Genomic DNA, 72089 nt, shown 5'->3' with positions numbered 1-72089 from the left:
TTGCCCCCGGAATGGGTACTGTACTAGATTAACAGTGTCCCCAGATGTCCCTAGAAGTGTTTCTGGGTTAACGTTGCCCCCGGAACGGGTACAGTACTGGGTTAATAGAGGTTTCACTTGTGGGCTCAGCATAATTACATCGATAATATTATATTTTGATAATGATTTATCATGGTTTACCCGAATTGTGAAACTCACCAACTATTCGTAGTTGACCCGTTTTCTCACATGCTTTTCAGGTACAATTAAGATGAAGTGATTGCTTACGTGCTAAGTGCTTGATGTGTGTAAGATTTGCGTGCGGGATGTTAGGATACATTATAATAAATAGAATTATGTATCGTATTGTATGATGTGTGTATCACCTAGACGGTAATGAAATACGAGATAATGTAATTTGAAGTATATTAATGTATTCAGTTTTCTTTATAAACAATGTGGTTGATATCAGAGGTGTCTGTTGCATCCCGTTTACGTTTCCGCTGCGGTTACGGGGTGTTACAGAACTTGGTATCAGAGCCATTGGTTATAAAAAATTAGGATGTCTTTAAAAGATACCTAAAATATAACCAGTAGCTCAAGTATTATAGGATCTGAATATCAACTAATAATTTATAGTGACGAGATCTGGATGAACTTGGATGGACAAGTGAGTTATTATGGTCCGGAACATAATAACAGACTTGTCTGCACGAGGGAATTCAGGGGAAGTCACGGGGAACATTAATAGGTAAAAATGGCAACATATGTGTAAAGTATATAATATTATTTATGCGTGCTAATATGTGTGTGTGTGTGTATATATATATATATATGTACATATCTTGTGGGTACATGTATTGAGAAATAGGACCCGGATAAGGAACTGGGGGATGAAATAATAAAAGTACCGAGGATGCTGAGATTTCTAGAGCATCGGTTGATGATAAGTCTGACTTATCGGGCCATAGTTATGTTAGTACCAAGTTAGATCTCCCGTTTGACATTAACCAGAAATATTTAGTAACCGTCACTCCCAACCAAAATTGATAAATCCCTTACCCTACCAACACCGGTACTGTATATCCTAATAACCCCCTATGTTCACCCGAACCGCCGACCCTCACGTACGGACGGACCTGTACCTGAACCCATTCTTATTCCATTAAGGTAAAAAAAATAAATAAATAAATAAAATAAAATAAATAATAATAATAATAAATTTGATGATAAATGAGCAGATAAAAATAATATATAGAAATATACATGTGTATTTCTCACTCTCAAACATATGAGACATATCACCTCCAGATCGAGAATCACCGATTTTAGCGAACCTAGAACGCCTGAGGACATTGACTGAGCAAGTGATAGAGTTTCCCATAATAGTAATTGATAATATTTGAAGGCAACATGGGTTGCGCGATTACCTTGAACCTTGCAACTCCCTATGTTATCCTTACATCCGTTTGATGCCTATACCCATGTATACTCGAATAGAATGATTACCCATACACAAAGAGGTGTTGGAATCATTATAGCATAGTTGGTTGTTCGTTCGTAGGTGGTATACCGTGTATGCCGGATATACAAATAGACACGGATATTATAACTCCGTGGTACGTAATCGTTTGATGCTCACGGTGAGCATGTATCGGTTATGCTGACATGCAGAAGGATATTGAAATCAAGCATATTAAACATTAATCTTTGTTGAGAAAGATCTATATGTCAGTTGGTGACAAGGATTATGAAACATATTTAAACATTAACCGACGTCAGGTTAAGTCCATATGTTATTATATTTGTGGGACATATGTACTAGATACAGGTATGTGTAATATGTATGATAATATTTGGTGTGTATGTGTACCTGCTGTTATGATTGAGCTGGTAACGAGTTATACGGTGAGATTAGTATTGATTACTGCGTACGGGATGGGAACGGCAGAATGACATAAAAAGAGTAACTCCAATGATGGAGATTGATATGATTCAGTTGATTGCTCAAGGATAGCAGATGATGATACCGAATGTCGTATCACAGATCACTGCTAGTGTTGATGCAAATGTGATCGCAGAATTATAGATCGAGCAATCACATGATTATGAATATTTCAATTCTTAGTGTTATTACTAAGAGTGATAATGTCCCACCGAATACTATTATGACTACAAGTATTAGTTATAAACTAAACATGAATAGTAGTCGTAATGAATTAGATCCGGTATGAAGGATATGTTTGTTGGTTGTGTTAAGGAAATTATTAATAGTTTACTGATGGTAAAGGGAGGAATAGATTAGCGAGGGGATAGAAAAGATCGAAATGGTTAAGGATATTGGTAAGAGTCTAGAACATTGTGTAGTGAAATATGATACAGATATGTTGGTAGATTATGTTGTATCGTGATGGAACACGATGGTACAAAATTATAGTTAGAAAATTATTACTCAGATGATATGGTCAGAATTTAAAATTCTTGTGCTAGAGCACTTTTCTTCGAATAATTAAGTTCAGAGACTGGAAACTGAGCTATGGAAGATAGAAATGTTGTGTGCTGATCACTTAGAATGCGCTAATCGTTTAAAGGAATTGTCATGTCTGGTAACATGGCTAATTACTCCGTAAACTAAGCGAAGTGAGCGCTATATTGGGGACTAACTCCATCGATAAGGAGTATAGTCAATCCTGTAAAATATACAACCTTTGGAAGGGTTGTGTCACAAGCCAGCATTGATATATTTGACGCTATGGGAAGCGGACTGGAAGGACGTTAGGTGAGATGTCGAGTGTTAAAGAAGAGAAATGATAAAGGTATAGTGCAAGATAGGCTTTTGAATAAGTAGGTATGTCCTACAACCCAGAATTATACTAAGACTAGTTCTGGTATGAAAACATGAACCGCATGAAGGGTCCTTCCCTAAATGTGGAAAATATGGTTATCGGCAGGAAGAAGAATGTCGAGTGATAGTAGGCCACAGGTGTGGTAAAGATGGACGTAATGCCCCAATTGTAGAACCAATTGAAGCCATCTGAACCGGCAACCCCAACCCATTCGTGTACAACCACTCCGAACTCAACAGCTTCAATGACAATCCATCCAAAGAAATCAAATTATGCCAAACAGTTGTACTTGCTATGAATGTGGCAGTACAGAGCGTTTCAAGAGAAGTTGCCCAAAGTTGAACCAAGGTGTCGTTGGAAGACGAACCTCATGACAAGCATCAACCTCTGGTCAAGCAAGGAGCCGTGCTTTCGTGAGTAATTCGAATAAAGCACGTCATGATCCAAAGGTGGTATTGAGTATGTTGTAGTTTTAAATCAATAGGCTTCAGTGATATTTTTACGGTCGTCGATAGAAGTTAGTTCCTGTTAACCTCCTACCCTTTGGAAAGATACCGATTAGTGAAACTATAGAACCCTATACTGTAGAATCGCTAACAGTAAATCCCTAATGGTTAACTAAATTGTTCGGAATTGTCCTATTATTCTGAACGATTAACCTTTCCTTATTGACCTACGACCAGTAAAGTTAAGAAGTTTTGACGTAATAGTGGGAATAGATTGGTTAGCACGTAACAATGTGGAAATAAACTGTGAAAAGAAAATCGTCAAGATCCGGGTGTCGGATGACGAAGAGGTGTTAGTGCAAGGAGAGAAGTCGGGCACAATGATACCATTTATATCCCACCTCAAGGTGTTGAAATATTTACGCCAGGGATGCGTGGCGTATCTCGCGAGCTTGACGGCCACAGATTCTGAGGAGAAATGGGTGGATGATATCCCGGTGGTACGCAAATTTCCACAAGTTTTCCCAGAAGAACTTCCTGGATTACCGCCAACCCGACAGGTCGAATTCAGAATCGATTTAATACCTCAAGCTGGCCCTGTTGCTAAGGCACCCTACCGACTTGCACCGTCCGAGATGCAAGAATTATCCAATCAGTTGCAAGAATTATTGGATAAGGTTTTATACGACCTAGTTAGTCACCATGGGGTGCACCAGTGTTATTTGGGAAATGAAGGACGGAAGTGTTAGGATATGTATTGATTAGAGAGAATTGAATAAAGTGACGATCAAGAATAGGTATTCACTTCTTCGAAGTAAATGATCTATTTAACCAACTGCAAGGGGCGATTTATTTTTAGAAAATTGATCTTAGATATAGTTATCACCAAATGAAAAATCCAAGAGGAGGACGTTGCAACAACAGCGTTTCGGACTCGTTACGGCCATTATGAATTCTTATTTATGCCGTTCGGGCTAACAAATGCGCCGGCAGTGTTCATGGACCTCATGAATCGAGTCTGTAAACCCTACCTCGACAAATTCGTCATCGTGTTTATTGACGATATTTTGATCTACTCGAAAACTAAAGAAGAGCACGAGCGACATTTAAGAATAATTTTAGAGCTTCTGAATCAGGAGAAGTTGTATGCAAAATTCTCCAAGTGTAACTTCTGGTTACAAGAAGTGCAATTCTTCGGTTATGTTGTAAAGCAACAAGGATTTCACATAGATCCAAATAAGATAGAAACCATTAAAATTGGCAGTCACCCAAGACGCCAAAGGAAATGCGCCAATTTTTAGGACTAGCCGGAGACTATCAGTGGTTTATTGAAGAATTTTTAGCATTACCCAACTCATAATCCTTTGTACGACGCAAATGTACAAATTTTATAGATGATAAGAGACCGCAGTCTCATATTCAATGAAGATGGGTCGAGTTGTTAAGCGATTATGACTGTGACATCCGTTATCACCCCGGCAAGGCTAACGTCGTAGCCGATGCCTTGAGTAGGAAGATCGGGTTAAGCCATTGCGAGTGCGAGCGCTGGGGATGATAGTCCAGTCGAACCTTTCGGACCTGATTCGAGTCGCTCAACGTGAGGCGTTGAAAGAGGAACAATTGGAAAAGGAGGGACTTTACGGCAATGAGAAGAATTTCGAACAGCGCGTGGACGAAATTCTCTATTTCAAAAATCGGGTTTGGATCCCGACCCTCCATAACCTTCGTGATTTAATCATGGACGAAGCGCATAGATCGAAATAGTCATCCTACTTCCATTATTGGAAGGCGGTGAAAGAAGCATCGAGAGCTTGAAGCTTTCTATGGGTGAAGTAATTATCACCAATTTGTTAAATTGAAAATGGGCGTCAATCAAGCCATAAGATTTGAATTGATTCGAGAAACAACCAATCGGATTTATAATATTTAAGATAAGTTGAAAGCAGCGCGAGATTGGCAAAGGATTTATGCCAACATTCAAAGGAAACCATTGTCACTGGAAAGAGGTGACAAGGCATTTTTAAGGCATCACCTTCGAGAGGTGATATAAGGTTTGGCAAAACCGAAAATAGCTCCTTAATATATTGGACCTTATGAGACTATCTCCATGATTGGTCATTTAGTTTATCGATTAAAGTACACCAGGGGCTAAGTACTATACATGATGTTTTGCCATGTATACGGATTGAAAAGTACCTAAGCGATGAGGCAACGAGAGTACTAGTAATGGAGGTACTCATAGAAGACATGCTTGATATCATAAATAATTCCGTAGAGTTAGTAGACGGGAAAACTAAACAGTTTGGACACACCAAGCTTTATTGATTAAGATTAAGTGGAATTCACAGCGAGGACAAAATTATACCTGGTAACGCGAGGGTGAATTCTGAAGGAAAAACCCCACCACCTTTCTCCCGGAAGGGGATAATGGGCGTGTAAAATTTCGAGGACGAAATTTCTTAACGGGGGGAGAATGTAACGATTCCGACGAAACCAGACATACCATAACCGGTAGACAATAGTTACGTTATATTTAATGTCGGGTACATGAATTACCATAGTAATTATACGAGAATACATGGTTTACTGTATTGATTGTACGTGAATATATAATTCATCGTATTGAATATGCGATTAATCGATCGGTAGTTATTGAAACCCAAACGAATCGAGGGTTCAATTATAGACGAGATATATGATATTTAGTAATGTTACGAAGTATTAAAGCTTCGGGATAAGTGAATTAAAGCACAGAAAAAGAATTTTCGATTTAATGGTACGTCGTATCATTAAACGAAACCTTTAATACCAAACCGAGCAAGAGACGATCGATCAAGCCGAAAAAGATGCGCAATAATTAATAATATGATGTTTTAAGTTAATAAATGTCATGGTTTAAGTTTTTAAAGTTTTTAAATCGGTTTTATATAAATTTCATTTTTTAAGTCGAAAACGACCTTTTTAGCCTCGTTTTAAGCCGAATTAAACATTTAACCGAAAAACGAACTGAACCAGATTATCCAAAACATTATCCGGATTGCGAATATCCAAACATGTGGCTATAATTGGAGAAGTGGGTCCCACCCCACCTCACCTTAATGCCGATCGGACCCAAAGGGGTCTAACCCCATTCACTTGTTATTTTTTTTTTACAAAACATCCAAGTTCTTCATCTCCTCTCCATTTCATGATCCAAAAACCCGGAATTGTAGCAAGAAAACCGAGGTTCTGTATTTAGTGGTAGATAAGGCAGAAAGACGAGTTTGTAGCTTGTAGTGGCGGAAAACAAAAGATTGGACGTGTTAACTGATAATGACTGTTGTTACCTGCTTGCATGTGCAAAGGTGAGTTTCACGAGCCCCTTTTTCTGAATTGTTTTTAAATATTTTCCCGGGGCGGAAAGCATGTTACTATTGAAATGTTTAAGTACATACTGAACGCATGGATTTGCGTGTATTTATAAATATTTGATTGTACGGGAATCGTACGGAATGGGTACAGGACTGGGTTAACAGTGTCCCCAGATGTCCCTAGAAGTGTTTCTGGGTTAACATTGCCCCCGGAATGGGTACAGTATTGGGTTAACAGTGTCCCCAGATGTCCCTAGAAGTGTTTCTGGGTTAACATTGCCCCCGGAATGGGTACTGTACTGGGTTAACAGTGTCCCCAGATGTCCCTAGAAGTGTTTCTGTGTTAACATTGCCCCCGGAACGGGTACAGTACTGGGTTAACAGAGGTTTCACTTGTGGGCTCAGCATAATTACATCGATAATATTATATTTTGATAATGATTTATCATGGTTTACCCGAATTGTGAAACTCACCAACTATTCGTAGTTGACCCGTTTTCTCACATGCTTTTCAGGTACAATTAAGATGAAGTGATTGCTTACGTCCTAAGTGCTTGATGTGTGTAAGATTTGCGTGCGGGATGTTAGGATACATTATAATAAATAGAATTATGTATCGTATTGTATGATGTGTGTATCACCTAGACGGTAATGAAATACGAGATAATGTAATTTGAAGTATATTAATGTATTCAGTTTTCTTTATAAACAATGTGGTTGATATCAGAGGTGTCTGTTGCATCCCGTTTACGTTTCCGCTGCGGTTACGGGGTGTTACAATAGCCGATCAGAATAAAGTATAATATTTTAATAATAAAAGTTTAACTTTTATTTAATAAAATATTTATTACATGATCAGAGTTTTACACGTGCCACTGTACGGTTTATTAAAATCCCACTTTCGACATTATTCAAACACACATACAACGCTCTCTTTTTCTTGTCCCCTCGAAGCCATTACTTACCTAAAAAGCATATTAAAATAAACGTCAACACGAATGTTGGTAAGTTCTCTTTATTGAAAATAATATACATATACATATACATATACATATACATATACATATACATATACTTACATATATATATATAGGGTGAGGTTATTCTAAAAAAACCATAGTGTCTAAGAAGTGTAAGAAGGAATATGAACCCTTAGATCTATGAATTAAAGGTCAAGATTGAAAGTTATTTAAGAGTGGAGTGTGTCTTATTTTACGGCTTTTTTTTTAAGCCTTCAGGGGCAAAGTAGTCCAATGTGTTTTTTAACATACAACAAACGTATAATCAATTTCAAATTAGTAACCATCACCTCCTAAAGTGTAGCCTTGATTTAGGTTGAATCCAAAATACACCAAATCTTTTCTTCAATAATTAAATCGATAAAAATATTCAATCCCTCAAATTAAGGTTTCAAAGATATCCAAATCGTCGATGGGTTTATGTTTTGATTTTCGATTTTTGATTTCAGCGTCTATTATGGCAGTAGAAGTGTTATTTAATCCTTCAATTGTCTTACAAATTATTGTTTTTTAAGCGATGGAGGAAACACAGTCTGGGAAGGTTCCGAAGATAAATCTTAAGATGCAAGGTGTGTTTTTTTTAGTAATTATTATAGTTGATATATGACAACCCCCGAAACTAAACTCAACTGGGGTTAGTGATTAGATGCAGGAGTTTCTGTTATAAGGAGTTGATGTAAGTGTGTTTTATTGTTTTTACTCAAATGTATAAAACTACTTAATTTTTATGATTTATGTCTTATTAGTTTACGCAGTTGAGCAAAATGTCACTCACAAGGAGTATGTTTGGTAAAAAAAACAGCAAGAAATCTCCAGTCTTAGGAGGGAGTATTTGGCAATGAAATTGCTAAATGACGTGGACATGTTTTGCAACATATGAAGAAATATGATGAAATAGAGATAGATGGAAAGACAAGGTTACATTGGGATGCATTTGGAAGAATAATAGAGCGTTTGGGGCCAGAAGTTGAGTATGGAAATATGGTTTTACGAGTGTGTTTTGTGTTTTTGAAATTTAAAACTAGCTATTATTGGCGTGGATTGTTTTATTTTGGCATGCTTTACGGTTTGGCGTAGTTCTATATAACGCATTCACATGCTAGTAAGTAATAGTTTAAAATAATATGAATATGTTAGGTGGGTGGTTTGTAGAATATTAGTATGAATATGAGGTTGTATTTTCAATGACCACTGTTATAATTTATAGTAATCATGGAAAAAAAACTTTTGGATTTTAAAATAAAAAAAGAGCTAATATAAATTTGGAAATGGTAAAGCTTGAATGTGTTATATGATAAAACAAAATCACCTAAAATATAATTGAAAATGTTAGGTCATTGCATTGTATAGAACAAAAGATATAAAAGCTAGAACGCAAACATAGTAAAATGTAAAAGGAATACTAGTTTTTGGTTCACCCCAAATTATATTAACACACAGTGGCAGAGCCACATGTGTTTCATCGGGTTCGGTCGAACCCGGTCAATTTCTTCGGTTTCATGTATAAAATATAGGTACGATTTAACGAGCGAACCCATTCTGTTCTAGCGAGCGAACCCATTCTTTCCTAACAAGAGAACCCAACATCATTTTAAAAATATATTCAAACCCATTTATTATGAAAAATATAGTTAAAAAGTTTTTTAGTAATGAATAATTGTTTATAAAGTATAAAACTTTAAAAAAAACTAAAAAAATTAGTAACAAATGTCATTAATTGACTAATAATAACTCATATATGTTATATAGATTGGAAAAAAGCCCAAAATTATAAATAATATGAGTTAATAAGCCCTACCAAATTAACATTAAACATAATACTAAAATAAAAATTAAATAGAAATGACATGTCAATTTCTTTTCTATCAACCATATCCAGACTATAGCCTCTTTCACTAGTTCAAGCCGAAAACAACAATGATGTAAATTTGTTATGATAGAGATATTGAGTTTTATTTAGTTGGCCAAATGACCGACCCGACCCATCCGGGCCCGGAAACTTTGATGCCGGAAAAAGATCAAGCACCGAAAAACTCCGAACCCATAAAAGAAAATTCCTGGCTCCGCCAATGTGAACACAACCATTATCTTAAAAAATTAGTACACATGGAAGCATTTCGCAGATGCAGTTGAAGACAATTATGGATATGACAAAAACAATATTAAAAAGTTTTAAAAACATGTTAAATTTGAGGCTACTCTTCCATGTTTTTTCTCACGATGAACTCACCCCTAGCCTTTTTTAGGATGGAACTTGTGATGATTACGCCAGTCATAGCCAGGTTCTCCGTAAATTTAGCTTGTCAACTTGTTTATTGATTGCTCGCACAAATACCTAAATCGATTTGGAATGCACATCCTTTAGTCCTTATACTAGTCGAAGCATGAAGAACCTATCTCTCTGTATGGTGGCATCAAAGATACATGTTTGATTGAAAACAAAAACACTATACCATTAGTTACAAAAAAAATCTTAAAAAAACATGCAAATAATGAAAAACACATCATTTAAGCAGCTGAACCATAAGACACCAATAAGAAGCCAAACAAAGGAAAAAAACAAACAGATAAGCTTTAATATTAAATCTGAAAGCTAACACATGTTATAACACACTAGTTAACTAATACGAACTATAACACACCAGTTTAATATTATGGCTTACGACACATCAGTTAATTTGAAAAAAAGTATGATATTACTATAACACATCAATGTAGTCAGCACTAACCGTAATTATTATTTGCTACGTGGTTTGACATCATAAAATATTGAAGAATTATTGGCAAGGATAATGGATTCATAATTTTTGAAAATAATGGCATACATGGACCATAATTTTTGTTGGAGACTTGGAGATAATGGTGATGAATTGGAAACTCGTAATATGTCAGTTACAAATATTTTAAATGATAAAAATATAATAAATTGCATTAAAATAGGAATCAATAACTACCTAAATTAAGAAAAACTTGCTAGACAGATCTACCCTTGGTCAACATGGTGTGTTATTGCCACATGTCATCATCATGCTTCTTCCTACACTTTTTACAAAACTTTTTCTTTTTATTTTAACCTTCCTATATATATATATATATATATATATATATATATATATATATATATATATGTGGGGGGGGGGGGGGAAGTGAATACGGTGTTGTTAGACGTCTAAGTTTACACGAAAAACCCATCAAAACTACGTAGTTTTGATTAAAAATTTCCTAAACTTCATTCGTTAAAATTATAATTGTTTTTCCTAATGACTTATGATTCCTAGCTAGTCACACTCACTTGCAGAATTTTAGGCCAAATAAGAATAAAGAAGCTTAAAAAAAACAAAATCTTTGTGGAATAATGATTTCGATGATGAACCAGATTAAGTAAATATGAATTCAAAGGGTGATTCAAAATAATTTTTATTATGTGTTAATTTCATGTGTTTCCGTCCGGAGATGGGTGTTTTGATGTGCCATGCTCTTATTTTCATAATTTACTTAAAAGTTATCAAATTTATGAAAAGCTTTTTTTAGCATGTATGCACGATTCATGTGAATTATGAATTAGTGAACTTAAATGAAATCGGGCGTAAAAAGATAACAATCACCACCTCAAGATGTGTAAATTACATAAAAAAAGGATCTTCAATGCTTTGTTGGTATTACACCATTAGTCTTACATTTTTGGTTCACATAATACTAGTTATTTGTGAATGGAAGATGATAGTTTTGTTTTGGCAAGTAACTAACTGATAAAATCTTTCACTATTATATGGGATTCTAGATAAATTAGGAAACTTTTAATCAAAACTACGTAGTTTTGATGTGTTTTTCGTATAAGCTTGGACGCCTAACAGCACCGTATTCACTTTCCCCTTTATAAAATATGGCAAATCCTTATTATTATATGGGCATTAGTTAGCCTTAGGGACTGTTTGGTTGGGGTCTGAATGAGACCATTCAGATCTCATGTCTGATTCGGTCAGTGTTTGAAGTGTTTGGTTCATTAGTATGAAACATCTTAATGGCTAAATCAGGTCTAATTCGGTCATTTTGAAAACATCGTTGAATGGAAAACAAGACGATTTTTCCCATCTCTCCGATAAACTCCTTCCTTCATCACCATCGCTGATATTGAAGCTACAAAGTCTCCTTCGTCGATGTTACAAGATCTCCTCCATCGTAGAAAGGTTTGTCCTCTTCTACTTGTTCTCCTAACCGATTTTTAATAACCCTAGCCATCGATTTTCAATTTTTTTTCATACATATGTTAATACAATTGAGCCCACTGCTAATCGTAAACTCTGCCATCGATGGCAGTTTCAATAACCCAAATCAATTTCATATACATGTTACTCTTTTAGTTAACAAATATGATGGAAATTAGATTACTATGTTTTATGGATTGGAAACTTGATTCCTAATTCTTTGTGTTAACCTAATCATGTGTGATTATGTGTTGTGTGATCATGGTCCAATTGTGACGATTTTTAGGTAAAACCGTTAAACAAACCGCGAGTAACGGTTTTGATGACCGATAACAAAAAATGAACCGTTGAAAACAAAAACCGAACCATTACAGACGGTTTGGTTCCGATTTGGTTTCATAGTTTGGACTTTATTAGGCTCTTATATAAAACACATAAGCTTAAAATAAAAGAGACAGTCTGAAAATACATAATACATCTTTTAACATAACTTTTCATATGATTAATTAAGCACATCTTAGTTTTAAGCATCTCGAGTGGAGTTGTGGGCGATACGCTTCTGAGTTCTGACCAACAAATAGAAAAAACACAAATATAACTAATTTAGATTGAACTAATAGCTAAAATTAGTGTTCGGTTTTTCTAAATATGATATTAGATGTTACGGGTCGGTCCGGTTTTATACGGCCGGTTTCGGGCATAAACCGTTCATTACGAGTTGAAATATTTGAAACCGGTCGATCGAAAGTTTGGAGAAAAAAACCGTCTGCGAAACCAAACTGATGACCGTTCATTAAGTGATTTTAGCATAGTTAATCTATTATCGTGTAATGTCCATTCCTTATTTAAGAAAAGTTACAGACTTTTGTAGATTAGTAAAGCACCCATCTTTATTAATTGGCTTGTGAGTTTTGATGTTTTAGATATCCTTTAAGACATGATTTGTTTGAATACTCATCAAGCAACTTCAATTTGTTTTAAGATGTATTTTGGTATTGGTTATACTGAAAGTTGTAAATGTATTTTGATCGGTTATAATGAAAGTTTAGTCATTCAATATAGCTCTTGATTAAACATACATATTTCATTCAATACTAAATAGTTCAGAGGGGTAAAATAGTCATTCTGCACTGTCATTCAGACGTCCAACCAAACAACACTTATTAATTCAGCACTTATTGGGTCAGATCCTCTTAATCATTCAGATATATTACTGGTTCAGCACTTAATGGTTCACCACTTGCCAAACAGCCCCTTACTCTATAACACAAAACCATTGGGTACTTCTAAGTCGAGACTATTAATCGAGAAGTTATAATCTGATCCATTTTTGCTCCAACCGTAAGCATACTACTATTCTATTTAACCAAAAGATGCAACATACTAGCAACTAATTAAATTCTAAATTTCTTAGAAATATTTACATGAAAAACTTATGAATACTAAAAACTAACATACTAAAAATTTTACTACACGGGTTGAACAAACAAAACGATAAATTCAATGTAATTGTAAAAATTTATATTGATTCATATAATAATTTATGGAACAACCATCATATCAATGTAGCCTTACATGCTTAGGAAGAGGAAGGAAAAAATAGCCTTACATGCTTAGGAAGAGGAAGGAGAAAACCACTACAAGTATCCAAAAAGTAGCTGCAAACTTTGTTTTTAAAGACTGCATGTATGTCATAAACCAAAGAAGTACTCCCTCCGTCCCATTATAAGTGTCTAGGTTTGAAAAACACAACGTTTAAGGTGGATTGAATGATTACTTTTTTTTTTCTTACCAAATGACAATAATACCCTTGAAAAGTGGGTCCATCAATATTGTTTATTAATGTTAGTTGTGTGTGTTTAAAGGTAAACTTGAAAATCGGCTAATAAATGTTGAAAGGAATGAGACAAATAAAAAAGAAAATGCGGACACTTATAATGGGACGGAGGAAGTAATAAATATGTTTGCTTGGGGGCTCAGTTCACCTAATAATCAAAACCAAGTAAGCATTAAATCATTTAAAGTACCATTTTTTAAAACGGTTCACTTCTACTCATACATGTTTTACCAAAAAAATCACTTTTACCCAAATCAAGATGGCCATTTATAAAAACAACCAGTTTTAAGCAGAACTTGTCATGACCCGAACAGGGTTTGACCCAAACCATGACCAGCTCGCTGTGGCCCGTTAAATTGCTCGTTTTGCCATGTATAGGATAAGGCATAGCCCAAAAATAATATATAAACTCAATAAAATTTGCATAATTGAGTTGTAGTATGAACAACTTGGATCACAGTTATTTTGGTAGCATAATATGGTTATTAATTAGGTGACGCCAAGCATAACAGAAATAATAAGAGCACCAGTTTTATAAGTAGGTTAGAATGTCAACTTCAGTAACAAGTTTTCATTAAAAAGTTTCATACTATCATCGTGTGTTGCTTTCCCGATTTTTCCGTTAACAAAATAAAGCCTGCCAGCGTCAATTTCCACGAATTGGAACACACAAAAGCTATACTCTTCAGTTTTCACTGATATTGATCAATTGAAAATGTTAAAACAGAAGACGACAGTTATTATGGTGGTGGAGTTATCGTCTAATCGTGTTTGGGTAAAAACATGTCATTTTAGGTGCTAATTCTCTTCATTTCCAACTTTTGTATAATGTCACCTCTACAAAAAAAAATAGCATTGACTAAAGCTAATTAAACTCAACGGGTTACCTTTTTGTAATCACTTTGATATCAAGGATGACCTAGAATCGTTTGGATCAGTGGGACTATATTGCAAATTTCCAAATCCAAAAGAATTAAACAATTAAGAAAAAAGTATTATTTTAATGAAAGTCATAGGTAAGTAAAAAGCAGGAAACCACCCTTTGATGCTAAAACTGTTTTTACCTCAAAAATTTCATTAATGATCTTATAATATCTCCAATATCTCATGTTTGTTTACCTCAATAACGCTTCCTAACCTAGGGATGGCAATGGGTCGGGTTTGGGTCAGGTTTAGGTATTCCCAAACCCATACCCGGTTATGAAAGTCCGTCCCAAACCCGTCGGGTTTTAATCGGGTAATTATCCGCCGGGTTTCGGGTTTTCCCATCGGGTTTCGGGTTTCTTATCGGGTTTTAATAAAATACCCGTCGGAATGATACGACTGTCTCGTTGAGAATAAACAGTTAATTAAAAAGAATAAGTTTAATCGAATTTGAAGATTAGATATGTATAGTTGAACCGAATATTGCTAATACCTTTAAAGTTGAAGGCGATGAACGATTCTATGGATTAAAAACGTCTACAAATGAGTGCAATGAGACCTTTAACCTTGAAGACATTAGACGATTCTGTTGATTTGATTAATAAAGAAGCTGTCAATGAAAATTAGGTTTAGTTAAATGATTCAAATGGTGCGAGGGCGATTGCAATTTATGATGATTCATACCTGTAATGTCCAAGTAGATACACAATGGATGATCCGGTGAACACAAACTGGAGCGTTGAATAAGAATGCTAGTGATAAGAAAATTTTATCATTGATTTCATCATATGTTTGTATATTAAAGTATGAAAATTTTAACTTGAATCATTTGATTGCCATTCAAGAAATTTTAGCTTCGCTGAAACAAAAAGGAACTGTTTATATTATTGGATGATTATTAGGAGCGAATGAATCTTATGGTACTTTTCTTCAGTTACAATCTCTTACTTTCTCATTTAAGTTGTCATTTCACTTATTAATGTAGTAGTTTGCATTGTTTCCTTAGCTTTGACAATCCAAGGTACTTTGTATTAACTGGAAACTAGAAGGTGGGGATTATATCAAAAGTAATCGTGGTTAAAAATGTAATATGAATACGTTTTGTTATGTAGTTTTGTTATGTAGAAATCTAAATGAAGGGCTACCATTAACTTGATTCTTTAAGCATATCTAAGCAGGCTTCCTATGACCTTTACTTTGTGATTTTCTAAGTAACCTTGATCGTATATGTCTAAAGGTTCTTCTCTCTCTCTACGTGTTCATTACCGGATTCATACCCAGCGCACGGGTTATACATTTTTACGTCTATCTTTTTCCATTTATCGTTCCCGCCGTGGCGGTTCTAGAAACTAGTTGTGTAAAATATAAGTTTCTCATATTTCATAGAAATAGTTATATAAATGTTTTTTTATTAAAAATATTTAAGGTAGTGTGTAAATAAAAAAGTGAAAATTGTTTTTATTACAAAGGGTCAAGCAGGTTAAGTGATGTGACTATCACGGTAAGAAAATATATATGTATTGCACTCTTTTTCTTCGTTAACATTTTCTCTCATAGAATTTTAATAAAGGTATTTTTATTTGGCATCTCTACATATATTCAAAGAAGTATCCTAATTGTTTAAAAGTGTAAGCTATTAGTAACTACACTTGCTTGAGGTAAACAACATGGTTTTTTACACTTGAAGTTACTGTTTCCACCGCATATTAAAAACCTATAACCAACTGGATCAACATATACTACTTACAAACCACCCCTAAAATACGGCCCGCTAAGGAACGAGCTAGCAAAAGTTCCACCACCGTTAGGGAAAAGTGTAAGAAAGCATATTAGCCCGAGCACGAATCCCCAAGCATACCTATCATCGCCAAGAGGGGTAATTTCGTCCTTTGCGGGTATTTCTTCTCCACCCCTAAAGAAGTTTGCAAAGAGCCCCCAAGCCAAACACAAGACACTACCACTAAAGCCACCTATGACTAACAAGAGTGAAGTGGCAAATGATAGCAAAGCCGCAGTGCTCCTACCGAACATGGCTTGAGAGATGCGACCGCCTTCAAGCCTCCCACACGGTAACAAGTTTAACGAAGTCACCACCATTCCTATCCCAAACGGAAAAATTCCCGATTAGTTACAAAAGACCTAACCATTTATAAAAAACAAGTTCAAAGCTTATGCAAAAAGATTCACCTACAAGTGTACTTACAAAATGATGAAAATGCATTCTATCCAAAAAAAAAATCGTAACTTTTGGAAAACAACTAACCTAAAAGTCTACTTGTAAAATGGCCAAAGTGCCCTTTATAAAAGAATTATAAACTTTTGCAAAAAAGACTACTAAAATTATACTCGTACTTAAAAATAACGAAAAGACCCTCTATATAAAGAATTCAAAAACTTTTGCAAAAACAACTAACCTAAAAGTCTACTTGCAAAATGACCAAAATGCCCTTTATCAAACAACATCAAAACTTTTGCAAAACGACTCGACGAAAAGTAAACATAAAAAATGATGAAATATCCTTTATAAGAAAAATCAGAACTCTTGCAAAAAGGCTAACCTAAAATTATACTTGCAACGTGACCCAAATACCCTTCGAAACTTTTGCAAAAAGACTCGCCTACTAAAGTTTACTTAAAGAATACCATTTAACAAAAAGAAATTTCAAAACTTTTGGCGTAAGACTCGCCTAAAAGTCTACTTACAATAACACCAGAATACCATTTAACAAAAAGAAATTTCAAAACTTTTGGCGTAAGACTCACCTAAAAGTCTACTTACAATAACACCATAATACCATTTAACAAAAAGAAATTTCAAAACTTTGGGCATAAGACTCACCTAAAAGTCCTGCAAAGGCAAGAGGATCTACTGGAACCCCAACACCTTCCACGGCATAAGGCAACACGTTGCCTAGATCGTCCGTGTACGGGCCAATAACGAATTGGATGAAAGAAAGCAACGGGTTATTGTAAAAGAATTGCGGTCTTATAAACCTGCATATAACCAACCCAAAACCCATGATGAATAATGCTAAAACGTATCCAATTACGGTATACAATGGAAACATAAACTTACAAAGCATTATCGCCTCCGTTGAAGCTACCATCAGCTGCAAAAGCAGCGACTGCAAGCACCAATGAAGTCAGATACGCGCTAGCTGTTCTCGCCACCGCAATATCAAACAACGCCTTCTTGTTAGGGAGAAGAGACTCATAATTATTAATGACTCCCAAGCATCCGGTCCAATTATACGGGACCAGAAACGAAGGACTGAGCTTAACTCCATAACGAGCTGCGGTTACCCTAGTGGCAATCTGCACAATACAATAAGCTAACATTAGTTTGACCAGTAAAGTAAACTCCAGCACTTTTTAAAGTCAAAATCGATATCCGATTTATCTGAAACGATGTAGTTTGGTCAAAATTGGTTCGTTTTGGTTCGGCAATGTACCAACACTCGGAATAATCTAAGATACTAAAATATGTTTTATTTCAGATACAACTTCGTTAATTAATAAAGTTTATATCGGAACTTTGAGGGAAAAAAAACAATTACAACCACATATTTAGTTTCTTATTTAAGTTAACGAACGCAAGTTATTAGAGGAAATAAAGTTGTTAGATTTTAAAAAGATTAAAAGCATATATTAGTATAGGGGTGAGATTGGATAAATGAATGCCACATGACAAAATCTAACTGGCTAATATAATATTGTAACCGAAAGTTACTGTCTTTGACTTCAAAAGTCAAAACATTCCAAAATCTAGCAGAAAAGAGAAACTAAGGTTACCTCAGAAACACCTAAAATGGTTAGAAAGCCACCGAAGAGTGGGACAACGTCCGCTAGATAATCGTCAAACGTCGCGTCAGGCTTAAGAAAGAAGCCACTCATCAAAGCAATTGTCCCAAAAGTGGTCACGGCTAAAGCTGCTGCACTAACATAGCCCCATGGTGTGCTTAATTTGGTTAACTCGAATTGGAGATCAATCTCAGATTTCGGTTGCACCACACAAACCTTAATACAGATGAAAACAAGAGACAAAACAGGCTTACAAGTAGGATGAAACACCGGAACCGAATCAAACAAAATGAAGAACATGTGATTTACCTGTTTTGTAATATCATTAGTTTTTTCTTCCATAAACCATAAAACAACCTCTCGTCCTGCGGCTTCGGACAATTTCTTCTCCAATGTCGGAATGACTTCTTCAATGGGTCTTCTCAAATTTCCGATAAAGATCCCTCCATCACCAAATCTTCTAACGTCCGTTGCAAAGAATGTAGTAAACCCGAAACAACTTTTTAACTGCAAATTACATTTGACTTTTGATTTCAATAATTTTTATTCAATTTAGTAGAAATTGCTGCTTACTATAGTCTGTGGCAAGCAACTAATTAACTATGAGTTATTGAAAAAATGGGCTTGAGAACTTAAACGATCTCAAACCTAGACAAGCAGAATTTAAATGAGCTCAAAGCTAAAACTTGTTAACTGGCCTGGGCCAAGACAAACAGAACTTAAACGAGCTCAAACCTAAAACTCGTTCATAAAACCGGTCCGGGCCAGGACAAGCAGAACTTAAACTAAAACTCTTTGATTTGATTAATAATTTAGAATTAGATAGAATTAATTAGAAAAAAAGAACATACCGTGTTGAGATCAAGAGCCTTAAAACTCCGTTCTGCTAACTCCAACCTCTGTCTCTCTCTAAACAAATTATCCCGAAGCAGTCGATTAAACAACCTGACAACCGGATTATCACTGGTTCGTTCTCGATCAAGCTCTTTCAGCTTCCTATCGGTCCGTTTCTTTTCGAGCTTAATCGCAGCCTCAATAGAAGGATTGCCCATAAACCTTTTAAACTCCTCATCACTCTTCCAATCTTGTTCTTGCTGATCGTCATTATTCGATCCCAAATGGGTATCATCTGTTTCATGATCAACCAAGGGTGTATCGTGGGTTTCTTGATGGGATTTGAGTGAAATACTGAGTCTTACTCTTTTTGGGTTTGGGTTTGGGTTGGTGAGAGAGAATGAGAGATGGGTTGGTTGTTTGAAGAAACAATTGACGGGCAAGCAGCGGCGTGGGTTGTTGGGATAGGAGACTGTGAGAGTGGCAGCCATTGTTGGAAGATTTGATGAGATGGAACATGACGGGGTGGGTTGGTTTTCAAGTGATCGGAGATTGATCTAGAAAGTTATGGAATGGGTACAGATGGAAGATCGACAAACCCCACACCACAGCAATAATGACAATATTGTGGTGGATAATAACTAACTGGATAAATAGGAATATGAAAATCTTTCCCACCACTAGCTGACGACGAGTTTAAGTATTGTTGTATACGTAGTAACCAAATGGTTCAGGTCGGGTTTATTGGAAGGAAAATGCATTTTTCCTTTAATAACGCTTCAAGTTAAAGTTAGGGTTTTATGTTAACTACGCTTGTCTCAGATTAATGGTAAAGTACCGACATGTTTTGGAAAAATCAAGATCAAGAATTTTGGGATAGGGTGTTTACCGAATGATACCGGTACCAAACCATACAGCGAGCTTTTGTCATGACTGAAGACAAACCAATAACGACAAGGCTTAACCAAGCTCTACTGATCACCAATCACCATATTATCTATATTTATCTTATTAGTCCAAACAAACTTAAATGAACGAGCCTCTGACAGACAATGATCATGTATACCGGTGGCAGGTTTAAAAGAAAATTCCAAAGGTATCCCAAAGAATATGTTTTGGCCTACGGGTTTCCAATACAAAACGAGAAGGAAAAAATGCACTAATATCGCACTTCGCCAACAAAGTTGAACCGCAAATCGGCTACTCTTAATTCCTAAGTAGATCCACCATTGATGTAGCCTTGTCCCAAAAGACATATTGAAGTCCATATCGGGACTCATTGATGAGCAATGCAAACAAATTATTGAACTTGTGCACCAAAGAACAAAAGTCAAGCAATGGACTGAAGGTGAACATGGCACAAACTGTTAGAAAATATGGACCGGTCCGATTAATTAGCGTGGTCGGCCGGTCGAGTTATGACCCGTAAGAGTTACATCTTGGACAACGAACAATAAACCCGCTTAACCGGTAATTATGAACGACTAACGAAGAGAGCTACATTTATAATTATCTAGTATAATTATATAAATCAAATTATAAAATAATTATTATTTATAATAGTTATAAATAATATAGTTTATTTAGTAATTAAATAAACTGGCTCAGGTTTGTAATGCATGATAGATCAGTCGGGCTTGAGGCCCGGTTATCGTTTAGCAAGTATTATAATTATGATTTCATAATCATAATCATATAAACATTAAAAAACTAATTCTTGAATGGACTCGAAGAAGAATAGGAGCCGGGCACCACAAATGAATGTGTTTTATATAATAAGGCTATATGTAGTGGGCGTGAAGTTTGAGCGATTTTGGGCAAAGAGGGGCTACAACACCGCCCCACTGGGCGAAATGTGGGGCGAATTGTGGAGGGGGGCGAGAGGAATTTATCGGCTGGTGTTGTGTGTGTATATATTATTATTATTATTATATGTGTGTGTGTGTATGGAGCTACAACACCATTACACCCCCAAAAACAAAACCCACCCTTTGCTGATAATGTGAGGTCGAAGTCTCACTAAAAAATAAACCGATTATAACTAATTAAATAGCGATAAGCGGGTGTCGAACACAAGGAGTTTGTGAAAAATGTGTTACTATGTAGCTTTATAATTACTCTATATTAAACTAAATGCAAAAAGTAAATTCAATGATTTTGTTGGTTGATTGGATTAACAAAAATAACTTAAAGCAATTTAACGAGTTTTAAAACAATAAGAGAAAATATGTCTTCCCTCGGTTTCAGGTTTCTATGAATGTCAAAGTTTATGTTTAAACAGAGTTGAACAATAAATAAAGTTCGTGCTTATGTAAACGATTACGATAATTGAAGATCAAGTACTTGGATTATACAACGCAAGGTAGTCACTCAAAAACCATTAGTTTATCCAACCCTGGATCCCTCCCGATTAATCTCGATTACTTAAAGCACCAAGAACTGACGGTTTAGAACACAAATTCGATAAACAAACAATCTATCAATCAATACATAAACACCATAATAATGATATCAATAAGATCAACTATTATCTCAGAAAGTGCATAAACATTCAACCAAACATTCATAAATAAACCTTACAGTCTGAGGGAAAACACAAAGGGATTTAGCCGAGCATGATTCGGTTCATCATTCCTTCAATTAAAGTTTTCATATGAATCAAAATAGAGTTTCTAATGATTACCACACTCACAATTAAGCTATGGCACCTGGAAATCGCCCTTAGGTCGTCCACACTTCAAAGATAATGATAATAATCCCAAAAGCCGTCCAAAATACGAGTTGGAAACATGAAAAGTTGGATGAACATTGGAGAGCTCTTCGGGCAGCTCGAGACGATAAGCAACTCTACCAACCCTTTCAACGATCACATGTTCGCATTGACACTAACAGGGGCAACGAGGGAATGGTTTGAGAAGTTACCTGACGGTCAAATCGGCAGCTGGGATGATCTGGTGAAGAAGTTTTCACAACAGTTCAGTCTGCAGAAGAAGCACACGCGTGACCAGTCAGAAATTCTGGATGTTATCCGCCGTGATAACGAATCCATAGAAGATTTTATTACCAGGTTCAATGACGAAAGTCTGAACATTGGTGGGATCAGCAAAGACATGCTTCGCGGTGCCTTTCGCAAGAATGTCAAGTGTGACGAGTTGATCCGCACACTCACTGGTAGGGATGGAATGTCGAAAGAATGGGACGATATTATGACCGCGGCAAAGTTGTTTGCCAACACTGAAAAAATATTGGGAAATAATAATTCAAAGCAAAAAATTTAAAGTCGAATTTCAAACTCCGAGACCCAATAAACAGGCAAAGGGACCAATCTGGTCAAGACTTCAGCCAAACACGGAAACATCAAAGCCATTCGATGCAAGATCCCTCATCGGTAACAAGAACAAAGGAGGACCCTCGAATCGAGGTCCCAACAGGTAGACTCCTCTTTCAAAGACTCCCACAGAAATTCTCACTACTGAGAATGTGAATTTCCGGAAACCACAGCCACTCACGAGGAGATCATTCCTCGACACCAAAAAACATTGTTCGTTTCATAATGACATCGGTCATAACACGAACAAAGGTAATGCTTTGAAGAGCGAAATTGAAGCAGCTGTGAAATTCGGGAGACTTGGACACCTAGTGAAAGATGGAAAATCTAGGACTGGTAAAGCTCACGTGCGGGACAATTAGGGCCCGCCAAAAAAGCAAGTCAAGGACTTAAACGTTCACATGATCCAAGGCGGACGAAAGGTCGGAGGAAAGAGGCGGGAATATGACGAGGAAGAGTGGAAGAACGAGCCAGTGATCTTTCCACGAATCAAGGGAGGTCCCAGAAACAAAAACCCCTTGATCATCACTGCTCTTTTCGGTCACAACCGCTCACAATATGTTTTCTTTGATACTGGTAGTACATCGGACATCATGTACGAACAGTGCTTTGAACAGCTTGATGAAGAGGACAAGGAAAGACTGAAACCCATCCATGCTCCAGTGTCAGGATTTGGAGGGGAAATAATGCACCCGCGAGGGGTGATTTCTTTCCCAGTCACCTTAAGCGATGGAATTCATTCAAGAACCGAGGAGGTCGAATTTTTAGTTTTACCTGCAACGTCGAAATATGACATCATCTTGGGACGAGAAGCGATTGGAGATTTCAATGCTCACCCGTCCACGCCTCATGGTGAGGTAGGGGTTCCAACCCGCACCGGCGTAGCGATAATTCATGTCAATTGAAATTGCTTGGCTACAGAAAGCTCAAAACCCAATAAGATTCCAAAACAATCTCTGAGGACCGAACCGGAAAAATGGGGTTTGAACAAAAAGTTTCCTGATCAGACGATAACAATTGGATGTGCTATCTCTGAGATAGTAAGGACTTTTCTAAAACAACTATTAACGAAGAACGTTGATGTCTTCGCATGGCAACCCACGGACATGACCGGTGTTCCGTGGAGTATTGCGGAACACAAGTTAAGGGTAAACCCGATGTTTACACCAATTGTTCAAAAGCAACATAAGATGGGTCCGGAACAAACAAAAGCAATGCATGAGCAAGTTCAGGACCTCTTACAGGCTGGAATCATTCGTCCAATTCAATATCAGACCTGGGTTGCCAATCCGGTTATCGTTCCCAAAAGCAACGGGACGTGGATGATGTGTATAGATTTCAAGAATCTAAACAAGGCGTGTCCCAAGGACTGTTATCCGCTGCCTAAAATAGATCTCAAAGTTGATGTTGTGGAACCATTCAAATTTAAATGTTTCTTAGATGCTTACAAAGGCTATCATCAAATCCGCATGGCTGCGGGTGACGAGGATAAAACAGCCTTTCATACCGATCAAGGCACCTTTTGCTACAAAATGATGCCTTTTGGGCTAAAGAATGCGGGGGCCATATATCTGCGACTGATGGACATAGCGTTTAAAAGCTAAATTGGTCGAAATTCGGAAGTTTATATGGACGATCTTGTGATAAAGAGTGTTGAGGAAGACCAAACCTTGAGAAGTATCAACATGAAGCTGAATCCAGTTAAGTGTTCGTTTGGGATGGAAGAAGGAAAATTTCTTGGAGTAATTGTCACGGGTGCGGGCTTCAAAGCTAATACAGATAAAGTCCAAGCTGTAGCCCGCATTCCCTCTCCTTACTCCCTCAAGTAAGTTCAGACGCTCAATGGTCGACTGGTTGCTTTGAATCGTTTTCTGGGGAATCATGTAGCCAAATATTATCCTTTCGTCTCAACACTAAGAAACTACCTCACAATTTAAATGGACCCCGGAAGCGGAACAATCTTTCTTGGAGGTAAAAAATTGTATGATGGAATTGCCCACGTTGACAGCACCTTATGCGGGGGAACCCTTAACGTTATATTTGTCGGCGTCAGACATTGCTATCGGGGCGGTCCTCCTGACGAATCGGAAGAACGTTCAAACACCAATCTACTATGTCAGACCCAGAAACAAAATATTCAATGCTGGAAAAACTTGTCCTAGCATTGGTCTATGCAGCCCGATGCTTCCGCAGGTACTTTCAAGGACACCCCATCAACGTTTTAACCGGATATAAACTTAAGAACGTTCTCAATAAGCCGGAATTGTCTGGGCGATTGGCACAGTGGGCCATCGAACTAGGTGAACATGCGATAGTATATAAACCTAGACCAGCAATTAAGGGACAGGTGTTGGCGGACTACATCATGGAAGTTCCGCAACATAAAGAAAAAGAATGTTTGATTGAACAGCAACCTCAAGCACCTCTGGAGCAAGGACAAATTTGGTCATTGTTCACGGACGGGGCTTCAAGTAGCGAGGGATCTGGTGCAAGCCTCAGGCTAGTCAATCTCGAAGGCCATGAATTCACATATGCCATAAAGTTAGACTTTAAGAGTACTAACAACAAGGCAGAGTATGAAGCTTTCTTGGCAGGCTTACGGATAGCCAAAAAGCTTGGGGTAAAACACTTGGAAGCCCGCGTGGACTCCATGTTGATTGCGGGACAAATCAATGGCATTTACGAAGCAAAGAATGACGTAATGGCTTCATATGTGTCACAGGCGAAAGATTTGATGTTTCAGTTTTCTTCATGCAAAGTGATTCACATAAAACGAAGCGAGAACAAGTCGGCGGATGCTCTCAGCAAGCTGGCTTCAACGAATTTCGAGCACTTCGCTAAAGACATCCGCATTGAAATACTGGATCTCCAATCTGTCCCGCAACATCAAGTTTTGGTAATCCAAACCGGAGTGGAATCCTGTATGACACCCATTATAGCATACTTGTCATCAGGAGTCCTCCCGGAAAGAAAAGCAGCGGCCCGGAAGATAAAACACAAAGCCTTGAACTATCAAATGCATGACGGTGTTTCATACCGACGTTCCTTCCTCGATCCTCTACTTCGATGCGTGGACGCAGAGGATGCGAACTATTTAATCAGGGAAGTTCATGAAGGCATATGTGGTCTTCACGCTGGCCCGTGCATGGTCGTAGCAAAATTGATGAATGCCGGATATTACTGGCCGGGAATGCATCTGGACGCTGTGCATGAAATCAGAAAATGTGATTCATGCCAACGTCATGCACCTAACAATCTACGACCAAAGAACGAGCTCGTTCCAGTCACTTCAGCTTGGCCATTCTAGAAATGGGGTATCGACATAATGGGACCTTTCCCAGAAGCCCTGGGACGTGTCAAATTCTTAATAGTAGCCATTGACTACTACACGAAGTGGGTGGAAGACACACCGGTTGCTTCCATAACAACAGCAAGTGTTAAGAAATTTCTTTGGGAATTCATAATCTGCTGGTTTGGACTTCCGTTGGAACTCGTTAGTGATAACAGTACTCAGTTCGCGGATGGTGGGTTACAGGAATGGTTGAAAGAATTGCATATATCTCAAACTTTCACATCCGTAGCTCACCCGCAAGAAAACGGTAAGGTTGAGAGAACCAACCGGACAATCAAAGAAGGAATCAAAGCACGGTTAGGAACTAAAAGGACGGGTTGGGTTGACGAATTACCCCATGTACTTTGGGCCATCCGCACACAAAAGAATTCTAGCAATTCTGAAACCCCCTTTAGTCTAACCTACGGCACAGAAGCCAAGATTTTGGCCGAGATTGGGATTCCGTCCGCAAGAGTTCTGTTGATCGATGACAATGATCAAGAACTCCGGATGAATCTTGACCTCCTCGAGGAGAGGAGAGAACTAGCATCGATCCGCGAGCACAATTACAAACGCCAACTGCAAAAGTATTATAACTCGCGGGTCCAGAAATGCGAGTTCGATGTGAGAGATTTTGTCTTTCGCAACAATGAAGCCTTCGGGCAAGTTGGCCCCGACTTGGGAAGGAACTTATAGAGTTAAAAAAGTGTTGTCTAAAGGTTCCTACAAGTTAGAAAAGTTGGATGGGACTGATATCCCTAGAACTTGGAATGGGGCCCAACTGAAGAAGTGTTACATATAGTATGTTTTTTTTATGGCCTGCGTGCCTAATTAGATATTCAAAAATTATGTAATTTCATCTTTTGTAATTCGGCTTATGCCTCATATATGGTAATTTTATTTCGGTCATTTATGGCATGTATTGTTATGTAATCCTTTATTGACAGACAAAGAAAATCCTCCAAACACTTACATTATACAGAATAAACAAAGTGTACCGGATAACAAAGACTTCTTATTACTGATCAAAAGGGATTACAAAGATATTTACAAGGAAGGGAAAAATATAATTACAACGCTGCATCTCAATGCTCCGCGTTATCGCCTTCCGCATCATCTGAGTCTTCTTCATCTTCCTCGCCAAGGTCAAGAAGATCCTTTAGTTGCTCAATGCTATCCTTCTTATCTGCAAGCTCAGATATCTACTCCGCCAAAGAAAACTTCAAAGTATCAAAATCCTTTGTTTTTTGGAGAAGGATGGTAGCAGTATCTTGGCCAGTCAAGACATATTCTTCCGGTAGCTTGGATTAAATTTATAGCCTTCCTGGAAGCCTAGCTGACGGCCAACTTGCTTAGATGCTTTTAGGAGGATAGCAACACAGTTCCCAAGTTCATCACTCACCCGGACATCGGCGATGACCTGTTGAAATAATTAAATATAAGTAATTTCAAATACTTAGATTATTTACAACAAAACACGATGCATACCTTGGGAATTCCCTCTGCTAGCAGCCATTTCTTGTCGCCTTAGCCCAGACAAGTTCCATCTTGTGGCCGGCACACTCCAGAGCTTGTTCTCGGCTCTTACTGGCAAGATCAGCTAAGCGCTTTTCTTTGGCCGCTGATTCAGCCTGCAAGGTTTTTATCAGCTTAGCTTGTTTATCCAATTGCTTTTGGAGAACAGCCTTGGCTTCCTCAACATCAGCACGAGCAGCCTTCTCCGCTTCCAGCACTTGACTGTTTCCTTGGCCTCATTAATAGCCTTGATGTCTTCTTCCTTCGCATCAGAAGCAGCAGCCACCAATTCATCCCACTCCTCATTCATCGCTAGCCAATCCCGAGTTATTTCTCGACTGGTGGAAATAGTATTCGCTAAGTGATAAGAGTTGGAGTTCAATAACTCTTGGCGAATACGACGGCGATGTCGCTCCTTTTTAGCAGGAGGGAGACTCTCCTGCAGGTACTCAAAGCATATATCCATGTCGCGAAACGTCGAATCTCAGCGTATGGACCAACGTGGATTATGCAGAGTAGGATCTTCCTCATGAGGAGACGGAGAGGTTTGAGGCCCATAGGGGAACATGCTCACACCTCCTTGATCTCTAAAGTGATGAACATTGAAGGAAGGTGACATACTAACATGTTCAATAACGTCAACCTCCTTATTCTTCAGTGGAGAATCATCCGCTACAAAGATTGGGTCTTTGTCGGTGTTAGGAGGAGGAGATGATGGAGGAGGTGGCATGGTTGAGTTCTTCAGACCTGAAATATTTTCAGAGAAATTATTCAGGACCACTGAAAACATTAATGGTAAATCAGATATACATTTGATTTATAACAATCGATAAACCGGAAGAACATTAAACTTACCCAACGAAATGTCTTCTGAGTCAAGCTGATGTAGGCGTGCCTCCAAGTCAGCAGCAGGCTTTCGCTTTTTCGACTTCTTTGACGGAGCAGCCTTAGTAGGATGAATCTTGCGTTTATCGGCTGCCTTGGAACAGTCCGCAGTAACAGTTGGACGATTACCCTCAGTGGTATCGTCGACATCATCATCACCCGCAGTACCACTAGCGGATGGATTCTTATTAAGTTTCCGGGTCATACCAATAGATGAAGGCAAGACAGTGGTAGAATCAATAGTATAGTTAAAGTTCCTTCATCACGGGGTGATAATTCCTCACTGGAAGATAGAAGTACTATCACCCCGCTAGAAGTCATAGCAGTAAGAGGTTGAGGTTTCAGAATTCCCTCACCTTCAGCGATGATCTTCTCACTTTTTGCGTACATGGCCTCGGACACCACGGGTTCCGCATGAACGGTGGAAAACAAAAAATTTACTCTGGGTACGTTCAAGGAATGGTATCTCGTTTTGGTGAACAGGCCGATGCACCATCATGCCTTCTACTTTATCTAGAAGAGTGGAGAGAACAGAACCCTCACCTGCAATTGAAAAGTGTTAAGACTGTGTAACGAAGATCTGAACAGTAAAAGTAAAAACTCACTCTTATCAGAATTCTCAAAGTAGGGTTCCAAATTGGGAAATGGCCATAGACGGCTCATCTTCGCGTGTACCAACGCCCCCTCATGAATCGCCCGCAATGGCGTTGGCGTCTTGATCAACGTGGCATACCACGGAAGGTTGATTTCGGTGGTTGTAGTGACGGATGGGGACGTATCATCCGTCTTGCGACGAGCCATCGAAAAAGGGATCGCATCTTCCCGAATCCAGAAAAACTTTGGCATCCACTCATAAAGGCTCCGGTACCACTCGGTACCGATAGGACCCTTCTTGGTAGCAGCCCAACCAAACCATCCATCGCGGTTCGTCAGTTTATAGAAAATAGCAAATCGGGCAATTGTAGGCTCAATGGTGTTAGCCTGACAACAGAACTCGAAGTGCCGAACCCGCAGCATCCCAATGGAACAAATTTGAGATAAATGAAGACCATAGGATGTTAAGATGTCCCCCATAAACTTCGTGACGGGTAACCGGAAATTCCACGTCGTAAAAAATCGATATATACAGCCATCTTCCCCGACGGAGGGTTAGTGGCGATTGAACCATCGGCCGGACGTTCTGGCCCCCACTCCGGTGCGAGGCCGTACACATTGACGACGTCGTCATAATCCTTTTGTTTTAAAAGCACGACAACCTCATGGATTGCCGGAGTATTCTTCTTATTCCCAGCAATTAAAACAATATGTTGGTCAATAGAAGAAGGAAATAAAATCTCAGAATATTTAAGTCTTGAATGTTTGAGATAAGAAGAAATCGAAAGCGGTAAGAGTTAAATGGAAATCACGAGTGACCGATTTATACTCATCGCAATTAATGCGACCGATGGAGTGTCAAAGGAGAGAGAAATTGCGGATCACCAGATAGTCGACACGTCAGGCGGGAGATTCAAGAAAGTGAGAACAAGCTGTCAAAGGCGTCATACACGTCTTGTCAGTTATCCCTTAAAAGTTTCTCTCTCCGCCACGTCATCAAGGATATCCAACTTTCAAAAATTCAAATCTCAAAAATATCTTCGAAAGATGTTTTTCTCAAACAGTATAATATTCACAAAAGATAAAAAAGTTTCTTTCCATTAAGTAATTAAAAAATAGTTACAAAAAGGTGGAAGAAAAATTACAAGATACTACTTAACCTATCCTATGGGTTTGAGGCTGTCGTATCTTCCGGAGCTTTTGATGAAGTATCCTCGGAAGAGTCATCCTCAGACTCATCACCAAAGTAATTCTTCAATTATTGCACGCCATCACTGGCTAAAGCAAACTCCGGAAGAAATCGAAATCGAAAGCGGTAAGAGTTAAATGGAAATCACGAGTGACCGATTTATACTCATCGCAATTAATGCGACCGATGGAGTGTCAGAGGAGAGAGAAATTGCGAACCACCAGATAGTCGACATGTCAGGTGGGAGATTCAAGAAAATGAGAACAAGCTATCAAAGGCGTCATACACGTCTTGTCAGTTATCCCTTAAAAGTTTCTCTCTCCGCCACGTCATCAAGAATATCCAACTTTCAAAAATTCAAATCTCAAAAATATCTTCGAAAGATGTTTTCCTCAAACAGTATAATATTCACAAAAGATAAAAAAGTTTCTTTCCATTAAGTAATTAAAAAATAGTTACAAAAAGGTGGAAGAAAAATTACAAGATACTAAACACTTAACCTATCCTATGGGTTTGAGGCTGTTGTATCTTCCGGAGCTTTTGATGAAGTATCCTCGGACGAGTCGTCCTCAGACTCATCACCAAAGTAATTCTTCAACTGCTGCACGCCATCACTGGCTAAAGCAAACTCCGGAAGCATGTTTTGCAGCGGGAACACCAGGCCATCATGCTCCTTAATCCGCATGTCCTGCTCCTGCTTGACATCAAGGCCATGAAGCGGATGGTCTCTAAACATGCGATTACTTTGAGCATAAGACATCCCTTCATTAAAGCCTCTCACGCGACCAAGCTGAGATGAGGTAGTCATCAGATTGGCGAAGCTATCAGTTAGCTCTGCACTTCCCTTGATGTGACGGATGACCTGTCAAAAGAAAAACATAAGTATTTAATATCAAAGCGTGAGATGTGTAAGGAACACCAAATGAGAAAAAACTTACAGAGTCAAGTCCTCGGGTGAGGAACCATTGACGATCCGGCTCAGCATGTTCTGCTCTGTTCCGCAGCTCTTGCATCTCATTAGCCAGCCTTTGGTTATCAGCAGAAGCTTCAGTAGCACGAGTTTCCACCTCCGCATGAGATTGCAGCAAGGAATCATAAGCAGGCTACATTCCGGCAGCACTTTTGTCCTTAAGTTCAGATTGTTCCTTCTACAACCTCAGATCTTCCTCGAGTTCTTGAATTCGGTTGACTTGGCGGGAAGCATGGCTCTCCAAAGCCAAATCAACTTCAAGAGCTCCCGCCAAGTCTTCCTTTTTCTTTTGTGCCTCAGCGTGGGCAGCTTCAAGAAGGGAATTCTGCTTTTCACAAGCTTCCTTCCATTGACGGGCAGCGGCAGTATTCTGATCCCACTCAGCCCTAACGGCGATCTCCGCGTCCGTCTGCTTCCACTTGGCAGTGCTGGCCGCCAAGCGATTATCCTCAGCTTCTTTCTTCGCAGCTTCAATAGCTCGAGAAGCTTCGCCCACTTTCCCGCCCATGGTACGCCATTCAAGTAGAATTTCCTGGCTACAGGCTAAAGTGTTTTCCAAGGAAAAAGATAAGTCCGTGTGAAGGTCGTGGCGGGAACGGTCGCGCTGATGCACCATTTCGGCTGGTGGTACGCAATGTTTAACAAAGCTCATGCAAGTCCCGGGATCAGAAAACCGGGACCCATTGGTAATATCCCATGGAGGGACAAACAGATCAAAATCATCCCCCATGTTCGCATCTCCGTAATAACGGGAGCCTGAGGCTTCAAGGCGAACGAGGATCGAGAAAGGTTATTGAGGATCATTCTGTGTTGTCGCCTCCCCGGCACCTCGGAATGCTTGACCAGCCTGGAAACCTCCTTCCCCACCAGTAGTTAAAGGGGAAGAGGTAGCAAAAATTGTGGAGGAGGACGAGGCGGAGATTCATCCGTCCTGAAACCTTCCGCATTAATAGCCGGGCAGCTCTCCTGAAAACCAGTAGTAGTCCCAGTCTGTAAAAGATAGTCAAACGGACTTTCAGTCCCCGACTGGACGACTGGTTCCTCCGCGGTGATCTCAGTCGGAGGGGTAGGTAGCCTATCCTCTGTTGTCTCCTCAGGAGGAGGAGACAATGGTTTCTCGGATATGGGGGTTAGCGATGGTAATTGTTCAGAAACATCGTCCCCAAAGATCAATGGATCTGCACAAAAATTTACACTTAGCTAAATATTCCAAGACAGCAAAGTAAAAAAAAGAAATACATACCTTATACCGTATCCATACGTTCAGCAAGACTGTACTGCGGCTTTTTGGGACGATGGGTTTTCAGCTTCTTTTCGACAATCCTTCTCCGGCGTCCGCGGTCCTTGCACCCGCATCACTCGCCTGAAAGAAAGAGAATGCCCTATTCTTTTCCAATTCTGTCAATAAATGTGAGACAGAGGAAGGTTCAAAGGCATCGTCATTAGAGCTTCCTTCTTCATGGGATGCGGAATCGTCACTCAATTATAGAATGGCGATCATCCCATCAGAAGTAAGAGCATTAAGTGGAGGAGGATTTAGAACATATGCACCTGTTTGAAAGGTTGCGTCTGAAATTACGGGTTCAGCTTGCACCTTCTCGGAAAGAGAAACCGGTCTTTGGTCTTCTCAAGGATAGGTTTGTCACCCGCATCATGGATGCTTTTCCGGACACAACCCTTATCCTCAAAAAGGGCGTTAAGCATAGAGCCTCGACCTAAAAAGATAAAAAATCAATCATAAAAAGCTTCGAGGAAGAGAAAAGGCAAAAAGGATAACTTACGTTCATTCAAATCAATAAAAACAGACTCCATAAATTCAGATGGCCATAGGCGGCTCATGCCTACCCATACCAGAGCTTCCTCGGGCAGTGCCCGTGTTGGTGTCGGCTCTAACGTTAGGACGCGGAACCAATCACGTCCCTCGTGAGCAGCAGTAATGACGTCCGGGAGCGTAGCATTAACCGGACGACGGACCATGGTAACATGCACCACGTCCTCGGATATCCAGAAAAACTTGTTACGCCAGTCCGAAGACCCTTTATCAACCTCTTAACCGATACTCTGATCGGAAAACCCTTGGCACGTAAACCAACCGTCACGGTTGGTAAATCGATAAAAGACCGGAAATCGGTCAAGATGAGGAAGCATTCCGTGTGTTGTACACACGAATTCGTAGTGGCGAATTCGCATGACGGAACGAGGATGCAACTAGGATAAATGGATCACGAATGCACTCAGAATCTTCATAAAAAACTTTATAATAGGAAAACGGAAATTCCCATGGGTAAAATAATCAGAATACACGGCCATTTTGCCGGGCGACGGCAGGTTGGCTATTGAACCAGGGGAAGGGAATTCCGGTTCCCACTCCGGTGGAATGCCATACGTCTCAAGTAACTTCTCATAGTCGGACTGATCCCAAAGAACTTCTATTTCATCAACCTTGGATTGAATGGTCGTCATTACAATAAAATTTGGTAAATTAGCAAGAGATTGATATAGAAATTTAGTATTTTATCAAAATACTCAGAGAAAAAGCAAGAGAATAATCAGAAATCAGAGGCGATAAAACTTTGAAAAGAAAATAACTCCTTCTATTTATACCCATCGCAATTAATGCGATGGGATATGAACAGTGGAGAGAGAAAGTCATTGCCCAATCAAAGACCGCGACGTCACTCGGGAAATTCGAAAAAGAGAAAAAGTTGCACAGTCATGTACAGTGACAGCCGCCATAAACGTCTCGTCACCTGTTCACGCGCCTGCGAGTGGTCAACTTGTCCTTTTTCATGATTATCTACACCAACAGAAGATATTTTCTACCAAACTTCAAAAATTCAAAAACCCCCAAAATACATTAAGTCCAAAATTTCACCCGCATAAAGACACCACGCGGAAGAAACAATGGACTGGGGGACTTATAGAGGTAGGGTACCAAAAAGACCCAAATACCCTTAAATACCACCCGTGGGTCGTAAATGAACCCCTCATATAACACCCGCGGGACATACGGATCACCCGCATAACACGATAGAGGAAGAACTTCCTCGCACCGTATGCGGAAGTAATCCGCGAGGCAAGACACTTGTCCGCCAAAATGACCGGAAGGCAATGTCAACTGGACAACTATCATTAACTATTTACCCTCTAGAAGAATATCCACGATTGATTACTTGAGAAATACGTGACTCGCTAGCCAATGAGCAAAGGACACCTGGCCAGGTTGTTATAACCGTGCACATGGCCAGGGTATGGTCCATCCTATCATAAGGCGACGCGTGTCCAGGTTGTTATAACCATGCACATGGGACGTATAACTCAACCTATCACAAAGGGACATGCGTCCAAGCGGTTATCAAAGATCTTCTAAAAGAAGACAGTTGGCCCAATCACCTTCTCACATCCTTCGGCTATAAATACCTTGTCAACCTGCATGAGGTATTCATTCACATTCACTCTGACTCACTTATACTCTGACTACACTTAGTCTGCATACTTCAGTACTTTCTCCCTTACGAACGATACTGATTCTCACGCCGGAGGGTGGTTACAGGAAGACCCCCCCTCTTGTCCTTCCTGTAACGAGACTCACAATGTCTGTTTTGCAGGTTCCGGTCATTGGACTTCGGGAAGTTGTGCTCATACTTAGTTAGTAGTTATCGTATCTTACCCTGTGGACTCATTGGATCCAGGACCCATACCCGGGGAGTGGATCCATGTTTCTTCAATATCTAAGTTTTAATATCAAACAAAAGGATTTTAATCAGTTTGGACAAAATATGTCCTTGATTTGAATAACACTTAAAAAATAAAAATATTTTTCTAGAAATTATAAAAATCTCTAGTCTATCGAGTTAGGATGTTATGAACATCTTTCATTTAGAGACTTTCCACAAATTAGGACTCGAGATAGGCTGAAACAACAGATATTCTCAAATGGTACAGATCTGAGTACTAAACCTAAAACAGTGATTGTGAAACCGTAATTAAAATGAAATTAAATAGCTACTGGAACCACAACTCAGTGAAGTTCATCATAGGCTTCGGTCTTGCACCATTCTAGTTCGTTATGACAAAATAATGGTCCAATCCTTAACGACCAAACTTCTGTCCAGAACTGAAACACCATTAGAACCTAAGTTCTTAGTGTTTTGGAATAATTTTTTATGAACAATTATGCCACTCATTGTGTAATGTTAGTACATGTTTACCATATTATTACAAAAATCCTCATGGTCGAAGAATGAACAAAAAAAATCAAATTAAAATAAAAAACTAGAAGGTGTAAGAACATCACAAGGTGTGACCATCACATATCATCTTGCTTGCGTTCTTTGTCTCCTCCATCCTTTACATTATTGTGTATAGATTTGGTAGGATCATAAACATTATTGTTTCATGACTGAATAATCATTTAAATTTATAAAACCTAAAGAGGGAGAAGAAGAATGAGCAAAAGGGCTACTAAAAACATAGAAGAGTTTATATAAGAAGGCAAGTAGTGTTTAAAACATGGAGAAAGGGAACAAAAGGGAAGGGAAATCGGGTGAACGGTTTTGGAAGGTTTGTGCTTGGGTTTTTATTATTTTATTTCATATAATATATTCATATGATATAATATAAGCCCATATGTGTTCTATCTTTTAATTAAAAGCAAAATGACCCAAAATGCACTTATATTGAGTTCTAGAGTGTATGATACGAAATATTATGTATAGTTAACTTATATATATATATATATATATATATATATATAATAAATAAAGGTTCTTAATGCCACATGGCATCATATAAAATAACTTCTTACAAAAATTTTCCACCTCTCTCTCTTATTAAATGCATTTTCCTTTTTATTAATAATTTTATATTTAACTCTTTTTTTCCTTCTTAATAAATTATTTTCTCTATTTAATAATTATTTTTTAATTTAAAATTTTAATACAAACATAGATATATTATTTAGTTTTATATAAATAAGTTGTATTAGTTATTAATATTAAGCTTTTATAAGTAACAAATTTTCACATTAATTTAGATAAAATAATTAATTTCAAATAAAGAAATTTTAACTTTATGTTTGTCTTGCAATGAAGAATAATAAAAGTTAAAGTCAATCACTATAGATGGTTTGATTTGTTTTTGAGACAACCTGTTTTAACGCATGGTAAGTGATGTGTTTCATTATCTAAAGTTGAAATAAAAAATAAAACGAGACTACTAATTTTGATATGTAGGTTAAAATTACAAATATTGTATACAAAAAAATATTTAGAGATATATTAATTTTCATCAACTTTTTATTTCCGTATTGTGTGATATGTAATTTACTCTACCATATGTTATATCTTTATATAATTTGACATATTATATTATATTATTATATAAACAAATTTATTTATTCTAACTCGTGTTCTACGCGGGTCTTAATGCCATATGTCATTACACATGAGTGATTCTTCAAAATTTTTCCATTTCTCTCATGTTAAATATATATTTCTTTTTCTTATTAATAGTTTTATATTTTATCTTTTTTTATTTCAATATATTATTATTGAGTGAACTGCGGTTTTCGTTCCTATGGTTTGTCGAAATCTGCGGTTTTAGTCTAATAGTTTTCCCTCATCTCTCTCACATTAACTACATTTCTCTTTTTAATATTTTATTTTCAATTTTTAATAATTCCATCATAATTTAAAAGAATTAATACCATCATAAATATGCTAATTTGTTTAATATAAAATGTATTGCATTAGTTATTAATATTAGATTTTTATAAGTAACCATACGAAACGAGTGAGTTTCTTTAACTGATTAAAGTATCAAACATTGTTCATGTTAAAACAGGTTAAGATTAAAATGAGTTTTGGTCCACGAGTTGGTTTAAAAAAGTTGTCATTTACAACTAAGTTTTGATATAGAAAATAACAAAGAAATAACTTATGAATTATGAATTTTCTAACAATTTTTTATTTCCAAATTGCGTAATGTGTAATTTTTACTGTATAATATACAAATATGTGATACATTTTTTTTGTATTTTACATTATGTTATTATTTAAAATTTTACTTATTCTAACCCGTGTGTTACACGGGTAACTAACCTAGTATATATATATATATGTGTGTGTGTGTGTTTGTGTGCGCGCTCGTGCGCATGCGTATGCATATATATAACTTATTCTAAGCTTCGTATGACGAGTTAGGTTTTACGAGTTTTCAGATGTTTTAAAATATATAACATAGCATGAGTAACGATGTGATGTAACAAATTTTGATTTACCAAGACTTGGAAATAAACTTGCATAGTATGAACGACATTAAAAAATGAATAATAAGACGATGAAAACAAAATCATCCAACATTTCATTGACTAAAGGAGGTTTTAAATCACAACAAAAATTAAAATGGGTTGAGTTTTTGGGTTTGAAAAATGATGAATGTCACACCACTGACCATATTACCCAAAAGGCATCATTACTTGGAAACAAAACCAAGACCGCTCACGAATTCCTGGTTATCATACCTAATGGAGAAAGTGTGGTAGCTGATGGAATGGAAGATTGTATCTTGCTAAACTAAATGAGGATTAAAGGAGTCCTTTACATTCTCGATTTTATCTGCAATCTATTATATGTTAGTAGACTGTCGAAAGACCTTCAATGAGTTGTAGCATTTTTTCTTGACCTTTTACGTTTGAGGACATTGGTTGGAACGGGTGAGTGCAAAATGATCTGTACCAAGTGGGGATGAAAGGTGAGAGAAGGTCTATGATGACGAGTGTGGATGTTTGGCACATATATCAAGGTCATGCTTCTAACTCTAAATTTTGTTATGATAAGTTTTTTAAGGACTCTTAAAAAAACAAAGGAGAATTTGTGATTCTTGTATTAAGGAAAAACACAAAACACATTTTCCAATGAAAACTCATGATTGTTTTGATTCAATTCTTGTGATATTTAGGGTCAATTCGCACATTGTCACTTACTCATGTAAGTTATTTCTTAACCATTGTTGACGATTATAGTAAGGTCATTTAGGTTTTCTATAAAAATCAGGCGCACGCTGGTAGAATTCCACAAGATTGTAAAAACTAGTTTGGTCTTAGGAGTGACATGGAGAAATTTTCTCGAATCAAACGCACAAATTTTATGTTGGTGAAGAAATTGTGTTGTAAACAACTTGTCCACAAATCCCTCAACAAAATTGGTGGTGACACGCAAGCATAAACATCTTCTCGAGACCATACGAGCATTAAGGTTTGAAGGGAATTCACCAACTAAAATTTTGGGAAGAATGCATTTTGATAGCTACTTACATAATAAATCGCTTTCCCTCAGAATTTATTGTCACAAAACTCCCTTTTGAAAATACTTTACAACCAAAAACATGACTATAACAACATCAGGGGTTTTGAATGCCTAGCCTATTGTAATAGTACATAAACAAATGGGATAAGTTTGAAGTGAGGGGGGAGCCAGGGATTTTCCTAGGATAGTAGGAGAAATCAAAGGATATAAAACTTATGATGCAAAGAACAACAAAATAGTTATTTCTTGAGATATTAAATTTATAAAAAACATTTATCCCCACAAGAAAATGGATAATCAAGATGATCAAGAAGTTTTTTAAGTTCCTACTAGTTGGGATGTTGAGACTTACGAAGTGAGCTCGTGTCATCATCGAGATCGGCTCACTAGTGACTACAACCCAAACCGAGATAGAGATGTCTTTAGAAAGACCATTGATCAACAAGTCGGGGCTTAATACAAATTATATTCTAGATCCGGATGATGCTAAGCCCGACACAACAGATGTTTACAAAGAAACCATGACGTGGAAGACGTGCATGAAAACATCATCTATAAGAGTGATGATGTGAATGAGAGGATTGAAAGTATAGGGCCGGTTCAAGAAAATAGGAATGTAACACAACCAAAATGATTTGCATACTATAAAGTAAACCTTACCTTGATTATAAAATGTAAAACCTGACATCAATCAAGAGTTTTGGGCAAGAAGCAACACAAACCAACTTATACATACCCTAATATGGTCCGAAATATATTAAACTTTTTATGCGATGTGATGAAGAGATGTAAATATAGAATTGTAATTTTAACTTATATAATTTGCATGGACTAATTGTAATATAATTATATACTTTAGATCTGAAAACTAACTTTTGTTGCTATTTGCTAGTTGGTAGTTAAGAGATCACTTTTTATATAAACGATCAATAATTCAACCACTAACTTTAGTGTTTGGTGGTTTTTATTTAAATCTCTCTTTTTAAGTTAATTGTATACCAAAACACTCAGTTAGAATTGTTTGTAGTTATAATAATTGTTCCTTAATATATTAGTAGTGGGTAGCAACCTGTGCTCTACAATGGGTTAGATATTTTAGTGGAATCTGTTTGGTTCATTTGCGGCTGCTCGGCTTTGCACATCAAAACGTAACCATAAATATTTTGTCGCAATATAAAATTGAGTGTTCATCACTGTTTTTATGCTTTACTAGATAGTCTCTTGGCTTAATAAGACTATCTTCAACGCTACATGCGCCCCTATTTCATTTCAACCTTATAATTATCCTTATCCTCTTTAATTTTCACCTCATCAACTAACTATTACACACAATATTTAAATGCATTTCTTTTTTTACTTTGGGCCCATCTTTTAACATGAACCGAGACAACACATATGGCCTTGTGTAAGGGAACGTAACCTAAGGACGAATAGCTTCAGTGGTAAGAACATCCAAAGGCCTTTAAGGATATATCGCTCCTTGGAGAAAGTCTAAGACTGTGTATTTTGGTTGAACCACTCTTAGGATTCATCCTCCAATATTGTTCCACATGACGTTGACCGGATGTTATTTGTACCCTGGATAAAGCCCTTGCTGAAGCCACCTGATCCTGTTGTGGTTTAGGGAAGCGGGACTTCAACGATTTTTTTTAATGTTGTTATCTGAAAAAATCGTAACATATATTTAGTATTTGGTTTAAATTAAAGGGTTTATTATGATATTTAAAGTTATGAACTTAATTAGCATGCTGATAACTTCAGTGGGCGAATGTAAAGTAAATTTAAACTGGGGATTTAAGTTGAAGGGTCAGTTGTAACAAGTAGATAAACTTGATTTAATTTCCAATTGTCTTCACTATACTCCTCATGCTTCACGTTGTCTTCAGTTTTCGGCGAGTCAGTTTTTCTGGCATCCATGGCTGCCACTACAAGTTTTTATTTTAACCTTCAACGACCATTTTGCACATCTTCCAACACTCCAACATCCATTGCTGGGGCTACCCCGACTCACACTTGAGAGCTAGCGCCCCCACTCGTCGGAGCCTGTTGTGGTGTTTGTTACCAGCGGGTGAGGGGCTAGCGCCCCACACGAGCCATAACGGACCGTCTAGGTTTAAAAAAACCATTGGTTTTCGTGCTTTACAACAATGCACTTTTGATTTATTAAATTACTAGGTTAGATCCCGCATTTTAAAACTTCATATATATATATATATATATATATACACTAATTAATAAATAAAGGTTACATTATGCCACATGTCCTCTATCTAGCCTACCATTCCTCTCAATTTCCTGCCTCCCACCACACTCATTTTACAAACTTGGTTCATACCATACCCAACCCAATTAACAGAAAATATACCATATATAAATAGTTATTATAGTTTAGTATTTTGGCATTCTACTCATTAATTAGAGTCAACTATTTAAACATACAATATATCTTACTTATTAAATATAAACTCCTAATTATATTATTTTCGTAATTTACGCCATAATTATACTTATCTAAATTAAAAAGATTCAATAAAGATTTAAATATTGCTAGCTACACCTCATATTATGTTTGAATTTTAAATTTCAAGTATTTATTTCAATTGCATATTTTTGACATTTTAATCAAATTAAGGATATTTTTTTAAATTACATGTAATCCTTTATATATAAACTGATTGATTCATACTCAAAATAATTGTTCAGTTTCCAAATTACCGATTAACTCATTAAATTATTAATAATTCTATAATGTTATAAATACCATAACGTGATGACATAAACATATAGGATTAACTCTTCTGCATCTTTTGGTAAAACGTTTTTACCATCCAAGTATGTTTTTCTGTTTTCTTGTCTTGATCATCATATTTTGTAACATTTTATTAATTACCATACACAACAAATTATGTAATTAATTCTTCTTTCAATGTCTCTAATACATAGTGGAGCCAAAATTTTTTTTTGATTAAATTGAGAGACAACAGATAAAACCAAACAACAAATGTGCTAACGAAATTTGGTAAATTGAAATGATTTTAATGAGGAGCTAAATATAAAATAATTTTTATTTATTTAATATTTAGCTATCAAGTTAAACTTTCATGGAATGAAGATCCAAGTAAGCGTGTTCAAACCTTAATTTCCTAAGTTTGAAGAACATCTCCAAGAGAATTCATGCTACTTTATTTATAGGCCCGCACTACCTAACAACAACGCAAAACCCAAACATGTGAAGAATGCCTAGAAAATCTTCCGTTGGCAAAAAAATCTAAAAGTTGTACCAACCTCTAAGGGTCGAAGTACGGTTCCATTTTAGAAGACCAACTAATTCAATATTCTAGACTTAGGTTGATTATGCATTATTGTATTTGTTATTCATACTTAATTTTTTAACAAACATTTATTTGATGTTCGATCATTTAGTAGTTTGCATGTTTTGTGACAAATGTATAATTAAAAATATATTATTTAACCGGAATTTATGTTTGTACCTTTTATATTTAATACTTAAATTTGTTTGTCAATACTTTTTATTATTTATATTTCAAATGTTTATAAAATTAATTATGAAAAAAACCGTGTTATACACGGGTATCTAACCTAGTATATTATGTTTTAATGAATTGTAAACTTCAGATAATCTAACATTATTAATATAAGGTTTCACATTGTTGCTTTAATTAAAAGAATCTCACATACAAAGAAAAATAGATAAAAATGACAATTTAAAACATATTTTTCTAACTTGTACCACATATTTCTAACTTATACCATAAAACAAAAAAAACCATATTAATTAAAATTTCATCATCTACTGAAGTCATATGTTATAAACTATGAAGTGTAAACATTTAGATATTGTAACATAAGTTGTGTGTTATATAACTATTTTTATTGAAATTATAAAACATATAAGTACACAACTTAAAAAATACTAAAAGTATGAATATAACAATGAGATATAACAACTATAATTTTTATTAAATTATTAAACGTTTAGTAAAGCAACAATAAAATTTCAATCCTCGTTCATAAATAATTTCCTAAAATCCAAAATAAAATAAAATAAAATAAAATAATAAAGCCTCAAAATTTTTAAAAATAACAATGAAGACAATTAATTTCCTTTATCTATACTATATATAAAACATGAGTGAGGGACCTCTTAAATTTTAAGAGGTATCAAACGTGTTGATTTAAGTACAAAACACAATGCATATAATTAAGATACTAGTAGGTACCCGCGCGATGCGGCGGTAGTGACAATTAACAACGTAGTACTTGTTTTCTGTTCGCCGGTATCGGTTCGATTCTTTCATACATGTAGTCTTAGAAAATAGCTGCTTCCACGCATAGCCACAACGATGCAAGCTTCCGTATCATATTAAAAACTTGGATTACTATCTTAAAAACTTGTGAGGTTGTTTGTATAACTTATCGCTAGATGATTAAAATTGAACCAAATAAGAATTTGGTTTGGATTTCTCAATTTAAAAGAGCTTCAATTTTTAGTATAACCCCTAATTGTTATGCTTAATTAATAGTTATTTTGTTTCGTGCGACATGCATGGTTATGTGTTGTATATGTGGAACATAAATTAATAATTTGCTCATAAACACCATTCAGCATTCTAATTAAATTCTACATCATGTAATTTCATATCAAGTGCAACTCGATTGCGTGGTCTTATTTTACTTAGCAACCAATCATCATAAGATTATTCAACTCGACATGTAGCTAAAGACAACAAGAAATGGAGGAAGTGGATGTGACACGCACATAAATGAAATTACATAATTGCACACATGCGTAACAATTAATTACTTCCAATCAACATCTAATCAAAATTTAAAAGTCACTTATTTAACCATGAAGTCACTTAGGCCATACAATTTGACTTTACTGGTCAATGCGATACGACACAAAACCTAGACATCGCTCACAAACAAGACAGAGAGAATGATATGAACAAGGTAAAAAACTAAGTGACTAAATATCCTCCTTTCCATGATATTTCCTCCTAATCATCATTCTTTATGGCCTAAACGTTCAAAAAATAATAAAAACAACTTTTACGCATTTGTAAGAATGATGCAAGTGAAACTGAACCTCTGATCCCTTAGCCACACCCTCATCCAATTCCAATTCCAATTCCAATTCCAATTCCTCAAGTGCATCCTACAATGTTTAATTAATAAATATTAATTGATATTAACTCGCATTAAAATCATACAATGGTAGAACAACAATTTACGCATCACAACATCCAACTCAAGGGTGACTTCCTCTATGACCTCACCAACTTTCTTAATATTTTCTTTAATTTCCTTTACAACAATGAGTAGATATTGCTAACATAAGTAAGAACAATAATAAAAAAAAAGACGAACATCTGCATTTCAACAATTCCTCAAATCAAACTATAGTAGCAAGATATTAATGCATCTAAGTGGAAGTACTTATTTAATATAGCATGAATGTCAATAAATCACATGAAGAAACAGAATCTGGATAAAGGTACCATACAAAACACTTAACAATATTACAAGTACATAGGCCTTTAAATAAACCGAACGTTCAGTTTGCGTATCTACTTAATGGTTATATATTTGTTCATTTGTGTTCCTTTAAGTGTGTTCATATATGAAGTATTTAGTTTAAAAGAAAAACAACCAACTTATCCGAATCCGATAAAGCATAAAAACTACAAATCCCGAGCCCAGGCAGCCCAAAAGCCAACTTACCGTGTTGGCTGGTCCGGTTGGTAATCTTAATATTTTGAGGCTGCAATTAGAAAAAATCAAAACTGTATGAACCGAACAAGATGGCCAAGTTGAGTAACGGGTCAAAACTGATTCGCTTAAAATGGGAAACTTTGTACGTAGATTAAACTAAACCAAGTTAATTTAGGTTGACCATCAAACAAATTTTGTGAGGCGTTAATAATATTTAAAAACAATATTTTTCATTTAGTCCTTTAGTTAAAAGAACGAAAATGAACACATGTCTCATCTGTTTGTTTAAACTCGTTTATGTCCGTTCCTTTATGTTTGTTAATATATACATCTAAAACTTTTTGGCCCATTACACCTTAGTCCAGTTTTAATAAATTATTAGAAACAACGAATTGTTCCTCACGCCATTGTAGCAACACATTTCTAACGAACCTCTAATTCATCCAAACTCGACCTAACCCAGCCCGGTTCAGTACATACTGAATGCACCACGTTTGAACCTAAACCTATTTTGACACACTACCACCGTCCACTCTAACTAACTTCTAACAACGTTTTTCTGTCTGAGCCGATGAGCAGGGGGCATAGCTTGTAAATCAGCATGTAGGTTCGAATAAGTGACATAAATAATAACTGTGTCATTCGTTTATGTTCATCGATATATATTCATTTAAAATAATAGTACATTAATAGATCCATAAAGTTAAAAATTTACCTGAGCTCCATCTCAGCAAGTTTAAACTGATAATTACACGTTAGAATCGCTTTATAATACTCTTTTATTTGCTACTTAATTCCACATGTGAAAGGAGATCCTTTTTAGATGGCTGCTTCTTGTCTTGTGAACTGAGTTAATGCATCCTCTTCTCTTGTCAAACAGCTTACTGAATACATCCTCTTCTTCAATCCTTGTCTTCATCTTCATACTACAAAATGTCAATCCCAAAAGATAAAGTTAACAATCAAAAAACTTATTCATTAATTTGACTTATTTGTATCTATAAAAAAAATCAAATTTCATAGTCAATTGCGATTGTAATTCGACTTAATTCCATATTATCCTAATTTTTGTCATAAAATAAATTCGTTTGGAAAGACAACAAAAAAGAATAAATATGCTGAAATCATGATTATAATTAAAATGTTACACTGCAGCTTCAAGAAATGGAACATAGCACCAATATAACTTTACATTGAAACTTTATTTCAGTTTGGGTTTCTCTTTCGGTTTTTAAGCTTCATTTCAGTTTGGTTTCGGTTTATTTGGATTTTTAGTTGTGGTTTGCTTTTAATTTATTCAGGTTTTGTTTTCGCTTTCGGTTTTCAGCTTCGTTGCAGTTTATTCGGATTTTTAGTTTTGGTTCGGTTTTAGTGTCTTCAATTTTTGGTTTCACCTTCGGTTTTTAATCTTCGTTTTGAGTTTGGTTTCATTCTATTGAGGTTTTTTGTTATGATTTGCTTTTAGTTTATTGAGGTTTTTAGTTCTGGTTCTCTTTTAGTTTATTCGGGGTTTTAGTTTTGGTTCGCTTTTAGTTTTTGTTCGCTTGATCAGAATTTTAGTCTGAGCTCGTTTGGTGTTGCTTGATCGGATTTTTAGTTTTGGTTCTGTTTTAGTGTATTCGGTGTTTGGTTTCCCTTTCGATTTTTAAGCTTCATTTCAGTTTATTCGGATTTTAAGTTTCATTTCGGTTTTAGTTTATTCAGCTTTTGGTGTCCTTTTCAATTTTTTAGCTTCCATCTCAGTTTGGTTTCAATTTATTCAGATATTATTTCAGTTCGGTTTTATTCAGTTTTTGGTTTCGCTTTCGGTTTTTAAGCTTCAATTCTGTTCGATTTCATCTAATTCAAATTTTTAGTTTCGGTTCAACTTTAGTTTATTCAGTTTTTGGTTTTGCTTTGGGTAATAAACACTCTTTATTACAAAAACCTGTAATAACTAAATATTTCTATATGTATATATAATAGTTGACTTATTCAAAAGTTTTAACTGTAACAGCAAATTAGCAATGTGCACATACCAATCTGCAACCATTTGCTCCAAGGTTTGTCCTATGACGATGCAATAAACACTTTAGTGAGCATGAGATATGTAGAATATAACCTTTAAAAACTCAATAAAACTGTTGTTGGCGTGATTGCAAGAATGCTTCCCACTTCAAAGTCGTCTGCGTAGGTTCCTTGCTATTTTTGGTCAAAGAAAAGTTGTTAGCCAAGTTATGGAATTTATAAATCTTAAATGTCAGTTTCTGATTTTTGTTCCTAAATTTTGTTCATCAATAATTAGGTGATTCATTTCAGATAAAAGACACCAAATTGAAGAAATTGAAAATCAGTCAACAAGTCAACCTTAGCCTTGTGTGCATCCACTTTAGAAGTCAACATGCCAATTTGTTTCTGAAAGGAAACAGACGAATTCTTTAGAGACGTTTGTTCTTGTTGAAGGCTTCTACTTTCATTATAAGATTCTATTATTTCCATGTCCCTAAATACAAAATAAAATATTATAACAATGACAATAACAGACTAATTGTAAAAGCTAATTTGAGATTTCCATATACCTCTCTTGTTCTGCTAACACCATCAAGAGTTCCCAAACGCATAATTTCAAAAATTAGTAGAATGTCATCAAATGTTTTCAAACCATTCTTTGCAATGGCTAATATCAAAAAATAGAAGCTTACTTATCTAAGTGTTCCACATTAGTCACTGAACTTCGTAAATATTCCAATAATGAGCAGCACATTTAAGAAATGTATCATTATTTGACATTACAAATGTTGATAATGAAACACTTTACTGTCTAATGACTGTTTAGAAATGCAAACAGCCTATGCTTGTGCATAGGGATGAGCAAATTCGGTACCGGTACCGAAACCGAAATCGGTACCGATTTGGTACCATCGGTACCGAATTGGTACCAAAGTTTTGAGTTTCGGGATCGGTACGGTACCGGTATTTCCCGAATATTTACCTTCGGTACCGGTACTATCCCGGTACCGTTACCGAGCTCATCCCTACTTGTGCACATACGCAACATACGTTTCTTCATCCAAACTCTCAAAAGAGTTTATCTGCTTTCAAACTACTACAAATCAAAGTAAACAATGACCAACATGTGGAAAAGGAGGCAAGTAAGTTACAAATTCATGACAGTAGCCCTCAACTAACAACATACTTAACAAAGTAGATCTATTATTGTTCGTAATGCAATCTAACAATGAACACATTTGGCACTGGTCAAATCATGGTTACATATAAACTACAAAAATAGCTTTGATTTGGGTAAAATTTGAAAAATCATTACCAATTACGTTGAGCTCCTTCTTTGAATTCAACATAAATACACCATTTGCTATGCTACCAAAGGCTTCCATGAAGTAAAGAAGAATGATAGCAAGTTACCAGCACTGCTCCAAATCTATAAAACTCATAAAACTAACCACACACATATACAAAAACAACAAATTAATTGAACTACCATGACGGAATAAAAAACAGCAAATGCGCCTTTAAATCCAACCTTAATTTATTATTACCAAAATAAACCCAATCGATAGTAAATCTGGAATTGTCGATGATGGAAATCCTACTTGAAAAACAAAACTTAAAATCGAGCAGCAAATCAAGAAGCTGATGGAGTCTTTTGCGCCTTTAAATCCAACCTCAGAGTCACCTAAACCTCGTCAAATCGACCCATTAGACAATGGTCTGCTTCTTCATCTAGGTGAGAGAGTGGATAAAAATTTAGGAGGTTTGATTTTAATTTATTCAATAATAATTACAAACTCCTTTTATTTTAATTACATTTTGTTAATTTATAAAATAGTTACATATATACCCCTTATTTTAAACAAACTATCCTCATGACGTTTAAACGTTTATAACTTTTTCACACGTTAATATTATTTAAAAAAACATTATACTATAAAAACGAGTATTTTATTCTCTTTATTTTGAGTATGGTATTCTTATATTTTTTTTCATTTTAAAAACTTAATGTGTTACGTGATTACCATTAAGAACTGGCAAAACGGGTCGGGCGGGTTCGTCGTTCGGGTCATGGGTCTAAAAGGTTAAGGTCGGAATGGGTCGATACACAAAAGGTTAATTTGGTTTGGCTCGGGACGGGTTCGGGTCAAAAGGTGTTAAATCAGTACGGATTTCGGCTTATAACATTGTAAGGCGGAACGGGTGGCTGGTTAAGACTCATTCAATGTAGTGTTACGTGTGCACCGACACCTGATTGCGCGCGTACAGTCGTTTGACGTGCTTATTGACACCGTACACCAGTTGAGCTTCCAATGCCGCATTACGAGCATATTATCGTCGGGTTATGCATATACTGTTGTGAAGTCACGCACTTACTGAAACGGTAACACGATTATGCGTTCGATGTCATGTTTGCGTACATACCCCGCTGCATCGTGCGGGCACCATGCTAGTTACTCAATAAATGGTGATTATAATCATATATTTTGAAATTTTCTTCAACTTGTGAATTAATGTTTAAAATTAAATTGTTTAATAGATAGATAATTTATTTATAAAAATTATATACTTGGCAACCAATATTGATATCATAGTTAAAGGAAATGCGGAAAAGATATTTTGCTTTAATACTATAAAGAAAACATTGATTTAGAAAAAAAAACTAAGTGACTATGAAAACTTAAAAATACATTGAAAACTTAACACTTCCCCGGCTATAAGACAATACTCTAGCTTTGCAGTTACATTTTTTATTATATTTTTAATAATTAGAGTTTGAATGTTTTTTTGTAAAATTTATTTAGAGACAAGATGTCGTTCAAAAAAAAAAATAAAAAATTAGATACAAGACGTGACGATTAATTGAAACTTGAAAAAACAGGCGGCAAATAATTCAAAATGAAAATGGTAACCTAACCTAACCACAGTTCACTGCATTCCGATCTATAAGTAACCAACCAAGTGAACAACCTAACCCATTGCTATCACAAGGCCTTTTAATTCTCATTTCAAACCTCATTGAAGTCAACCGAAAATGAGGGAGTGCATCTCGATCCACATCGGTCAAGCCGGAATGAAATGCTTGCTGGGAACTCTACTGCCGGCATTCAGGGTTTGCAATTTTTTGAAGAATTTACGACAGTGTTTAGTCGATCTGTCAATAATTCCCCTTGATTTAAGATCTCGATAGATTAACCTGCTTCAAAAATATGTTTAGATTAGGTTCAGTTAAACGTTAGTTTGGTCAACAATAGTCAAAACCCTTTAGGGTTTGGTTGAAACCTGTTGCTTAACCGATCGGTTTAGTTTTTTCTCCATCTGTCAGCAAATTTGCCTTGATTTTATATCTTGATAGATTAGTTTGTCTTGAATTCAAAAATTAACATTATTTAGCAAAAAAGAAACGCAGATTACGTTTTGATTAGGTAGTTAGTTGACCTGTCACCAACTCTGCCTAGAAGTTGTATGCTAACATTACTCTCTCAAAAAAACACAGACTTATGTTCCGATTGTGCTTGGTGTTTAAACAATCTGGTAACAAATTTGCCTGGTTTTTAGATCTGCTCAGATGCATTTTGCACTGGATAGATTACTTACTTGTCAAAGATTAATATTTGCTGTAGTAACATAACACCCATATACGTGATCTGATTGAGACATGCTTCTGTTTATTGACTATATAAACGAGTGTTATGTGAACCTCTTTTTTACGTGAATGATATTGTCAAGTATACTAATATGATAATGCTTTGATGTTCTTTGCAGCCTGATGGTCAGATGCCCAGTGACAAGACAGTTGGAGGTGGTGATGATGCCTTCAACACCTTTTTCAGTGAAACTGGAGCTGGAAAGCACGTCCCTCGTGCTGTCTTTGTTGATCTTGAGCCCACTGTGATTGATGAAGTGCGAACCGGCACTTACCGCCAGCTGTTCCACCCCGAGCAACTCATCAGTTGCAAAGAAGACGCTGCTAACAACTTTGCCCGTGGTCATTACACAAGTAATATTCAACAATATCTTATTTGTTAATAATCATTTCATTCGTTGCTATTTTTTTTGTGTGGCAAATTTACTAACTTTATACACTGCTGTTTTAGTTGGAAAGGAAATTGTTGACCTCTGTTTAGACCGGATCAGAAAGCTTGCTGACAACTGCACCGGGCTTCAGGGGTTCCTTGTGTTTAATGCTGTTGGTGGTGGGACTGGGTCTGGCTTGGGCTCTCTTCTTCTTGAAACGGATGTCGGTTGATTATGGAAAGAAATCGAAGCTTGGGTTTACTGTGTATCCGTCTCCACAAGTGTCAACATCTGTTGTTGAGCCTTATAACAGTGTCCTTTCGACTCACTCGCTTTTGGAGCACACTGATGTTGCCATTCTTCTTGACAATGAAGCTATTTATGATATTTGCAGACGGTCTCTTGACATTGAGCGGCCTACTTACACCAATCTTAATCGTTTGGTGTCGCAGGTAACAAAAAATTTGCTTAGATTTAGGAATGTTTATTAATCAAACCGGATATGAAACCCAATGCCAACTCTAGCCAAAATTCTCGAATTATGAATTTTAGAATTGGGTTATTGCCCAAAGTTGATTTTGATGTTTGTTTACAAATCGAAATTGAATTTTTAAACTTATTCAACCAGAATATCTCAATTTGAAATAAGTAACTTTTATTGTCTTACAAAATTATATAGCAGTTATATTTTGTATTTTGGTTGACATGAATTTGTTTTTAAACTTGATTTTGTTTGAATATGAATTTTGTAATAAACATTTCAAAATTTAACAGCCTGTATAACTAACAAACTGACCCGAAGAACATCCCAGTGTACATTAGTTGTTTCGAGTTATATCTCTAATAAAATGCTTTCATATTTGTTGTCCAGGTCATTTCATCCTTAACTGCATCATTGAGGTTTGATGGTGCCTTAAACGTGGATGTGACCGAATTCCAAACCAACTTGGTCCCCTACCCAAGAATCCATTTCATGCTTTCCTCATACGCACCCGTGATCTCAGCCGAGAAGGCTTACCATGAACAGCTATCGGTTGCAGAAATCACCAACAGTGCGTTTGAGCCATCTTCCATGATGGCTAAGTGCGACCCACGCCACGGCAAGTACATGGCTTGCTGTTTAATGTACCGTGGTGATGTGGTTCCGAAAGATGTGAACGCTGCAGTTGCAACCATCAAGACCAAAAGGACCATCCAGTTTGTTGACTGGTGTCCAACTGGTTTTAAATGTGGTATTAACTACCAGCCGCAGACTGTTGTCCCTGGTGGAGACTTGGCTAAGGTTCAACGAGCGGTTTGTATGATATCCAACTCGACTAGTGTGGCTGAGGTATTTTCTCGGATTGACCATAAGTTTGACCTTATGTATGCGAAACGGGCTTTCGTGCATTGGTATGTGGGTGAGGGTATGGAGGAGGGTGAGTTTTCTGAAGCGCGTGAGGATCTTGCAGCTCTTGAGAAGGATTATGAGGAGGTTGGTGCTGAGGGTGGTGAGGATGATGAGGGTGATGAAGGGGAGGAGTACTAGAAAACTATGTTTTTCGGTTTGTGTTATGTTTGTGATTGATGTTTAGTTTTGTGTGGTTTCTTCGTTTTTTTTAAAACAATTGTTGTTCTGAACTGGTTGATGTCATCTATGTTACTGTTTTGGTAGCTGTATTGTTTCCAGTTGTTACTTGCATCTTTGAGTGACTATTTTTTGTGTATCTACAACTATTATAATTTTCTTCTATAGCTCTACTCTATGCATGTCCTGTGTTTTTACAAGAATAGATCTGCTGATTTAGGGACAGAATCACATAGCACATGTCTACATGACTGAACTTGAATGTTTCTTCTATTCCACGCCTCTTGAATTATGATTCTGTTCATCTTGGCCCTCCACACATGAGTATTGCATTTGGATGGAACACTTAACACCATTTCCAAACGTAAAGTAAAAGTTGCTTACATCCTGAGTTCCTGACTTGAAACCTTAAGTTTCTTGACTGACTTCACCAGTAAGACACTTCTCCTGCTCAATGATCTCTTCTGCTGATGCCGAAGAACGAGACAACTCCCACTACCAAACAATCTGATTGTTGAGAACAGTAAGACTAAACAATGTATACTAAAGTATACGAGTGAAGATCATGCGACTAGTATTGACCATACGAGTTGTTTCGGATATATGAGATGACAACCTTTGTCAAATTCCTTTGACGACATATTCCGAGACTGACAATATGAGTACGTCCCATACGAGTGGTATGGGCTATACAAGATAAATTTGAATATTTTTCCTAACCACCAGACACAAGTAGTATTTATTATTATTAGGCAAAACTGATTTTTTCAAACGCAAAACGAAACAATATCGGCTATACGACTTAAATTAATAAACACCGTTAATGGCAAAACGGGTTCTCAAAAACAGGAGAGACGACAAAGTGGATTTACAAAAAAAGCACGTATGCAATTGAAACAAAGTGGGTTTTCAAAAACAAGAGAGACGATAGTGTAACATCTTGGAAATTTCCTATTTAGATTTAGCCATAAACGAAAAATTTCAAAAGTTAAGGGGTTAAAATAAAAATTCTGAATTTCTAAGTCCATCGCACCACGCGACGGGATAACCATAATCCCATCGCGATACGCAATGGAAGTTCATCAATTTTGATATTCAGGCGGTGTCACGCTACGCGATGACCACATCAAATCATCGTGACATGGGTCCAACCACGTGTCAAAACGCGGGGCGATTTGACAAGCCACGTGTCAACACGTGGCAGGACGGCAAAAATCACGGCGTCACGTATCGCGATGGTTGTGGCCCGGCTTCATTGCGATACGCGACATAATCCAAATTTTGGCTATAATAGGGGGCTATGGGCTTGAGCCATTCTTATTCCAAAATCACCTTCACCGGCGAACTGACAACCTATTTTCTCGAAGTATGTGCATGTAACTAAGCTCCGAAGCCTTGTTAAATCCCGAACGTCTTGTATTGTATTGCCAAAGATCCTACCAGTGTGTTGCCACTCTTTTTCTTATTCTTATTATTCCCGAGTGTCCGCATTAAGATAAGAATTATGTTTAAGTTATACTATAAATAGCTTAGACCTAGTCCAAGGCTATGACCTCTAACCTTGAAAGATTGAGTTTATATAAAGATTTTTTTTAAAGCAAATGAAGTTACTTCGAGAAGAAGTAATGTTATTAAAAGTAAATTTTGACGGACATATAGTAACTGGAAGGGGGATATTACTAGTTGTGAGTTTCTCGTCAAAGGAAAGTGATTCGTACGAATTCCAATCAATCGCGGGACCGGTTTACTTACCTAAAGAATCTTACAAATGTGTTAGAACCTATTAGGCCAAACCATGTTATTTCAAACGTCACATAAATACAAATGTATCTTCATTTGATTACAAAGACTATAAAAACTCTATCAAGGTTAAACCAAAAGTCTATAACTTAATCAAGAAACACCATCTAGGTATTTTTACAAACATATGTATTGATGGGTTAACATCATTCACATCAAGAATGTTTTCAATCAAACATCAACGTTACAGGTGATTACGTTAAACCTTTACAAACAATTAAAACAGATTTATACGCTATAAGAAGAACGAGTTGTTTGTCATAAAGAGTTAGTCAAATGTTTACATGAGATTACGTGATCTCAAAAAGGTTATAATACAAAATATAAAATAAAAGCAACTCAGACCGATTACACATGTGTCTGGATCCAAACATAACTATATGTGCAGTCATAACCAGTTCTCCAAACAGGGGCTACGTGGCTGGGGGAACTCTTAAATTGTGTGTGTAGGGAAATGGTACGAATCCCAAAAATAGATGATGTTTCTACTGAGAAAACTATATTTGCATTATAGCAACAGTTTAAATTGTAACAACTCGGGTTTTCACATAAAATATTAAATACCAATACCCGACCTAATTTATGTTCAGGAAACCTTTACCAATAAAATATCACGTTTATGTAAGGCCCCGTTACCGGTGCCTCACATTTGGACGTTGGATTTACTCATTCACATAGTTCTAATAATCAGAGTTAATAACAACATACGCGGAATATAAAAACTTTCAATAAAACATATATATTAACCCATAACTTGTCTTAATAAACATACTGACTTTAAAACATAACTAATAAACGTCTAGGGTCTTTCGATGCCAGCCTCTTATTCAATGCCAAGTGTTCCCCTCAAGAGAGCTGCCTCATCCTACTCACCTGCGTACATACTAAAAGTCAGCTACGTTGAGTGAGTTCTAGTTAAACATACATCATACAATACATTCATACTTACATACTTTCATTCATACTTTCATACTTTCATTTGTACTTACTTACATTCATATCTTACGTTATAAAGAGCATTACGCCCTACTTCCTCGGGTATTGTTAGGGCCCGGTTCCCTCTTTCCTCGGGTATTATTAGGGCCCGGTTCTCTCTTGCCTCGAATATTAGTAGGGTTCGGTTCCCTAGTTCTCGAATATTAGTAGGGTTCGATTCCCTCCTTCCTCGAGTATTATTAGGGCCCGGTTCCCTCTTCGTAACCATACAACCATACATCATACCTCGAGTATTATTAGGGCCCGGTTCCCTCTTCGTTACCATACAACCATACATCATACCTCGAGTATTATTAGGGCTCGGTTCCCTCTTCGTTACCATACAACCATACCTTTCCTTCTTTTATTAACTTTATCACATTCATACATATAAGCATAAATATCATACTTACATTATACATAGAATTACAACCTGACAGTACGTGCAATATCCGAAGATCGTTCACGTACCGACAAGCAATCGTTCATACATTTCACATCATCACATAAGGCATACACTTATCACTTTGGATAAGTGTATTAACAAACACATCGAGTATGCACACAGCCCCGAAAACATAACAAGGAATGGGGTTAGAAACTCACCTGGATCCTGTTGCGTTCGCCGTTAATCGTTATCCCCTTCTTTAACTATGCCCGGCTAACTGTTATATATATATGTATGTTAATTAGCCGTATAATTAATTAAGTTGGTATTTAGTTAACCAATGTATTTTCTAAATTGGGTTTGTTTGTCTAATTCTCACATATGGGTCCACTGTCCAATGTAGCCTCTGGGCCCAACTAACCAGGCCCAAAGTCAACAGAGAACTATGTTGGCCGAGAACCCGTTCTGGCCGAGAACTCTGGTCTGACCGAGAACTTTCATTGGCCGAAATCCCATGTTGACCAAAAACCATCAGGTTTGACCGAGAACTCTCAATTTTGGCCGAGAACCCTCAGGTCAGATGTTTTCAGCTCATCAACCTATCTTCCCGTTTCTTTCCTTAGTCTAGTTAGTTGTTACAGGACCATATCAAGAATTTTAACCACTTTTCTCCACCATTCATAACCGTTTGACATCCAATAATATTATGACTTCAAGGTCTAACCCGTTTTAGTCATAAAGTGTAAACCATTATAGTGTTATAACATCATAGGCTAGATCTAGGGTTTATTTAGGAGCCGTATGATGCCATAAGCTCATTAAGATCGTTTTAATAATCAAGTTTGCATTTTTATGAAACATCTAGACCCGATCTACTCTAGGGTCAAGTTTCATGGCAAACCGTTCACAAAAACGTAACCTTTAAACGTAAAGAACATACCATTAGACGTTTGTAAGGTCACGGCTAGCTTGGTTATGAGCTTGGATCGTGTAACTAGCTTGAATATTGAGGATGGATCAAGGATCTCCCTTTCTCTCTTGCGGCCGATTATGGGAATGTATGTGTGTGTTTTATGGTGTGTAGAGAGAATAAGATGGATAAGATGGAAAGAATTAGGGTTTAAGGGGTTTTTATACTCCCTTAAGCCCATGGACCTAAAGCCCATCTTTCCTTTTTAGTCCATGATTAATTCTCTTTAATAGCCTACTTATCTTACCATCTATTATCTTATTATTTCTTTTACCCACTCAAGTAACTTGTCCATCATAAGAGATAATATATAAAATATTATTTATTGAAATTTTGGGATGTTACAGTTTATCGAGTCATTATTATTTTAATATTATTGTTTAATTATTTATTGAACTATTAAACTACTTTGAAATATATACACTTTTAACCCTAAACAAACCTTTAACCCATTTTTATTCCCATCTTTATACTAGAAGGACCATTGTGCAAATATGATTTATATTATTATATTTGTATCCACACCCATACCCAAACCCGTTTGTAATCACACCATAACCCGTTTATTTTCTTGATTCTTAATCTTCACATTATAATCAAAGATTGATTGTACCAAATCGTTTATATGATTATAACCATCTTTATTACTAAAATAATTAAGTAACAAGACCAAATAAGATCAGGAATTTCGAATTAAACGAAGCCGTCAATACCCGTCTTGCGTTTTTCCATATAACCATCACCATAATTCAATTAAACTGGTATGTACCTTCTATGCAACTCAGCGATCATTAACCCTAACATAAATCGCATTAAGAGTAATCATAACCTCCTTTTCAAGACCCTCTAGCCGTCGGATTTGTTCCAGTCAATTACACCATCCATCCTTCGTTGTTTAAGGTAATTAAAACATGATTTATGGTCGGTTTTAATCAAGGAACATTAACCCTATTTTAATCAAGGAACATTAACCCTAACTCAATTTTAACTAACATTAAACGTATTAATTAATTGACGATTCTAGGGTTTGATTATGATTTGGGTATTTTCTAATCTTTTTATACTTGACTGTTATCATGTTTAAACCATCTAATACACCAGCTCGCATGGCTGGTGTGTATGTGTATAGACCCTGGTTGGCTGGAGGGCGCAGGTTCAAGTTCCTCCAGCATCGTTTTGGTTTATTATTTTTGTTATAACTCTTTTAATCACATGTATTTAGAGCATTTGGGATTGAGTTTGAAAACACCTTATTGGCTTTTTTCAAAAAGCCAATAAGTTAAATGGTGTTTGGTAATAAAAAAAACCTTTTATTTTAGCTTTTCGAAAGGGTTAGAAGCAGTTTTCTAAAAGCCCCAAATCTTGGCTTTCCAAAATGGCTTTTGAAAAAGCTATAAGCACTTTTAAAACTCAATCCCAAACGTGCTCTTAGTCTATTAATCGTTTAACTTATATTATTATTATTATATAATTAAATTATATTATATTAAAACCGACATATTAACCGATTATTTTTTGGAACCTTGGTTAAAACTCACATGTATATGTTTATATATATATGTGTGTGTGTGTGTGTGTATTAGATTATTAAAAATTAGTAAAGGTTTTAATATTTAAAAAGAGTTTATTTATTTATTTAATATGTATATATAAAGTATATCACGCTAATTCGCGTATTTCAAAATTTAGTTTAAGTAGTTTATAAAATACCATATTTTATATAAATATTATTAGTTATTATTTATTATCTAATATTTACAATATTTATTTAAGAGAAATCCTTATTAATAATAAAAATATATATAATTAAGAGTATTTTTAGATTGAAATAAACAAATCCCTTTATATAGACTATAAAGTTTTATAAATATTTATTTAAGTATTTTTATGTATTCTTGTATAACTAAATCATATTATTTTTGATAAAACTTTGATAATGAAATTTATAATAAATTATTGAAATAAATAGCTTCTGTGAGATTATACCCGATCATTCAAAATCCCGAACCTCTATCTAGTTTTAGCTTTGTTATACAATCCATATTTATTTCCTCAGTTATTGTAACTAGGATTCTGTCGGTAATTCCCAAAGAGCGTGATTTATTGCTTCTTGTCTTATTCTTTCCTGCTTTGCTTAATTGCTAAGGTGAGTAATCACTCCCCTTTTTTTACTTATTTTAAATATTTTGGGGACATATGCGTACTTTATCTATTTACCTATTATTTAATACTCAACTTGCAGTTGTTGGTCTTGTGTGTTTAACAATTTTTACCTAACGTGTTATATACTTATATGCTTTACTTGAATACATTTCGGAGAGGTCCAACCTATTCTCAGTCTAGTATGATCATACGCCCGTCGAGTTAGCCATCGTTCAGTTTCATCTGATATCGAGCTTACCGACAACATTATTTACTTGATCATTGGTTAAATTGCTTATCTCACTTGACGCAGTTTGCATCTTTCTTTATTTATTATATATTATTGTTGTTGTGTCTTGAAATGGTGTTTTACTCACTCAACATGTGTTGTTGACAAACCTTTCTATTTTATACGCATATGCAGGTTATTGTTTGAACTAGTTGCAAGATTTGGTGAAGACTTAGCGAAGAATTGAAGTTAGAAAAATTTTAATCAAGATCATTTGTGATATAAGTTGTATTGTTGTATGATTATGGATTTTGTACTTTGTACGTGACTTATTTGAATCATTTAATCGAATTAAATAGATATTGTCACTTTTAAATATTGCGTGTAGTACCTTGAGAGCTGTGAGCAATCAGTTCACGCCCCGACATTTCTCCCTTAGGTTGGGGTATAACATAAATGGTTTTAGAGTCAAATGTTTCACCAGCATATAGCTGACGTATTTTCTCCCACATTACAAGTAACTAAGTTTAATAGAAATAGTATGGATTTGAGTCAACATGAAGATAGAAACACGCATTACAAGATGGCTCAGTTTTTGTTAAAAAGAAAATCCTTGTAATATGACAAAAAAAAATGTTTTGTAAACTAATACTAGGGTGTTTAACTCCCAAGCAAATTTTCAATGTAAGTTATATTTTATAACTTTAAGTCTTCCGCTAAAATCAAAGTGCAACTATGATATATTTACAAAATAGGTACCAATTGGTGGTCACACTTCTAGGCCCTAAGTCAGGGGTGTGACAGAGAGAGAGGCAAAGTTATCAATAATAAAGTAATATTAGTTGCTTTAGGATTTTTACAAGAATAAGGGATTGATTTTGAAGAAGTGTTTGCACCTGTGAAAAGACTTGAAGCCATAAGGATTTTTCTTGCACATGTTGCTTCAAGAAATATTAAAGTCCATCAATTGGATGTCAAATATACATTTTTGAATGAAAGAATAGATGAGGAGGTGTATGTCACTCAACCTCCAGGATTTGAAGATCCTGATTATCTAAACATAGTGTATAGCTTAGCAAAGATCTGTATGGGTTACATCAAGCTCCAAGAGCATGGTATGACGAGTTGTCAAATCATCTTATTGACAATGGTTTTTGTAGAGGAGCTATTGAGAAGACCTTATTCTACAAGAGGAAGGGTAGGAATCTTCCTATTCTCCAATTCTATGTGGATGGCATCATTTTGGTTCAACTGATGATGGGACGTGTAAGGAATTTGAAGATGTCATGAAATCAAAGTATAGCATGTGCTCTAAGGGAGGATGAACTTCTTTTTTGGATTGAGGGTACAACAGAATAATGATGGAATTTTCATCAACCAGTCCAAGAAAGTGAAGGAAATCCTTTCCAAGTTCAAATATGAAGATGTGAAGATTGTGCCTACCCCAATGGAGACTCATGAGAAGATGATACTTGATGAAAAGATGGATTCAATTGATCAACATGAATATAGAGCAAAGATTGGATCTTTGATGTATCTGACAACATCCAGGCCTAGCATCATCTTTGCAGTTTGTGTTTGTGCAAGATTTCAAGCCAATCCTAAAGTCTCTCATATGTTGCTGTTAAAAGAATTTTTAGATACCCGAAAGGAAAACCAGACTCGGGGAGTTGGTATCAAAAGAACAGTTAATTTGATCTTTGTGCATTCACAGATAGTGACTATGGTTGTGAAGTTTAAGCAGAAAATCAACAACAGGTGGATGTCAATTTCTAGGCAACAGACTAGTATCCTGGCAGTGCAAGAAGCAAACCACTATGTCTATTTCTATTGCAGAAGCTGAATAAATTGTTGCATATGCTTGTTGAGCACAAGTCCTATGGACTCAAAACCAAATGCTGGATTATGGAATGAATTTCCTACTCACTCCTATCTTTATAGAATCCCATGCATCACTCAAGGACCAATCATATTGATATTAGATAACATTTCATTAAAGACTATAACGAGAAGGGCTTAATAAAGATGACAATGGTTGAGACCAGTGAAAAACCAGAAAGATTAAATCATAATATTTTTGAAATTAGACATAATTTCATTCTGTGTGACCTTTTGAATATATGTATATCTTGTTATTAAATTAAAAGTTCAAAATCATTTTAGTTTATTTTGAGTCATTCAACAAAAACCAAAAGTTTTTTTTCTTTGAGTATGTGAATAGAAATTTTGAGAAAAACAAAAACAAAATTGAAACATGTTAGAATGTTTGATTGAGAAGCAAAAACTTTTGGTGATTACAAATTGAGATTTGATATGTAGGTTCCCAGCCGGATCTATACAGGAGTATCTCGTAAAACGAGGGTGCGGAATCCCCTACGTATACGATACGAGTGTTTACACGAGAGATACGTAAAGAACACGTAACACGTAAAGACAAAGGATTACTTGTTATTCGATGTAAAGAGCCAAAAAACCAAACAAGTCTATAGACGTCTTACAAAACAGATATGCCAAAAACCTTACTTGAAAATGGCATAAGTTAGGTTTATATAACCCACAACAACTTCGCCTAACACCCTATGCGAAGTTGTCCCTAACTTTGCCAAACCACAAGTTCGCTAAAACCAAATAACCAAACTAACAAGTTCATCAAAACATAACAATCAAAGTAATGATTACATACACAATAGACTCGAGAGAAATGAACTACTGGCATAAATTAGGGATGGCGATGGGTCGGGTTTAGGTATTCCCAAACCCATACACGGTTATGAAAGTCCATCCCAAACCCGTCCCAAACCTGTCGGGTTTTAATCGGGTAATTACCCATCGGGTTTCGGGTTTTCCCATCGGGTTTTGGGTTTCTTATCGGATTTTGATAAAATACCCGTAAGCTATATCTGTCTCAAAACTCGCTAGGTTTCTACCGGGTTTTGACAATATATAACTAATAGATTACAAAGAATGTTACCAGAAAGATAAATTGTCTCAAATAGTTAATATAAACAAGTTACGATAAATAATATATTTGGAATATATTATATATATAATATAATAACCTATATCGGGTACATCGGGTATATAATCGGGTAAATGGGTTTATGTTATCGGGTAATTGGGTCGGGTAATCGGGTATATTAGAAATCCCAAACCCGTCCCAAACCCGAGAAAAAATTTAAAACTAATCCCAAACCCGTTCCAAACCCTAATGGGTCGGGTATTACCCGTCCCATTATGTCGGGTTTCGGGTTTCCCATCGGGTTCGGTTTTCAATGCGATCCCTAGGCATAATGCACCAACAGACTCCCCCTTGGCAGTAGCTTCATTTCTCTTATATCTTTGTCTCGTCATGTAATCCAAAAAGCCGTACACTCCCTCTTCAAGCATGCACCCCTTGTTTCACGTAAACTGAGACCACCCTTTGATATTTCTTCGCTTCATCTTTCCAAGAAGGAATATAAAAAATCTTCTTTTCATTGAGTACCCGAAGAATCTCCTGACACATTGTCATCTTGACCCAACTGATCCTGAACAACACTAGGAATATCATGTTCTACACTATCATCAGGTATCTCACCTTATTCTAATCCACTGTCGATTTCAATATGTTCACCAATTTTCTCAATCTCACTAAAAGACAACACATATTCACCCATATCATTCTCATCGTCTACCACAACAGTGTCACCACTTGCAATGCCAGATGGAGCAGTAGACTCCCCCTGAGATGTGGAAGCCCCAAGAGTTTGTTCAGTTCTTGGCAGCTCACCACATGCATCTTTTGATGCATTGGGATCATCATCTCTGTCCAGTCTCCTCTTTGTTCTTAACTCATCACCTTTGCAGCTAGTCTTCCCCTGAGATGCTAAGAATTGTTTCAAAGCATCATAAAGCTTACCATGTTCACCAAGAAGTGCGGTCTGAAGTTGATTCTCAGCCACCAGACGTTGGATAGCATGAGTTTGAATAATATTCACCCTTGACTGCTCAGCAACAACCCTTTCCAAAGATGCAATCCGCTCAGAATCTGACAAAGTAGTGTCAAAATCAAATGATATGTGAGAAGTATCCTGAGCATATGGCGGTGGAATGCCCAAGCTTACTGGAATAGCGGTATAGTAACTGGAGGTCGAATTGAGACAGAGGACCTAGCAATAGCCACTAGTGTGGGCTCAACAAACATAGCAACCACCTCCGATGGAGTAAAAGAAGGAGGTGGTAAAGAAACAATCTCTGGTGTAGACACATGTACTATAGAGGGTGCAATAGATGGTGCTGACAAAGCCACTGATAATGCACCAGAAGTCACTACCAAGGGTGCTGGTGAAGATGAGACAAGTGTAGACAAACTCGATAATCGCGGTGGATCAAAGTGAACTACGCGGGAGCTTTCACCACTCTTAGCCTTCTTTGATCTCCGAACCAGAGCATACAATTCCTTCTCATAATCAGACTCACTATCATCATCAGAATCTTTCTTCCGTTTCCCCTGTACCTTCTCCTGAGTAGCTAGACCTGTTGCGCCTCAACAACATCATCTGTAGATGAATCGGGCAAAGTTTCCTCATAATCCACAACCGAGGCTATAGATGGACCCACAGAAGTATCAACCAAAGAAACATGCACACCAGTAACATCAACTAATGATGCTTGAACTTCAGAAGGATCAACCGTATCCATATCAAAGAAGCCTTGACCTCCAAAAGCAACATCAAGATCAACCTGTTCGGCGGGAGTCGCGACATGGTCAACAACAGGAATTTCTTGTACTGCATGTGGTGGTTGAACCACAGGAGGTGGTTGAGGAATATTGACTTGTGGTGGAGCAAGATCATTAAAACCATCATCTACTGGTGCAACATAAGCAGGATTTACGAGATATCCATACAAAGCAGTGTGCCTTGGACGACGTTCAGTCTTGCTCCGTGCACTTGATGTTTGACACTGTGCAAAAATTCTCTTGTTTACACTTTCCATAATAGAGATAGGATGACGTTGTGGCAGATTAGGAGCGAAATGGTTAAGAATCATCTGTAAAAATCTGGGATACATTAAGAATCGTTCCCATGTCACAACTCGCCTCTGACGATCAATCTCATAAAACACCATTTGACTGAAGCTATACGGTTTATTATATGTCAACGCTGTCATAGCAGACTGCATTGTCGCACCCATACCATCAGATCTAGCCTTACGACCAGACATGCACACAATCAACACGTGCATTAAGAAACACCACTGGTCTATTAGAAATCCCTTTCTGTGTTGTGAGTCTTCCAATGGACCAGAGTACCCCAAACGAAGAAAAGCCCAGTTTCTGAAAGTAGCTGAATACTCAATATGATCCTGAGTGGTTTCAACTACGAATTGTAGAGCCTCCCGAATCTTATTAGCTGAGAATTGTACCACTTGTTGATTGACTGTAGCACGCATAACTGGAGGTTCAACACGACAATCATATTCAACTGTTCTCCAAAAGTCTTCAATATTTGGTAAAGATATCGGAAGAGTTGTAGTGATAGCGTGAAAAATTCTTGAGCGAATGAGGAACGCAATAATCTCTGAGTAATCATCAGCTCCACAAGCATCTGAATCTAACGTCACATACATGTTATGTCCCGGGAAGAATTGTCTCTTACCCCATCTCCTCCATCACCACCTGTACCACCCGCACCTGCTACAGCAGCCATATCTGCAAAGCAAACGAGATAAGTTAGACAAATACTCAAATAGTTGGTAACTTCGCCTAGAATTGGAGACGCGAAGTTAGAGATACAGCGAAGTTGAGATCAAAATTAGGTATGCAGCGAAATTAGTGTACAGGAGAAGTTAGTGATAACTTCGCCGTTATAGTAACTTCGCCGCAAGAACTGGGCAGAAATCAAGATCCTCTCCAGTTTCTATCACAGACGATCAGAGGATTAAAACAGGTGCGAGAATGTCCGATTAAAACCGCGGGATGTTCAATATCATAAAGACATTCAAGACCGATGAGTATTTAATACCTTTAGGGTTATTGAAGAAATCCAATAAAAATCATTTATTATGAGACTGATTAACAAACAAGGGTTGCAAATTAAGAATCGATAGAAGTCACTGAACCTTGTAAGTAGACAAAAAGCAGATTATAAGAAGGTTGATTCGGAGTGATAAGTTCACCGAGGGTTTAAGAGTATATGTTTTGACCATTCTTGACCCTTGTCTACCTTTTATACTTTCTGAAAAACCCAGGGGCGAAGTTAATCCAACTTCGCCGGTTTAGACAACTTCGCCATTAGCGAAGTTAGTTTTAGAATATTTGTAAAGAAAAAGATCAAGAACGAGTAACCAATATTTTTATTTAATAAACAATTCAGACAATCGTATAAAATAAATTAAACGAAACGAAAGTAAAGTGGCAAAGACGGGATCAAATTTCAGTCTTTCAGAGAACCCTGCATGTTTAAGAAAAAATCCGAACATGGAATCATACTGATTAAGAGGCTGTCACAAGGATTCATGTTCAGCGTTATTATGACATAGAGAAACAGGTTGCAGGCAGTATGAAACTTAACATGATTTTCATTGCTTCTGTGATACGGATTAGGTTCAATTAGGCTCAAAATTTAGATGGACATCACTTAAGGAACTGTGATGCCTTCTATCTATTCTAAAGGCGTATTTGGCTTTCCTCAGATCACCCTTATTTGACTTCGACCCATAGTGTCTGATTTAAACAGTGTTCATGTGAGTCGACTTTATAATCTTTACACTCAGCACGTCCAATACTCAATGGGTGCCTCATCCATACTGTAACAGACTTTTTGAATCTCAAGGCCAACACAACACAATCAGTTCATCATTTTTTTTAAATTTATGAACCATAACAAACACCTGCAAGTACCGAATCTGGATCACTGCAGAAAGATAACATAATATATGCGGGGATCAAGACACTAACGGGCTCATGTATGACTGGGTAATCACTTTTCTACCTATCATACGGAGAGATATATGTGGAGACATGCACATTTCAAAATGACTCTCCATAGTAAATCGAGTAGATTTAATTTGTATCACTTCTACTTTTACGCACCATGGAAAGCTACCGTACAAACAATGACTATTCTAAAGTTTTTTAAACCTAATAACTTCACCCGTTAGGCGCACAAAATCAATTTATCTATCATTTTCTAAAGGTTAGATCAAATTTTCAATTTAACACCAATTTGGAAGCTTCATGAGAAGCTAAAGATTGAAAAAGTATATCATTTCCCCAAAATAAAAAGGTTTACATTCAGAAGCCCGGTCACTTCAAAGCCTTTGGGTAAATGGCTGTCCCAAAAATCCAGTGGATTAGCAGGACCAAACATTTACGAATATGTGTCCCTCCAACTGAGTGTAACTGACATAATTTTAGCGAAGAAATAAAAACTCATCACAACCGCCCCGGATGCTTTCAGTTATTAGGTAACGACTATCCTCTGAATCTAAACGTAGATACAAGGACCAAACATATTCAAGAACATGTCCTTCAAACTTAAGCGACCGACATAATTCTTAGCGATAGTGAATTTTTTTTTAAGGACAAACAAAACAGTAAAAACAAGGTTACTCGGGATTGATCATCCCAATAAGCTCAATCAGGTTTTGAAAACGAGACCGGTCAAAAGCTTTTGTAAAAAAGATCGGTAAAGTTATCCAGAGAATCAACCTTTTCAAGCAAGATTAATTTCTTCTCAGCACAATCCCGTATAAAATGATGACGAATGTCAATATGTTTTGTTTTACTATGTTTGACGGGATTGTTAGTTACTGAGATTGCAGTAGTGTTATCAATGCAAATAGGAGTTTGAGTGAAATTCAGACCATAATCTCGCATTTGTTGTTGTATCCATAAAACCTAGGAGTAGCAATGTGATGCTTCCATGTACTCAGCCTCACAGGTGGATATGGCCACAGAGGTCTGCTTCTTGCACTGCCAAGATACCAATCTTCCTCCGAGAAACTGACAGCCACCAGTTGTCGATTTTCTATTCAGATTGCATCCTCCATAGTTAGAGTCCCTGTACGCTACCAGATCCAGTTCTCTTCCTTTCGGATACCAAAGCCCCAAATTAGGTTTTCCCTTAAGATACCGCAAGATCCTCTTCACGCCTTTCATGTGTGATTCCTTTGGATTAGCCTGAAAACGAGCACAAAGACAAACTGTTGGTACATGTGTGTCAGTAGTTCATAGTCTAGCATTTGTAATCGAGTCTGTAATGTAATTATGTTTTGTTTATGATTGTTTTGTAATACGCGAAGTTGTCAACAAGTTCGCTATGGCGAACTTGTTGAATCGGCGAAGTTATGGACAACTTCGCCAATGGCGAAGTTGTCGTGTATAAAACTGTTTCGCTGAAACAGTTTGAGTGTTGGTCGTTTTAGGGTTTGTTTCAGTGTGTTTCATATTGTTACGTGTTATTCTCTGTAATAGTGACTGTGAGTCACGTGTTCGGTTATCAATATAACGTGGTTGATTTATTGCTCGTGTGATTCTATCTCTACACTCGTAACTACCTGCGCAGGGATTCCGCACCTGCGTTGTTAGCGATATCCCGTGTACGATCCGTACAGGAACCTACAATTGGTATCAGAGCTGAAAATAAGGATAGCCATTAACCGGAAGACTGAAAGTAACCGGGGCAGCTATGACGTGTGTTCTTTCAGTTGCTGAAAATTAGTCGGTCATACTTAGTAAGAAGGACACATACTTGTATGTGGTCGGTCCAGTTGATCCATTGGATCTTCAGGATAGCCGTTTACCTGACGACTTTGATGTGACTGGGGCGATTGAAATTAAACTTTTTTTTAGGGAAATGAAATTACTTTTCAAGTCTGTTACGTCGTAAGAAGTTCTATGCTGTGTTTAACAGAAAATTGATCCAACCTTGGAAAATGATGTATATACTGATTGTGTGTGCTTAACTAGTGAAGTTATTAGGCTTAAAAGGCTTTAGGACAGTCATTGTATGTCATGGTAATTTTTATGGTGCGTAAAAGTGTATGTGATACTAACTTAAATTTACTCGAATTTACGTGGAAACTCCTTAAGAGTTTTTGTATGTCTTCATACATATCTTTTCGAAGGATAGGCAGAAAAGCGACTACCCAGTCATACACGAGCCCGTGAGTGTTCTGATTCCCGTGAAGAAAGCATTTCAAGATACTGCAGTGATCCAGATTCGGGACTTGCAGTGGTTTAGTACTCCGAAGTCGATAAAAATGTTGATTAAAAAAAAAAAAAAAAAAAAAAATATATATATATATATATATATATGTGTATATTTTTAAATACTTATGAGACATAGTAACAATCAAGACTTCTCACGTCTGGAGTTAGAAGAAAACGGGAGGCAGACATCGTGTATCTACAAGATAATCAGACATTATGGGTCGAAGTCAATTCGGGGTGACTTGGGTATAGCCAAATACGCTTTGAGAATAGATAGAAGACATCATTATCTCTGAGATGTTGCCAACTTAAATTTTTGAGCTTAACTGAACCTTAATCCGTATCACAGAAACGATGAAAACCATTTACGTTATTTACATGCTTACAACCTGTGTCTCTATGTCATAATACAGCTAAACACGGATCTAAGTGACAGTCACATCGTTAGTATGATTCCTGTTAGGATCTTTTCTAAAACGCAGTGGTCCCTGACTAGACTGAAATTTGATCCCTTATTTCATTAAAATTTTTCTAAGTTTTTTTTTGTTTTTTGTAGTTATATTATTGTATTGTTGGTTACTGGGTCTTGATCATATTTGTTTAACTCTTTTTGGTAACTTATAAGGTTAAATTCAAGATTATTCAAACTTAAAGGGCTGATTTTGAAAATTACGGGCGAAGTTGTTGAATTCGGCGAAGTTGTGCTTAACTTCGCCTTGGCGAAGTTAAGCATAACTTCGCCTGAACCAACTCTGCCCTATATAAGGGATTTTAAACAGTAACAGTATCACTTATTTTTGAAATTCCGGCGAACTTGTTGCAATAACCATTATATCCGGATCTTGTTATTCACTTTCGATTTCGATCTTGTGTTCCTTGTTTCTACTATACTAGTGGTATGTGTTGTCAATATCATCCTATCTTTCTCTTTACAGTTTTACCCGGTTTGAGACCTCGGGTCGTCGAACCTTAGAAACCAAGTTTTTCGACCTCACGTTACGTGTTCATGGACGACCTTTTCGTCCTAACACCATTGAAATATGTTGGACTTCATTGTTATATCCCTAAATCGGTCCGAAACGTCGGATAAAACTTGTTTGAATCTGAACAGTCGCCGTTTCAGATTCAGGCGAAGTTAAGGTTAACGCGAAGTTATTCTCAACTTCGCCAGTGGCTTAAGTTCGCCTTCAGCGAAGTTATCCACAACTTCGCTTAAAGCTTAATTTCGCCTATGGCGAAGTTATCCATAACTTCGCCTTGAACACAACTTCGCCTATTTCAAATTTTTTATAAGATTTCAGACGAACTTACAGATGAAGCGAAGTTGTTTCCAACTTCGCCTCACCTTTAAATTCGCCTGTACATCACAACTTCGCACATGGTACACAGCGAACTTGTGAGATGGTTATATGGTCTCTAACTTGATTTGTTTTATGCAGATATGGCTGCTGTTGGAGGTGCTGGTGGTGATGATGGTGATGAGCAACGACAATTCTTTCCAGCCCATAACCAATACATCACTTTGGATCCAGACGCACGAGGCGTTGAAGACTATAGGGAGATTATCACATTTCTCCAACGATCACGAGTTTTTCACGCGATCACTAATACACTACCCATATCTCTGCCCAACATTCAAGATTTCTGGCAGACGGTGTATTATGATTGCAGACCTGAGCCTCCAGTGATGCGAGCAACTGTCAATGGTCAAGACATACAGTTTTCCTCGGAAGATATACGGTTGGCTCTGCAGTTCGGTGATGAAACGAGAGACGACCCAACGGAGTTCGTAGCTCCTTTCCGTGACGGAGCTTACTTGAGGATGGGTTATTCGGGTCCGCTGGGGGACTCGCAGAGGAGGAAAGGCTTTCTGCTGGATCAATGGCGCTTTCTGATGCATGTGTTAATAGTATGCATGTCCGGCAGAAAGGCAGGAACCGACGGGATGGGTGCGACGATGCAATCGGCCATGATTGCGCTGACTTACAACCGCAGATATTCTTTTAGTCAGCTAATCTTTTACGAGATTGATCGTCAGAGACGGGCGACGGCGCGCGAGCGATTTACTATGTATCCTCGGTTTCTACAAATGATTATTAATCATGTCGCTCCGTCTATACCGCAAAGACGCCCTATCAGATACGTTGAGTGCGTAACAAAACGTATCTTTGCTCAGTGCAGGACGTCGAGCACTCGTAGCAACCCTGAGCGGCGTCCCAGGCATACTCCACTTTTCGGGTATCTCATCAACCCGGAGTATGTTCCTGCAGGAGGGGACGAGTTCAGGGATCCGCAACCACATCAGGCGGCAGCACCTCATGCTGTATCAGCTGCGCCTGTTGTATCTTCTGCTGCTGTGCCAGCTACTATATCTCAGGCTGTGTCCACTGCTGAACAAGTTGATCTAGATGCTGCTTTTAGTGGACATGGTTTGTTTGATATGGATGTCTCGGGTCCTCAGTTTATGGATGTTACCAGAGCAGCTACTTCGGTAGCTGACTCTGATCTAGACGAGACGTTTGCTGAGGCAAGAAGACTTATGGTGTCTCGGGAACGGACTACGGGAAAGAGGCCGAGAACTGTGGAGGAGGATGAGGAGGATGTGATGAAGAGGAGGCAGTACAGATTGTGCTAAGACGTTCAAGAAGAGAACAGAGAGGTATAGGTTCGGGAGCTGGAGAATCTTCAAGGCTAGTACGTTTTGCTCCACCTGCCTTATCTGGTATGTCTCTTATTCCTACTACAGCACAGGTTACAGCGATCGAGACGTCGGCACCAACAGTTGTGTCTCTACCACCACAACCGCTTAATCCACCGGTGGTAGTTGCACGGTTTGTGGAGTCGACCATCACTTCTACTGCAGGGTTACCAAGGGTACCACTTGCGGTCACTTCAGCTACTGATGTTCCACCAACTCCATTGCCTACTTCAGATTCCGAGAGGATTACATCACTAGAGCGGATTGTTGCTGATCAGACAAAGACCATTCAAAGCCTAGTGGAATCCAATCGACTACAAGCTGCCCTCCTGGTTGAACATGGAAGAATAATAGATGCCTTCAAGGATTACTTGGCATCTCAGGGGGAGAATACTTGTAGGGGCGATGAGTTGAGAACGAAAAGACGAGAAGATCATGACGATGATCCTAATGCACCTTCCGGTGCAGGTGATGAGCTGCCAAGAACCTCTCAGGCTCTTGGGGCTTCCACAACTGAGGGGGAGTCTACAAATGCAGCTGGTGATGATGTTGTAGTTGTGGATGACGACGCTGATGTTGAAGACGTTATCGATGCTTTGAAGGAGTTGGATGAGGAGGAGGACGATGAGTTGATGGATGATGACGACGTGTTGCCTATGGATGAGATTGAGAAGATTGGAGAACAGATTAATGTGGAAGATGTATTAGAAGAAGGTGAAATTGTGGATGATTCAGTGGAACATGAGATTCCAGCTGTTGAGAGATCAGAATTGGGGGATGAGAGCGTGATAGAAGAGACTGTATGGGAGGAGCAGCCGAACTGGAAAGAAGGCTGTGCTCAGTGGTTTGTTAAAACCAAGAAGCCTGCAGTGCCAACGATGTTCAGAAAGACTTATAATATAAAGGGCTATGCAGAGTCAAAGAAGGGAATCATATGCTGGTTGTACGACAAAGAGCTGAAACTATTTGTGATCAAACGGTACGACGGCATTCAGTACTTTAAGAGATTGTTGAGATCTCTGAATTCCTTACCAGAATGTGAGGTGAAAGATTTAGCGAGATTGGGGCTGATCAATAGAAGCAATGATGATATGGCAAGAATCATTGAGAAGATCGTATGGAAAGAAGCCATTAAAGACAAAAAGTTTGAACTGCTAAAGCCTCAAAAAGGAAAGTTGATAGAAGACAAAGATCGTGGAATGAGGGCTGACGGCAAACCATGGATGGTTATGAAGTATAAACCAATCCGTCATTTGAAAGAAGTACCGATGAAAGTTATGCCTAAGAACGTCCTAAAAGATTTAAAATGGTGGTACGTAGATTGCGAGACAGCTGAGGCGGGTAATGGAAGATGAGGATGAACAAGAAGTACTTCGGGTGTACGACCCGATGCATCTTGTTAATCTGTCGCAGGCTGATTTGAAAGTGCTCAACGAGAAGAAGATCTTCTACATTCCTGCTTGGAAGGATCAAGCTAGGAAATATCAAGGGGTAGTGTCAGTATGTGTGAGAGAAGGGGCGCACGCGTAGAGGTGAAGATTACAAGACTCAAGATTTGAAGATCAAGATATGAAGCTACTGCCAAGGGGGAGTCTGTTGGTACATGTGTGTCAGCAGTTCATAGTCTAGCATTTGTAATCGAGTCTGTAATGTAATTATGTTTTGTTTATGATTGTTTTGTAATACGCGAAGTTGTCAACAAGTTCGCTATGGCGAACTTGTTGAATCAGCGAAGTTATGGACAACTTCGCCAATGGCGAAGTTGTCGTGTATAAAACTGTTTCGCTGAAACAGTTTGAGTGTTGGTCGTTTTAGGGTTTGTTTCAGTGTGTTTCATATTGTTACGTGTTATTCTCTGTAATAGTGACTGTGAGTCACGTGTTCGGTTATCAATATAACGTGGTTGATTTATTGCTCGTGTGATTCTATCTCTACACTCGTAACTACCTGCGCAGGGATTCCGCACCTGCGTTGTTAGCGATATCCCGTGTACGATCCGTACAGGAACCTATACAAACTACA

At 37.1% G+C, this 72089-nt stretch overlaps 1 protein-coding gene, 1 long non-coding RNA gene and 1 pseudogene across 4 annotated transcripts; 1 reads left to right on the top strand and 2 right to left on the bottom strand.

The window, feature by feature from the left end:
- Nucleotides 1–16342: 16342 nt before the first annotated feature.
- LOC143588159 (putative zinc metallopeptidase EGY3, chloroplastic) lies at nt 16343–19732 on the bottom strand. Its single transcript, XM_077069246.1, has 6 exons — nt 19259–19732; nt 18717–18914; nt 18399–18623; nt 17683–17921; nt 17446–17600; nt 16343–16705 (listed from the first exon to the last, which is right to left on the bottom strand). The coding sequence occupies exons 1-6, from the start codon at nt 19730–19732 to the stop codon at nt 16350–16352; spliced, it is 1647 nt and encodes a 548-aa protein (XP_076925361.1). The 3' UTR covers nt 16343–16349.
- Nucleotides 19733–42638: 22906 nt separating this feature from the next.
- LOC143588161 (uncharacterized) lies at nt 42639–47840 on the bottom strand. Of its 2 annotated transcripts, XR_013145048.1 has the most exons (6): nt 47617–47840; nt 47401–47531; nt 46443–46490; nt 46115–46277; nt 44529–45022; nt 42639–43781 (listed from the first exon to the last, which is right to left on the bottom strand). It is a non-coding gene; the product is annotated as an uncharacterized LOC143588161 (long non-coding RNA). The 2 variants fall into 2 exon arrangements; XR_013145047.1 differs by having other exon boundaries at nt 47401–47840.
- A 2013-nt stretch (nt 47841–49853) lies between these two features.
- LOC143588160 (tubulin alpha-1 chain-like) lies at nt 49854–51630 on the top strand (annotated as a pseudogene). Its single transcript, XR_013145046.1, has 3 exons — nt 49854–50085; nt 50183–50554; nt 50974–51630. The product of XR_013145046.1 is annotated as a tubulin alpha-1 chain-like (transcript).
- Nucleotides 51631–72089: the final 20459 nt, after the last annotated feature.

This window comes from Bidens hawaiensis, unplaced genomic scaffold, assembly GCF_021521415.1.
Source record: "Bidens hawaiensis isolate Kalapana, Puna unplaced genomic scaffold, B.hawaiensis_p1.1 tig00036079_1, whole genome shotgun sequence".
Lineage (NCBI taxonomy): Eukaryota > Viridiplantae > Streptophyta > Magnoliopsida > Asterales > Asteraceae > Bidens > Bidens hawaiensis.
The sequence above is the reverse complement of the archived record's forward strand: the minus strand, read 5'-3'. Positions and strand labels throughout refer to the sequence as shown.

Excerpts from the sequence above, each read along its gene's own strand:
- LOC143588159 (XM_077069246.1), bottom strand. The coding sequence starts at position 19,732 with ATGGCTGCCACTCTCACAGTCTCCTATCCCAACAACCCACGCCGCTGC. Across the intron at positions 18,915-19,258 it reads AGGCTCTTGATCTCAACACG|TTAAAAAGTTGTTTCGGGTT; the intron begins GTATGTTCTTTT and ends TGTAATTTGCAG. Across the intron at positions 16,706-17,445 it reads TGCCTTTGCAGGACTTTTAG|GAATGGTGGTGACTTCGTTA; the intron begins GTGAGTCTTATG and ends CGTTTGGGATAG.